Below are 71659 nucleotides of genomic sequence, written 5' to 3'. Positions count from 1 at the left end.
ATTTAAACGTCCATTTACGCATTGATGGTAGGTAGACAATATGAGCTTGTGCTTGTGCAGCCATGGCCTTCCTAATAACACATGGTAAGACACTGAAGAATCAAGCACATGGAACCTGCTGAGCCCCACGAGTGGTCCAACCTTTAGTACTAACTAAATGTGTCCAATGGTATGCTCGCATCCTTCTTCGAATCCGGTAATCTCCATTAGCAATCCTTGTATTTTTTTTCTGGGAAATGCCTACTGCGACAAGAGTATTTAATGGAATAATATTGAAGGATGAGCCGGTGTCCACGAGGGCTCTCTTCACATGAACTTTATTTATCATTACTAGGGCATATAATGGCCTCTTATGATCAGGGTATTAGACTTCCATGTCCTTATCGGTGAAGGTGACTGCGTTAATCGTCTCTAGAAAGGCTCTACTTGCGTGAGTTTCTGCTGTAAAACAATGGGATCCGGATGAGGACACAATACTGACTATAGCTTCTGTAGTTGCCATTCTAGTCTTGGGGGGTTAATCCCAATTGGTTTAACAGCGAACGAAATGCGAGACTTATTTGCAATGTTTTAATGGCCGTTGGAGTAAGTGTGGCGGATATCATGGGATCCTCTTCTTCGTTGCCAGCATGTATGACCACAGCGACCATCCTCTTTCCCCTGTCATGTGAGGCAAAGGATTTCTTTGTACACCTTGAGCGCCATGGCCTACTTCGAGAGTGTCGTCTGCCAATTTCTTATGAAACAACCTTTGTATGTAGCGGCATTCCACAGTTGAGTGATGAACATATCTGTGGTAGTGACAGAAACATGAATGTTTCTTGTCTTCCTTAGTTGGCTCTCTGTCAATCTTGTACAGTTTTACCACTCTGTCAGCGATCCACCGATCAAGGATGACACTCAATTCCTTTGACGTGCAAGATATGGGTGGATATTCTTCAATTGCCTTGCCTTTCTCGCGCTTATTCTTACTAGCGGGCTCATTGGTGGCCACCAAGAGCGCTTGGGGAGCATTCCTCTTATCAGTCTTTGACCGCTCACTTGTTTTCCAAGCTCTCTCGTTTGTCTTCCAATATGCCGCGGTTTTGCGGGCCTTTTGGAGTAGCAGAGCAAATTGCTTGATCTCCAAATTCTCAAGGTGAATTTTGTACTCAAAAAAAATATTATCAATGCAAATTTCAACCAATTCATGCTCCTCGTACTTCACATGGCATTCGAGGGTTGTATCTTGGAATCGCCGTATATAATCGAGTAAATCTTCGCTGGTCCTTTGCTTAGTGTTGTGCAACCCAATCAATGTAACCTCTTCTTTCTCTTGGTAATACTTCCCATAGAAGCACTCCTCCATGTCCTCCCACAACTTGATCAATCCAGCTAGGATCATGATGTACCATGAGTAAGCCTTGTCAGAAAGCGACTTGGAAAACTCGCAAAGGCATAACTCCGAATCACTAGCGTATGGGCCCATAATATCTATGAACTTGCTTACATGCTCAAGAGCATTTCCTCTTCGTCCATCATAGAGTGAAAATGTGGGAACTTCATAATTTTAGGGATATGGTTTGTGCAACAGCTCAGACGGGTAAGGAGGTTGGCGAATGAATTGCCTTGGCATTTTGGAGATTTTTGCTTGTTCCCTCTCAATGAGCTTTGCTACGTTGACAAGCATGACATATTAAGAATCATTATTAGCATCAAGAGCGTCACTAGCTTTGTCCTACCTCGACTTTTCACTATTATCTGCCACCTTTTCATTTTGACCTTTTTCTAGCGTGAGCTCTTCTCGCCGTGGATTTTCCTTATCGCGAGCCTTGTTGGATTCTTCAATGCGCTGGATAGCCTGAACTAGGTTGTGCTAGTTCCGCTGCATGCCTCGCATCATTTCAAATAATTCCTTCATTTACAGAGGGGCTTGTTCAACCTCCTTATCAAGACGTGCTTCCCTCAAAGAGGAAGCGTCAGTGGCTACCCCTTGAGATGGAGCAACGGTGTGGGACGTATGTTGGTTTTTTGACTTGGGAGGCATGATTTCTCCTTCCTTAGCTGCTTGATTCCCCAGTGGAGTCGCCAAAATATCGGGGACGTTTTGCGACAAAGGCCGATTTTGCAGAAATGAGCCAAAAAACTCCCCTTGGGTTCGTTAAATTCGTTAGTTATTTGGAGAGCCAAGCCCAAAATTCGCAATGTGAGGTACACAAAGGCTATTGGTGCTTTATGGAAAGAGAAACCAACACAAAAAATGAAAACACAAGAAAGTACAGAAACTATATATTCATAAGTTAGAAATTTCAGCCCACAGTCACCGAGAGGAAAAAATTGAGGGAGGTCCCGAGCAAGAGAGGGAGAGTTCCCCTATATCAGTATTTTCACCTCCAGGCCTTCAAATCGTCCATACACTAGGTAGCTGACTGGGCTGTCTCTTTTTTGTGGGCTGGTGATGCATATTTATAACAAGTTTTAGGGAATGCTTGTGACCAGTTTTTTAGTTGGGAGGAAGGCCTTGGACCTTTTAGATGCTATTTCTATGACTTGGTGTATTATGTTTTATACTTAGGGAAATGTTTGGTTGCTTTTTACATGATTTTGGAAACAAATATGTCTTTCTTCATAGTTGCTATCTTTGGTCTTTGTAGCCCTTGGAAAACTACATTTGGATGGCTGACTGGGCTAGGCTGTTCAACCTTTTTTCTTAGAGTCAGCTGTGCCTTGGTGTGAAAAAAATGGAGCTAAGCTGAAAATTAAGGGCACAGTCACCCAGAGCATAGAGCCAAATCTGGGGTAGAAACTTCTGCCACTGGACCTCCTTCATGGGCCCTAAATGCCCCTAGCGTCTCTAACCCACTTCGTGACACATACAGGCTGGGCCTACGTAAAGAGTCCAATGGGAACTAGCTCACACCCACTAAAACCATTCCTACTCAATTCCCCAACCATTTGCATGGGCTTGGGCCATGCAATAAAGCATAATACATTGATAAGATTCATGAGTCGGACCTGCTAAGCAATTGGGCTTAGTCATTTCTTTCGAACCATAAAATATGTCGCAAAAATAACTATTAACAACGACGTTTTTAAAACATCGTTGTAGGACTGATTTTAGGTTTTTTTTAAAATATTAAAAATGCTATATAAACTGCTCAAAATTCAACAATAACTATCATGAGCTTGTAATAGATCAAATATACCTACTGATCATCAATATTCCACAATAACAAATGTCCAAACTAACACACTAACACCATTGCACATAGATTCAAATATATAATAATAATAATAATAATACATACATACATACATACATACATACATACATACATACATACATACATAACATATGTCTAAAGTATTATCTTGAATTTAACAAAACACTTGTCTACCTTCACAAAAAAAAACCATCCAGACTATGAAAATATCATAAACAAAGTAAAATACTTCCAAAATAAATATGGTTGTTCAAAACAACTATGTGATAGTCCATACTAAAAAAAAAAAAAAAAAACCACCCAAACTATGGTTAGGTTTAGAGTGATGTTACACAAAACTAAAAAATTAACTAAGAAATTTGTATATAACTATTTTTTATTTTATTTATAGATATGATAAAAATTTTAACCTATGACATTTACTCCATGTTGATTGCTTTTTATAATTAGGACAAGACACTAATTGGCTTATGGTGTAGTCAAAATTTGAATTCAAAATATCTTTTTTGATAGTGTGCGTACCCAAAATATCTTTAACAGGCTAGGCCTAAAATTGGGCTCACAACTTACTTGTATAGTGGACTTAGTGTTTCCTACTATGGGTAGTCCCTTGCCGGGCGACCTAAAGGCTTTCTCTAGTTTTTGTGAACTCCTCTCTTTTTCCCTCCGGGTTGCTCTCCTTCCTGACGATACAGATACTATCACTCTTTTACTCTTTTTTCTCTCTCGAATTGCCAACCCCCACTTCTCATTCTATTCCCCTATTTATAGCTTAAGATGGGTGAAGGTGTTATGATTAATTCTTGATCCCACTCGTGTGGATGGGGTCCAATCCCATCATTTCTAATAAAAAGATACTCTGTTGGGAATGGTGGTAATGACATTGGAACTGGTTCCAGCCTCCAAAAGACCGCTCGACAGCGATACTCTCTAAGGCAATACTGGGCTACCGAGAACATAGGCTATTCTCGGCTAGCATATTCCCGATCAAACTATAACTGATCGTTATGGGCTTGTTTCTAATATGTTCAGGACAGGATGGACCTATTATGGTACTTGAGCTCGACTTGGGCCTTAAAGTGTGTCTGGCCCAAGATCAAGGATCCAACGAGAATCGGATCATGCACTGTACCATAAGGCCTGGGCCTAAGGCTCAATGGGCTTGGACCATTCCTCGTACAATAGCCCTCCTTGATTCGTATTCGGCCTCCGAGAATGAATCAAGGACAATAAGGTTTCCACCTATTCGATGAGTAGGATCGAACTGGGAACAGGCTTCTGTCCTTAGAGAAATTTAATATAAGGTTTCCATCTATTCAGTGATTAGGATTAAACCAGGAACATGCTTCTGTCCTTAGAGGAATTTAATATAAGGTTTCCACATGTTCGGTGATTAGGATCGAACTGGGAATAGGTTTCTATCTATGGAAAAATTTAATATAAGGTTTCCACCTGTTCAGTGATTAGGATCTAACCGGGAACAAGCTTCCGTCCTTAGATAGTCGGCAAATTAATAATGATGCAGTTAAGAGTATGAATGCACTTGCATGCATAAAAATTGATCACATATTGCATAACATTATACTCGCTCGGCATTATGCTCCACACAAGTTTCTACATACCAACTGTCAGTGGTAAAACTTTCTCAAGTTGTGAACATTCCATGGTTAGGGAAGTGGTCTCTCGTCCAAATCTTCTAAGAAGTATGCTCCTACTCCAAAAATAGCGGTAATTCTATATTGCCCTTCCCAGGTTGGGGCCAGCTTTCCCGCATTGACATCACATGTGTTTCCCACTACCTTGCGTAGTACCAAGTCTCCGACACTAAACTCTCTCCTCCTCACATCCCTATTGTATCGCCGAGCAAGTTTTGTTGATATTCTGCTAGCCAAATCGTTGCAGACTCCCGGCTGAAACTCGAGCACTGCACAAATCAACTTCGGTTGGTATAACTGCTTCCGCTCCATATGTTAGAGAAAAAGCAGTTTCTCCCATGGACCTTCTGGGAGTCGTCTTGTATGCCCACAAAACGTTGGGCAATTTCTCGGCCCACTTACCCTTAGCACCTTCCAGTCTTTTCTTTAACCCATTCACAATTGTTTTGTTAGTGGCTTCAGCTTGATCGTTACTTTGTGGATATGCTGGGGTGGAATACCTGTTCATGATACCAAGATCACTACAGAACTTGCAGAAGGCTTTGCTATCAAATTGCAACCTGTTATCAGATACTAGAGACTTTGGTACTCCAAACCTTGTTACTATGTTTCTCCACACAAATTTCTTAACATCTACATCCCGAATATTAGCTAATGCCTCAACCTTGGCCCACTTAGTGAAGTAGTCCATGGCTACTAGGACAAATCTTCGGTACCTTGTAGCTCGAGGGAACAGACCGACAATGTCTAGCCCCTACTGCACGAAGGGCCATGGGCTAACGATAGGATTCAAACTTCCTGCTGGCTGATGGATTAGAGGGGCATGCTTCTGACATCGCTTACATTGAGTCATCACTCGGTGGGCTAACGTACAATCTCCCACATGGCTACTGCATATCCCCTCATGGAGCTCGATCAAGAGCTCTCCAACCTTGCTCGGGGGTAGGCACCGCAAATAAGGTCCCCCAAAAGACCTCCGGTATAACTTGTGATCTACCGACAACCAGTACCGTGCAGCCATGCAACACACTCTATCTGCCTCCTTCCCATCTGCTGGGAGCCGATCTTCAGCCAAAAATATATGATTGGACTCATCCAACATGGTTCAGGCTTCGTTATCATCAAGACATTTGTCTTCACATCAATACTCGGCTCCTCCACCACCTTTACCTTGATCAGTTGGGGTACCTCCTCGGTCAGAGAAGACACCAACGTCGCCAGAGAGTCGGCGTGTCGGTTCTGCCCTCTGGTTATTCGAACCACCTTCACCTTCTAGAACTGGTTTATAGTATGCTTTACCAATCATAAGTACTCCATCATCCGTGTGTCTTTGGCCTCAAAGCTGCCCTACACTTGATTGACCACCAACCGAGAATCCGAGCGAACTTCCACATCCCGAGCGCTTAGATTCAGGGCAACCCTTAATTCAGCAAGTAGGGCTTCATACTCAGCTTTGTTGTTGGAAGCCTTAAAACCCAATCTAAAAGAATACTCCAGCTTTATCCTTTTTGGGGTGATTATGACAATTCCAATCCTAGTCCCCAGTGCGCTAGATGCACCGTCCACAAATACCTTCCACGGTTGGACCTCCACGTGACAAACTATCTCCATCTCCCTTCTCGGGGAAAACTCTGCAACGAAATCTGCAAGGACCTGACCCTTCACTGAACTTCTCAGTCTATACCTAATGTCAAAAAAGCCCAGCCGAGTTCCCCACTTGGCTATTCTGCCTATGAAATCAGATCTTTTTAACAATAACTGCAAGGGATACTCGGTTAATACATAGACGGTATGAGCCTGAAAATAATGGGGCAACTTCCTTGTAGCATGTACTAATGCTAACACCAACTTCTCCAGAGGTAAATACCTTGTCTCGGTATCAACCAACTTTTTACTGATATAGTATATTGGCTGCTGCACACCTCGATCCCTCAGCAACACAGCGTTCACGGCATGCTTAGACACCAAAAGATACATGAATAAATCCTCATCGGGATCTGGTGCTGACAACATAGGTGCCTGTACCAAATATTCCTTTAAGTCCTGAAAAGCCCTTTCACACTCCTCGTTCCACTGGAAACGCTTCCACTTTTTCAGTAGCTGATAAAATGGACGGCATCGGCCTGCAAATTTGGAAATAAATCGGTTTAGGGCAGCTAGCATGCCGGTCAACACCTGGACTTCCTTTGGGTTACTCAACAACTTGAGGCACTCTATAGCTTTAATTTGATTGAGGTTGAGCTCTATTTCTCAGTACGTGATCATATACCCTAGGAACTTGCCAGCCCCCACTCCAAAAGCACATTTGTCAGCATTAAGGCGCAGCTTATGCCGCCGGGGTACTTTGAACACTTCTTTAAGATCATCAATGTGACCTTTCTCTTGTTTGTTTTTAACCACCATATTGTCAATATACACCTCCACTGTACGCCCAATCTTACCCCTAAACATCCTCGTCATAATTCGTTGATAAGTGGCTCTAGCATTCTTTAGCCCAAACGGCATCACGGTATAGTGGTAATTGGCCTCAGGGGAGATGAACGCTGTCTTTTCATGATCCTTGGTAGCCAGGGCAATTTGATGATAACCCTGGAAAGTATCCAGAAAATTCATCCTCGGGTGCCCGTATGTTGCATCTACCAGCTGATTGATTTTCGACATAGGGAAGGGGTCTTTTGGACATGCCTGGTTCAAATCGGTAAAATCCACACAAACCCTCCATTTCCCACTCTTCTTCTTTACAACCATAGTATTCGCTAGCCATTCTGGGAAGAAAGCCTCCATTATTGCCCCTGCCTCTTTTAGCCTCCTGACTTCTTGCTTAATTGCTTCGATGTGTTCCTTAGCCAACCTCCTTGGCTTCTGCTTCTTGGGGGAAATAATGGATCTACATTAAGTTTGTGAACTATAAACTCGAGGTCTACCCCGAGTACTTCATATGGACTCCAAGCAAATACATCAACATTTTGTACAAGAAACAACAGCATCTCCACCCTATCTTCGTCCTTCATACCGGCTCCAATTTGGAAACTTCTATCCTCGTCTGGTAGTATCCTCACTCTTATTAAGCCCTCAGCGCAGCTAGCCCCTATTCCCCCTTGGGATTCCTGTAATTGCTATAAGGGAACCTCCTTAGCAAGTTCCTTTTGTTTAATCTCCCGGTTAATAGTGGCCACCAAGCATTGCCTGGCTACTTGCTGATTTTCCCTCACTATAGCAATACCGTGCTCGGTGCGGAATTTAACATTAACATGCAGGGTAGACGAAACTGCCCCTATCGCTTAAATCCATAGCCTTCCAAGAATCACCGTATACAGATAAAACAAATTGATCACTATAAAAATTACCATTAGCTCCTTGCCTTCCATGTTCACGGGGAGCGAAATCTGCTCCTTCAAGATCACCATCCGGCCATCAAACCCCACCAAGGGTGTGTCGTATTTAGACAGATCCTCTTTCTTAAATCTCAGCCCCCTAAACAAGTCGGGATACATCACTTTGACACCACTTCCCTGGTCCACTAATACCCTCTTCACTATAAAACCATTTATCCGAGCTATAACAACCAGAGTGTCGTTGTGCGGCTAGATCATCCCTTCCAGGTCGTCATCATTGAAGGCAATGGGCTCCCGAGTAAACTTCAACTTCTTCTGGGAGGGTTGATCATCTGGACAACTCTCTATCGGAACAACTGCCAGTACCCCCCTCTTCCAGGTCATAAGGTACCCCTTGAAGCTGCATGGATGACCTCCTCCTAAAGGAGGTGGAAGGGGATTCCCTCGAGGTCGAGTACCCTGCCTGGTCTCCTGATGTCTCGGGTTGATAACAAACTCTTTTAAGTAACCCGCCTTACTAACTGCTCCAAATGATCTTTTAACATCCTGCATTGCTCGAAGGTATGCCTCTTGTCCTTATGATAAATGAAATACAAGTTCTGATTTCTCCTTGATGGGTCACCCCCCATCTTTTTTGGCCACCGGAAGTATAGCTTGTTCTTAATTCGGTCCACATCTGTGTACTAGCTCCTTGAACATCACGTTTACTTCCCCCGCTTGCGCGCCTGGTTCTTGGATCCTCAAATCTTTCCGAGACCTTGACTAAAAGCCCATTTGCCAAGGCTGGCTCGTGACCAGGGCCTTGCCTTTGTTCTACTGCCGATCATCCTCTAACCTTTTATACTCTTTTATATGCCTCATTAACTGCCTCATATCCTCGAGAGGTCTCCTTGTCAACAAATCTCATAATTTGGAGTCCTCAGGCAATCCCAACCGAAAAGTGTTCGCTGCGATTTTTTCATTACCCCCTCCGATCTTATTGTAAAGTTCCCAATACCGACTAGTATAGCTATGAAGAGTTTTCCCAGCTCCCATTTTCATTGACAGCAGCGTGTCTACGGGCTGCAACACCCGACTGTAGGTCATAAACCGGACCCCAAATTTTTGAACCAACTCGGCAAAACTATGAATCAAGCCCTTCCTCAACCCATTGAACCACCTCAAAGCGGTGGGCTCGAGACTTGAAGGAAACACCTTATGCATCAACGAGTCGTTATGACTATGCAAAGATATCATCTGGATATAATGGCTTACATGCTTTATCGGATCCGTTTTCCTATCATAGGAGTTAAATGGAGGTCTAGCAAATCTACTCGGTATCGGTGCCCGTTCGATATCTCCCGAGAACGGTGATCGAGCAGCTCTACGCAATTCTTGGCTCATAGCATCCATGGTGGCATTGCGGGGTCGCCACCCCTCTAGAGAGATTAAGTCCCTGTCTATATACTCCCGAGACTGATCTCGGCGTTGATGGGAATCGGATTGATGGGATGCCTCTGCATAGCCACCTCCCACACTAGTCGACCCCTCTGCATGCTCTTCACGGTCTCTACTCTGACACCTACCTCTTACTTCTAACTCCAAATCCCTTACCAACCTTTGTAAGCGTTCGAGCTCCTCGTCCCTTCTGTCAAAACGCTTATGCCCTGAGGCACCCGGTAATGTTCGGTGTGTTTGAAACAACCTTTCTACAAGACCAGACTGCTTTTCCCCTTGTTCATATTCCCTTTCTTCGCGCCTCTTTTGCCTCCTTTCCTGCCAACCGGATCCCCGAGAAGATCCTTCAGAGCCACTCTCAGCATAACTTCCTGACTGCCTCCCGAACATTCTCCTTATATGTGAGTCTCGGCAGAACTATAGCTATGTAGGAGATCCCCATAGATGATGCCAATTGTGCGTACCCAAAATATCTTTAACAGGCTAGGCCTAAAATTAGGCTCACAACTATGGGTAGTCCCTTGTCGGGCGACCCAATGGCTCTCTATAGTTTTTGTGAACTCCTCTCTTTTTCCCTTCGGATTGCTCTCCTTCTTGACGATACAGATACTATCACTCTTTTACTCTCTCTTTTTTCTCTTGAATTGCCCACCCCCATTCCTCATTCGATCCCACTCATGTGGATGGGGTCCAATTCCATCATTTATAATAAAAAGATGCTCTGTTGGGAACGATGGTAATGGCATTGGAACTGGTTCTAGCCTCCAAAAGACCGCTCGGCAGCAATACTCTCCAAGGAAATACTGGGCTGCCAAGAACATAGGCTGTTCTCGGCGAGCATATTCTCGATCAAACTATAACTAATCGGCATGGGCTTGTTTCTGATATGTTCAGGACAAGATGGACCTATTATGGTACTTGAGCTCAGTTTGGGCTTCAAAGTGTGTCCAGCCCAAGATCAAGGATCCAACGGGAATGGGATCATGCGTTGTACCATTAGGCCTGGGCAAGGCTCAATGGGTTTGTTACATTCCCTGTACATATAGTAAGTGACTTTACTAGTTAAGCTAATTGGAATTCACACACATACATACATACATAAATTTTATAATTCAATTTGTTACAAGAAGTAGGAGAGGATGATTTAAACTCTAGTTCACCTTATAAGAAAGGCTAAGAAATGTCACTGAGTTACAAGGATCTTTGTCATTTGTAGTATAATTAAGTTGGTAATGACATTACATAAAATGGGATCTTTGCCATTTGTAGTATAATTAAGTTGGTAATGACATTACATAAAATGGGGGAGAAAAAAAGTAAGAAATTTTTTATTATATTGTTCACGTGGGACCAGTCAATTTTTCAGAAGCACCATCAACTGAAATTTGTATATTATGTTGTTCATAGCTTGCACCTTCATCTTCTAAGGAAATTGTTGTCCTCCACTTTCATCCCTCCTCTCCAGCAACAAACCCCATCGACTGAAGTTTTAATTTAACTATAGACTGCTATGGCTCTTCAGCTTTTCTCTTGTTGCGATTCCATATCTGATATCTCTACATCAGAAGAGTATGGTTAAATACATATATCCACTAAAGCTAACAGTGGTTCAATAATACGTACGTGTATTTGGAATTATGGATCCGTTGAATTATTTGTAGGAGTGTGGTTTTCTATGAAAGGGATGTGTGTTTGTGTAGTTGGTGCCATTGGTAATTTAATTTATTTACTATTGTTTTATTAAAGATAGAATTTGGTATTTGCTATTGTTGTTATTATCTTTTATTTATTGTAATGTTGGAGTTTGTTTTCAATTGTTAAGAGTTAGTTTGGATAGTTGAGTCATTATAGCTCCCGTTGTAGGCTCTTGTTTTTAGATTGTAAATGTTGTGGAGTACTTATTTTTTGATTGTTAAGTTCTAGTAACTGGTATAAAACCAACAAAGTATTATTGAACAAAGATATCTAAAATTTTTAATAAAATTGAATCTTAATTAGTTTCTAAAGGTCAGGATTTCCTAAATCAAATCCAAAAGGTTCGCAGAAATCAGGATTTCCTCCGTCAAATCCAAACTTTATCCCTTTGTTTCTTTTGTTCTTATTATGTATCAAGTGTTTCATTAGAACAACCAAAATTTTATCTCATTTTCTCTAAATATTCATATTTTCCCTTCCCAGAAATTGTGTACATATCATTCAATACATAAATCACTAGTATAAAACCTTACTATATGGGACTAGTCACACCTTACAGTCCAACGGTTTTGGTGGTTTGCACAAAGTGATTAAACTAATTGCCTGAACTCATTTTAAGGCATAAAAACACCTAGGCTTCAAAAAATGGAGAAACGCATATTAAAATTCTTGAATAATTGATGCTTTTGAAAATCTTGGATTAAAATTGCGGATCTAAAAGATGAATAATGGTACATTATTTGAAATTAGTTACAGTTTTATTTTTTTCTCAAAAGAAGAAGAAGAAGTTAGTCTTATTTCTCTATTTCATTACAATGTTTAATTGCACTTTTCCCTTAACAGGTGCAGTTGCAATGTTTCCTTTACCCATTAATAATAACTAATAAACACTTTATCCTCTACTATTAGAATTTATGTCAAATTTAATAAAAATGTCAATTTTCTTTAAAAAAGAATGTTGGATGCTAAAAATGTTAAGACGGACGAGTAAGAGCTTTGGGAATGACTCATGAGTTTATATTGTCTGATTGCTGGATTTTATAAGACAAAGGCTAGGGTTCGATCGCCAATGCAGTCGATGTTGTTGATGCAATCGCGTATCCAATATGTAAAATGTAGACTAGGCTTCTTCATGCAGTCACGCTTAAATTATATGGTTCTTCAAGCGTTATGGAAAAAAAAAAAAAAAAAATCTGAATCAAAGTTTAGATTGACTCCATCTCCAGGTTCAGATAAACGAGGGTGAAAGTACATATCAAATTGTCATGCAAAATCAAGTTGGAGCCACATACACCCAAATTATTGTGTTACCTGCCATATGCATACAAGTAAAAAAGTAGTAGTATTTTTTTCTAATTGTTCGGCAGTAATGGTAAAAGAAAAAAAAGACAGCTCTAAACACATCTAACCAACAAAGTTTCAAAAGAACACCTTAAAGGATGCGTGACTGAAAAACTATAAACACCATAGATCACCCAATATTTATTTCGACCAGCAAATTCCAAAGAAGAAACTAGAAATGTACATCCAATAATAAACTACCTGTAATGATTCAATTACAGAAAGTTGTGGAAGATACAGGGAAGAGGGTTTGCAAGTCTTCCTCGTGTAAAAATTATCTTTATTTGTAAATGGAGCCACTGCCTCTCTTTGATTTAAGGTAAGTTGTATTAATAGCTCCTATACTGCAGACAGAGGGTAATCATCGGGTAGAAAACTATAGGGGTGGTGTTCTTTGTGCTTATGGTTTAGCTGTTGATCCACTTGCAATTCTCTGGCTCCAGTAAGAGGCTATCAAGGATTCAAGATAGGCCTGCATATTACAAAATATCACAAAGTAATATAACAAGTGTGTTGAGTAACATTGCAGTAATCAAGTCAGTCAGGCTAACCTATTTTTCATTCCAGAAAAATATAAATATCGCTCAATTCTATATGTTTTCCTTATAAGCAGTTGAGCATGGGATTCATGAATTATGTTACATCATGAACACTGATTTAAATTGCTATCAATTCTAAAAAATTTCTCTTCTTAAAATCAACCACCTGTTTCAAATAGCTAGAACTTGAAAGTCCTATAACTGAGATCATCATCTTTAATCAATGATGCACATCAAGCTTAACATCAGAGGCAAAATGCAGGTTATCAATGCAGGTCTTCCTAAAATAACAAATTCTTGCTCAACAGATGCAACTTGTTAAATGCCAGGTAGATATAGTAAATATACACTGATGGTTCAAAAACATGCCAACATAAAAAATTTTCAATCTGATAAAGCTAAGAAACCAAAGACTCCAGGCCAGTCTGAGAGCAGTTTGCAGAAAACAAGAAATGTGAACATAGCTAGCTTATCATGGTCATCTAATCCACTGAAGAAAACATTAGCTACAACAGATATGTTTAATTGCCAGCAACAAAGCAAGGTGTTATGGGTATGCATTATTGAATCCTTTGCATGAAACTTCCATGACTTAGATTGCTCTAGGCAGATAAAGATAGAGAGTGATTTGACAAAGAGGAAGTTAAATTGTAAATGGCATAAAATGCCTATTCTGCAGTTTATCAAATAACATAGAAGCTGAAAATTTTATGCATGCCTCTTATCTGACTTAAACACATCCGGTACTGATGGCGAGATTTAATAAGTTCTACCAATAAGCATGATAATATGAATAAATTATCCTAAATTACAAAATCAAAGATCATACACAAAAGTTGAACTCCAATGAGCTAATAGATTGCAATGATGAGATTATAAGATGCACAATAAAACCTGGAGGAAGGGGGCGGGAATGCACTAGCATGCTTGTTGAATATAAAATAAACACATGTAGAAGATTGCATTCACATGTTTGGAGAAACAGGGCCAAACTTACATTGGAAACTGCAATGGACAAAACCTGGACTTCCCCCTTCTTCAATACTTAAGCAAGTATGCTCCTTTCTTTAGACAGTAATGGCCTGTAATTGAGATCAGACAAGAATCTAACTTAAGCATATTCAGCACTTGGAAGCAGGTTAATATCAAACTAGAAGAGAATGAAGTGAAGATAAAAATTCGACGGCATATTCAACTGGCTCTGAAGAACATAATGAAAAACAGACATGTACACTATTCAGAGTTTATAAACACTAACAGTCTTAATGCCTAGTAACAACAGTAGAAAGGATTCTAGACATAAAATCTAGAAGTAAGAATGTAAGACCCCTTTGAAGAAAGCCTAACCAGCTCAGTTTCCCCTTATTGATTGCCGAGGTAGCACCAGCACACTGCTTACACATGTACTTAATGTTTTACATACATTTGTCAAAGAAATTTTATCACAACATGCTTTGTGAGTAAACTTCCAATAATTTTGTTAGTTCTTAGTTCTTACTCCTAGAAAGGGCCGCCAGTTTTCTCTCTTTGTGAATGCATCTTGGTTAGTAAAATCCTTGGCCTAACCCAAGACGCCAGTATCAAATCCCACCTCCCAGTATGTAGCTCAGAGTCCCTAGTGGGACACAAAAACAGTTTCCTACTTTCTAATCCCCTATCTAAAACCCAAATAAAAGAGAGATAATATCCTAAAACAACTTAGTTAAACAATGGTAAAAGAGCTCATTGTTTCAACTATTCAAGGTAGAAAGTCAACCCACACAAAGAAAAGGGTCATCTTCCAGCTTATTCCAACAACTTGAAAATTCATTGGTAATGACTACTTTCAGTCAGTTCAAACTTCAAACAACATAATCAGATAATTAAACCCAGCCCCTACAAAATCCAACCAGTAACAACGCAAGTCTACACATCACTTCATCATCACTATTAAAACCCAACTTGATCACACCAAATATGTTATGCTAATATTACAGAAAGCAACCCAATGAAAATAACACAGCACAAAAAAACAAATAAAAGCAATCTACAATGTTTTTCCTTGCCTTTTATAAGCAAACTAGTCCCAGACAAAAATCTAAAACCAACCAATACTTGAATGTAAATCATTGAACAACACTGAAACAAACTAGAATATCCAAGAAATGACAAAAAAAAAAAAAAAACCTGCTCGATGTCCCTTTCAATTGGGCTGGTCCAGCTAAGATCCAAAGCCATCCTATTCGTTCACAACATCCACACAAACCGAAAAAACTAAACTCCATTGCAACCACAACCAGTACTACTCTTAGAGTCACCCGTTCTCAAAACAAATGCTTGCATTCACCAATATATCCAACTCACTCTCAGAATTCACACACAGGATTTTCATACGTCTGTCTCATTTGAATACAAGTAGCTGCTACAAGTAAGTACATCATTTGACTCATCTAAAACATGAAAACAGCTCATCTTTCTCCATGTGACTGGTAAGTAATTTGAGGCATTCATACATCATCTCGGCTCGTGGGTGTGACTTATCATCAATAAAGAAAGGTTGGACCCTACTGTTAATCTCAATCCAGCTACACCCAGGGTTCTTCTTCAATCCTAGCTCTTTCATCTTAGATCTCACCTTGCGCACCTCACCCCATTCTTTTGCAGATGCATACATATTTGATAAAATAATATAAGTTGATGGATCATCAGGATCCTTCTTGATAAGCAATTTTGCAATTTCTACCCCCAAATCTACATTTCTGTGCAAACGGCATGCGGAAAATAGTGTGCTTAATAACCCAACATCCTCACTAATTTCTGGGGTTCTCTGGAGAATCCCATAAGCTTCATGCAATCTTCCAGCACGTCCAAGAAGATCAATCAAGCATGAGTAGTGTTCAATTCTGGGACTAATACCATACTCGGTGATCATTTTATTAAAATGATGACAACCTTCATCAACCAATCCAGCATGGCTACAAGCAGATAAAACTGCAAGGAAAGTCACTATGTCTGGTTTTGCATTGGACTGCTGCATTTCACCAAACAGCTTCAAAGCTTCTAAAGCTTGACCATGAGACCCATAAGCTATGATCATTGACGTCCATGACACAACATCTCTCTCTGGCAATTGATGAAAAATATTAAGTGCTTCATCTACTGCACCACATTTCGCATACATGTCAAGTAGAGCCCCCATAACTACTTCATTGGTTTCCAACTTACTCTCTATTACATGGTTGTGAATGTCCTTACCCTGTTCCAAGGCTGCTAGTTGTGAACAAGCTGGTAAAACACTAGTATATGAAATGGCATCTGGTTTAATACCAGCTTCTTTCATTTCATAGAAGATGCCAAGAGCATTGAAATAATTGCCTACTGTCACATATCCAGAAATCATGACATTCCATGAAACTGCATTATTCTTGGGCATCATTTCAAAAACATTTTCAGCAGATCCAACACATCCACATTTGAAGTATAAATCAATTAAGGAGCTTTCAGTAAAGATGTCAGCCTCTATTCTGTTTCTTACTATATATCCATGTATGAATTTTCCGTGTTGCAGTTGGGCTGATCTTGAACAAGCCATTAATATGCTGGTTAAAGTAGTCAAAGTGGGTTTAATTCTTTCCTCGTTCATCCTTTTAAAGAGTTCCATGCATGATCTACTGTCACCTTTTATACTGTATCCGGCAATCATGGAGTTCCATGAAACCACAGTCTTTCTTGAAATGTGCTCAAAAACCTCTATAGCCATGTCTAAACAACCGCACTTTCCATACATGTCCACAAGAGCAGAGCTGATGAAACCATCCAATTCAAACCCACTTCTCACCAACTCCATGTGAATCTCCTTCCCTCTTTCCAAATCTAAAAGCCTTGCACACGATGAAATAACAGTTGTGAGTGTCACCGAGTTAGGCTCAAATCCAGAACCTCTCATTCTTTCAAACAATTCCAATGCTTGTTTAGCTTGTCCATCTTGATAATAACAGGAAATCACTGTATTCCAACATGCCACATCCCTCTCAGGCATTTCATCAAACAGCTGTATAGCATATTCAAAAGCGTTGCATTTTGCATACATGCTCACAAGAGCGCTGGCCACAACAATATCATTTGCACAAGCAGTTTTTATCAAATGGGTATGAATCATTTTACCACAATGAACTCTACCCAATCCACCACAGGCCTTTAGAACACTTGGGTAAGTGTAACTATGAGGTTTCAAATATGGGTAACGCAATAGCCTCTCATACAGCTCCAGAGCTTCAATGAACATGAAGTTTTTGGTGTAAGCAGTCAAGAGGCCATTCCACAAAGAGATGTCTAACGGGTTATCAATGGTTTGGAAAACAAGCTTTCCAGAGTCATACAAATGGCAAGAAAAGTAAAAGTTGATGAGGCTTTTGCAAATGGCAGTATTGGTTTGTAAGCCTAGAGAGACTATCTTTTGGTGGATTAGCTTGCCTTGCTTGACTGATTTAGAACCTATGCATGCTCTCAAGAGAGATAATAGCTTTGTGGTTTCCATTCAATTACTAATAGTAGTACGGAAAGATGGTAAAAATGGAAATGAAACTGCATGAAAAATAGGCAGATAAGCACATAAACTATAAGATACATGAATCCGTAGAGACGAGAGAGAGATTTACGTTAAACAAAAACAAGCGGCCTGCATGGACACGACAAAAGTATTCACTCCTCAACTTTTCAACGGGAATTTGGGAAAAAATAATTTGTATTTCTACCATTCAAGTCACATAATTTATTTAAAAAATTTATTTAAAAAATTCACGAATGGTTTCTTCAATAACCCGCATTGTGGGTCAAAGAAAATAGTTTCAAACCAGCATTTAGGTGTATAGTTTTTATTACCAAATTAAATTTAAAAATATAACTATATTAACAAATAATGTTATTATTTCAAAGAGATTTTTTTATTTGACAATTCCAAGGATAATTAAATTCAATACACTTATATGTTTAGGAAAATGCTAATGAATGAGGGCATTAATTAATAATCCATTTAAAGAAAGTTTGTATGGAAAAAGGAAAAAAAAAACAATTAATGTTTTGACAGCTTTTTTATTTCCTATAAAAGTTGTATTAAAACTTTCTTAAAATGAATTGTTAACCAATACCTTAAGGGCATTTGTTAGTATGACCCATATGTTTAAATTTATTTGGGAAATAAGCTACAACATTTTACGAAATTTTTTGTACCTAAATTTTACCAATTTTTTTATTCTTCTTTATGTAGTTGTAAATACAATGAAATTAGATAAAGAAAACAAAATAGTATTAATTAGTAATTAGATAAGTTGAGGTGAAAAGCAATAAATATTTAATAACGATGATATGGATACTATTTTTTTTAACCGTGAGAAAATTTGAAGCCCAAGCCCCACTCAATACAACTTGAGGAGGCCCAAAGGCCCTAAAGTGATTATTTTGAATAATATATTTTTATATAAAATAAGCAAATATATACGTTCAACTTTCTATATGATATTTATTTTTTTAAATTAACATCCATTTTCTTACTTTCTCATATGTACGGTTATTGGCCTACTACCAGTAGGCCTAAATGTTATGGGGTGGATAACGGTTCCCCAGTGGCCTAATCTATGTTGCTTGGCAACTTGAGCCAGGGACCGTTAGGATCTCGAGGGTTCGATCTTGATCAGGTTCCGTCCCGATGTACCTCGGTAATGGCCTGGGGGATATTGCCACCAAGAAGAGTTTGGCGTCTGGTGCAAGTCCCAAAAATAGAGTCCCTATTTCCAAAGTGGGGCTCCATTACGTTAGGAATAATTCTAGTGGACCTCAACCGCATGAGAAATACTAAAAGTAATCATAGTTAGCCCACTAAAAGGAGGCAATAAATAATAGAAAAGCAAAAGAGGAAAGGGTTGGACACTAGAGGGAAAAAGAATCAAAGAGTGTGAGAAAGGGAGAATAAACTTAAGAGCAAGATTGTTTGGGCAGCCTAGTCAGTGGTATTACAAGCTTTAATTCTAGTCCTAAGAAGCTTCCCATTGTAAACATAAGCCCACCATAATAAATTAATTGTGAGCCTAACGAAGCAGCAAGCCCACTAGTCGACGATTGGGTACGCACATCATAGTACCAAATTAATATTGAAATTTTTGTATTCAAATTTTGTTAATATCCTAAACCATTTTTCCAAAAAAAAAAAAGGTCAATAAATATGAGATATATTATGTTTTAAAGTGGGTATAAAAATATGATATAATTGTCTAAATGACATATAGGCACTTCCTCCACCAAAAAAGAAAAAGAAGAAGACATAGACTATAGCATATAGGTAGGGCTATCCACAGGTCAGGCCGGGTCGGGTTTGTGCCCAACCTAGACTCGACCCGACATTATCGGGTGGGGAAGATTTCAACCCACAATCGACCCGAATGAAGATTCAGATCAATTGGGTCGGGTCATATCGGTTTTCGAGTGTGAATCGATTGGTTTTGAATTTTCCAATATTGTCGGATTTTGGCCGAAATCTGGCTGGATCTAATGAGATTTGGCCGATATTCCTTCGGATCTATGGAAATCTGTCCGAGATCTAATGAGATTTGGCTGAGTTAGAGTCGGGCTTACCAAAGTTTTGGCCGAGTTTGAGTAGATTTGGACTAGATGCGCCAGATTTAAGCATATCTGAGTGAGGAAGAGAGTAGATCTTGGCTGGATTTGAGTGGATCAAAGCTAAGATGAGCTAGATTGTTACCAGATCTAGGTAATTTCGGCCTTATTTGAGTTTTTGTCGGGTGGCTTAGGTTTGTAAGAACAAAACCCGCCACTTGACCCGCCGGAGTCAGGTTCTAAGGGTTGAGACCCGTCATCGACCCGTCGGAGGTGTCAGTCCAGCCGTGACGGTCAACTCTAGTTGGGTTGGTCGGTTCCAGCGAGTCTTCGGTTTGCATGGACACCACTACCTATAGGTAAAGCTGGCCGTGATTGAACTCATCTCTCTCTCTCTCTCTCTCTCTCTCTCTCTCTTTATATATATATATATATATATATCTTGAAATGTAATTAGTTTTTGTTTGCTTAGATGGGTGACAACATCAGTTATCTTCGTAGAACATGTAACTATGTATTATGTTAAGTCCAATTGAAAAAGAAGATGAGAGACAAATAAAAAAAGATGCATTTGTAAATGTACATAACAGCTGCCTTTAATATGGCTTGAATGAATTTATAAACCGTAAAGGGGAAAAAAAATCTGCAGATACATTCGCTTATGGAATTTACATAGCAGCCACAAGAGCCAGCAACCTACTAAGAATTTACATTTCTCACCCTCAACCCCCACACAAAGGCACATATAGGGAAAAAATGGCAAGTAAAATCAAGTAGAAAAAAAAAATATCAAAGAAAAAAAGGGGACATACAAAAACACAATCAAACCCCTCTAATTCTCTCCTTATACCAAACCTTGCTTCCATCCAACTAATTCTATAGCAGATGGAAGCCAAAACTAATCAATTAGTATGGCCTCTCAGTAAGTCAAGCTGTAATCTGGAAAATACCATTTCATTTACAGATGATTGTTTCAATATGTCAATGAGACAAGTCCTCACTCCCAACACCAACATTTGACTTGTCAACCATGCGCACATTGTATTGTTTGTATACTCTATCCCGGTTCTCTGCCCACCATTGTTCTGCTTGTTTCTCACTAAACCGCTTCCGACTGCATGCATCATTAATAAGGTTTACATTTGTTACAGGGGGAAGATCATGATATAATCAACTCTCAGAACTCAATTAATTAAGGCAAATTAAAGTAAACCCCACCCCCCAAAAAAGAAAGGATTGGAAAAAAAAGTTGGGTGGGTTTTTTTGGGTGGGTGGTGGGGGGGATATATCATCAACACAAAGTCTAATTTCACATCAACCATGTACGATCAAGCACAGACTGCAAGTGCAGGTTTGATGGCCTGATTAGGATTTAATGTAGACAAAGGGCATCATATCACTAGATGAATCAGCTTGGACATTTCGATTACCAGGAAAATGTTGCATATTATTTTAAATAGTAAGAAAACTGCATTGAAGATAATGTACCTGAAGCGAACTCGCTTGAGATCCTTGACTCCTCCTGGTAAGGAGGTTAGTGTAATATATACACCAGGCTCATCTTGCTCAACCCATTCATTTTCAAGGCGAGATTCACTTTCTTTCACTCTGCCTCCATTTCTAGTTGTTGCATCAGAATGGGCTTGTTTGTTATGACCTAAATTACGGTTACTGTTGGTGGTTGATACATTAGAAAGCAACTGGTTGTTTGATCCATTTGAGTCTAGTTCTTGGAACACTGCTTGACCATTCATTCGGTCAATAGAAACATTAGAAACTTCGTTGGAAGCAGGGCTGGAGCCAAAGGAAGAAAGAGAAGGTGATTTGGTATTCCGAGCTGCTCCCACAGGCAGCCTTTCAGCCATGTCCTTCAACTATTCAGCATAAGAAAAAGAGAAGTGTTAGCTACCAATAAAAGCTCAAGTAACAACAGCCCAATAGCTTCAGTTAGCAAGAACTTTACTGGATCAAGTCCTAGATGCAACTTAAGAAATTTCTTGGTGCATGGTTACCTTGGGTTATTAGTAACTGGTAACTAAAATCATGCTGCATGAATTTTAAGTTTTCAAATGCACATAATTTACAGTATAAAAACCTGAACCCTATCAAGGATAACAAAGCATTAAAGATTCCATCAATATCCAATGAAAACACAAGTGAAAAACAAACCAACTCATCTCTGAATATAATGGACTCTATACACATTTGATGCCCCCCTAATCAAAGCTACCTTTACAGAACTTTGAGCAAAGTCTAGAGGTTTAAAAATATAAGCCTCAATAAATTTCCCAGCAAAAACAATTTACCAAGCTGAAATACAACATTACTTTAACCTCATTAACAAAAATGATGTTTTACGTTGAGAAGGGTGGCGTGGCCACTTTCAGCTCAATATACTATAAAGATTACATCAAGCACTAGAGAAACGGACAGGAGGCATTGGTAGATTACAACTTAACAAGAAAAACTGGTGGTAGCAAAATCATTTACAAGTTAGTGCTGTGACTGACAAATTCTCTCTTTCTGCATCAGTGACTAGCAAGTAGTGAATGTGTACAGGGACAGTTAAAAACACACGACAATAGAGCCTCATGAGAATTAAGGAAAGGCAAATTGAAACCAGTGTATTTGGTGTCAGTGTTTTTGACAAGTTTATGATCTGAAAAAATTAGAGTAGAAAAGCACATTTCAACCTGTCCTGGCTTTGGTTTTCTACATGCTCCACATAGTCACTAAATTTTTTAGATACAAAGTCACTAAATTTTTTTAGATAAAATAACAAACATATAACTGTAGATAGTAATATGATTGTTATTATACATATTTTTTGTTTGACGGATAATCAAATTCATTACAAAGAATAATAAAGGGTTTTTGGACATCCAGGGGATAAAACAAAAGAAATAATTCACTTTCTTCCAAATGACATTTGAAGGAACAAATATAACACTAAAAATGAAGTATTTGCAAAGCAAAAAGAGTATTGTTCCCAGTTGGGACAAATTCTGGAATAGAAAATAGGAATTACTGCAGATAATTTAATTTCATCTTCTTTTTTAACTGAATGTCATTAAACTGGAACTAGACATATATGAAATTGACTAATCGGGAATGCTTTAGGGGGAAAAAAGGACTCCTCCCTGTTGCCATGCAGAACATAACTGGTAGATTTCATGTACACGGTAATCCAAAATCCCATAATATTAAACATCAATCTTACTTGGGCTGTAAGTGATTTGATTACATCCTTTGCAGCTCTACATTTTTCAGCTTCATCCTCTGCAAATGCTAATGCTTCTTTTAGCTGTTTGGTTGTTCTATCCAGCTCAATTTCTTGAAGTTGAGCTTTGCGAGTGAGATTTTCCACCTACAAATAAATATTGGTCAGAAATAATGGACAAATATAAAACTGAGCCAGTTTTATATGCTTGTCAGGTCAGGGAAAGATGAATTTGAGTTGTAAGCTAGAGATATCAACTACAACTTTTATCGCTAAGTAAAAGCTTAAAATCAGTTCTTTATGCAAACGATCAAAGTAACTGATCATTTCAATATGTATGAATTATTTAATTTTGTCATATATATATATATATATATATATATATATATATATATATATATATTTGACAGGTAATAGAAGTTTCATTGATTTCGTGCAATCATATTCTGTTTCTGTTTGATTTGTTTGTATTTGTTTCTAGTACAATCTATTTATCATTGCGAACATGATGTACTTTTTTTAATGAAAATATCTATTAGCAATCAAAAAAAAAAAGTACACCATGTTCACGATGATGAACACATTGTACTTGAAACAATTAGAAAAAAAAAATCAATAAGAAATGCTAACAGATTGTAGGAAATCAGAAATAAAAATACATTGCGTAAAACCCCAAATACGAGACTCCTGAAGCAAAGTCCCAACTAGCATAGACATCAACAGATCTAAGGGTCTCTCAATATCTTCAAAAGTACATGTGTTACGAGGAAAACTTGTGCTCGTGCTCTGGTGTCTGACCCCTCATACAATCACGTATAAAATAATTAGCTTCAATCGCCCATGGCATTTGCAGATTCATACAATGTTATACATTTCTTTGTGTCTGTGTGTGCACGTGTGTGTGTGCATGTGGGCTAATGTATATATACATATAGTAAATTTTTTCACTTGACGTATTGTTCTATTATAAGGAAACATATCCCCAAACATATATAATATATCATCTTAAATTCACAAAGGCCAAACACAATATTGCCATCGTGACCAAGTGGTACCACTTTGGCATGGGAAAGGTCTTTAGTTCAACCCATGGAAAGGGATAGGTATGGGCCTGGGAATTATACCCACACTCTGTAGCCTACATTTTTACAGTTTGAAAAAGATTCACAAAGAACAGTACAGCCAGGTCCTTGTTTATATATATCTGTGTTGAAACATGACTCTTGAAACCAGTCCTCAAACATAAATGGAAGTCTTTTAGAGACCAAAAATTAAAGGTAAACTTTGCACCTGTGTTACACCTAACTTGCCATCATATAAATAGCCCATAAAATTAGATCATGAAATTTCCAACCAAACCTACCAATCTCCCTACTTCTACATTTTAAAGCAGCCTCCAGTATGGCTCCTACATGTTTTAACTTTTAACATAAATCCACTTCATTATTTATTTTCAATACTGCTTAAACTGAAATGTTCTGGAATATTTCTATTTCTAAAGTTGTTTTATAAATGATTCTATGATTTCTTTAATCATAAACAGACAGGTGACCAGATACCCATTGGGTCTGCCAGAACTGCTAGGAACATACTGAATAATTGGTACATCCATCTGAAAAACTAAATCCATAATAAGCAAGAATGAGGAAAAAGCAACGACAACTTCCATTTTGGAAAATAATGTTCAGCTGTAAGATATGAACTTTTTTTTTTTGGAGATGTCCATTTTACTGATAATATAGTGGTCCACTTTTTTCTTTAACAATTTCATAATTCATTAAGATAACAGAACCAACCCATGGAGAGAGAGAGAGAGAGAGAGAGAGAGAGAGCATTTTTCAACCACATCAAACTTGTATGCAGTCGATCAAGAAATATGTACAGTTTCAGCATACAGCCTACCTACTCAATTGTCCCCCATAAGAAATCAGGAATACAAAGAATCCAAAAAAACTATAAGATTGGAAGGCCTACATCCATCTAATACCATCCATTAAAATAATGATGTTCCTTCTATTTCATGAAGCTTAAATACGCTAAAGATGGCTGAATGTCTTAGCTATTCCAGAAGTCATCCCAAACCCGAACCAGATTGATCAATTAGGTTCCATATCTATATAAACTCAGACCTGAATATGGTTGGTTAGGTTTGATGGTAAACAAATTTGGATTACACATTTGGGACCCAAACCCACCCTAACCAATTGGTGTACCTGAGAGGCTGTATATTTCTCATGTCATACTTACACAAGACAACCATTGCAATACAGAAGTAGACTTTATTGATTCTCTTTCTTTTCAACCTTTTTTGCTCAATCTCTTCTTGTCCAATTGTAATTCTTGTGCAATATTTTAGAAGAATTTTGTGCGCAAAATACATACATGAAATGTCTCCCCTAACTCAAAAGTTTATAACTTATGATAAGTGGGGTTCAACATGTGGGATTTTAACTTTTTTAAATGGGAGATAGAGTTAAGACAAGTTTGAACTTAGGACCACAGGCTTTGATACCCTGATGAACTGCCACTAGTCCCAAAAAAATTAAACTGATAGAAAGGGTGAATTTAATTATTTAATCATTTTCTAACAACTTTTCAAAATATTATTGCAATATAGTATCTTGAATACAATGGGCTTGCAGTTGCTGTTAGTGTTGCAGGAAGGTCACAAGTCATCTCCTTCACTCTCATGGACTAGTTAAAGCAATCTAGTCATTTTTCTACAGTTAATTTGCAATGCCTTTGTGAAGCTCTAGCCACTAAAATAGAAATAAATGGACAAATTGCATCTGTGACATGAATCACAATCATAGTTGCATAACATAATTAAAATTGAAAACACAGGTGTCTAAGGTCACAATTCTCTACTTTCAAGTTTCAATTCCAAGGAGGAGATAGATCTTGTTGGAACCTAGAGGCAGTGCTTTATCTAATTTAATACCTGCAGTACATAACCGTTCTTTACAGCATGAAAATCTCCATTGCTAAAAATAAAAAGATATGATAAGTAAAGCAACAAATTAGCACAAGTGAGCAATTGAAAGGTAGGGAGAACTATGTACCTGTGCTCTTAATTTAATAACCTCCTGGCTAAGGCTATCATTTGTCCTTTTAGTATCATCCACAACAATCTTTGGTGAGGTAAGTCCTCCTAGAGTAGGGGTTGGTGTCGTTGAACGAGGGGGGCTGGGCCGCCTTGATATTGGGGATGTTGCTCGAGAAACAATTCTTGATCCAGGAACAGAGGCTGAGAAAAACTTCTTAGACGACCCAAATACAGGATTAAAAGATTTAGAAATATTAAGTGGTCCCCACTGGGAACTTCCATTTGGAACAGGTGAGACACGACTGCTGTTAAATTCTAGTTTCTTGTTTTTTTTAGAAGATCGGCATTCCACTTGCTTCAAGGATTCCATCGAAGAAAATCTTGCAAGTTGTGCACGAGATCTGGTATCCAACTTCTCATCTTTTTCAGTAAACTCAAGTGAACCTTGATTGATACTTCCTCTTCTGCTCACAGAAGAATGAGATGAGCCATCACCTTCAATCGTTTTCCTCAGTTTGTTAAAACAACTATCACAGACACGATAAGGTTTGTTTGGATTTGGTGCCATAGAAGCCTTAAGAGACTTCTTGCTACTGCAAGAATGACAAAAAACAAGTCCACAATTGTAACAATTGTGACGTTTTCTTTTGAAATTAAATGGCAGGCGGCAGCCAGAACACATAGACTGGTCAACACCTGAGACCCACTTATGAAGGCAGATAGCAGCGGTAAAATTAGTACCACAGGCAATACTTTTGACTTGCTTATCTCTTAGAGCTTCTACTAATGTAGGGGAATTCCTATCATCCGTATCCCCATGACCTAAACGACCATTTGCTCCCTTGCCCCAAGTATAGACTTCTGTTCTTGAAGTTAAAACTGCAACATGATAAGCACCACAAGCTATCTCCTCTACAAAAATCTTGGAAAGCTTTCCTTCAACACGAGTAGGGAATTTTCCATCAGATTGGGGGTTCCCCAACTGGCCATAAACATGACTGCCCATTGTATAGACATGACCCGAGTTTGTAAGGGCAACAGTCAGACTATGTCCACAGGCAACTTGACAAAAGTTGGGATCAACAAGGGCAGCAACACAAGTAGGCACAAGTTTTGCTTCCTTGTCACCATGCCCAAGTCGGCCTTTATCCCCATCCCCCCAAGTAAACAGCTTCCCTGAAGAGCAGTTGCTGGAACTAGGATTCCCAACCATGACTTCTACAACAGCAGCTGTATGCCAAACACCACAAGCTGCTCGGACAGTGCGGAGCCCCTTAAGGGATTCTATTTCCCTTGGTATTGAAACACTTCTCCGATCTCCATGGCCCAGAACACCAAATGTGCCATCACCAAAAGTAAACAATTGTCCAGCAGAGGTCACAACAGCCGTGTGCCAGGGTCCACAAGAGATTGATGAGACATGTATGCCCTCCAAGGGCCCAATTACTCTTTTTGGGATCCAGTGACTCACTTCATTTCCATGCCCAAGAAGGCCAAAATTGTACGTGCCATCACCCCACGTGTACAAATCACCAGAAAGTGTTACAGCACACGTATGGTTCTCACCACAAGCTACAAGCTCAATGTTATTACTACTTAAGGCATCAATTAGCTTTGGCTCTACAACATCAGAATCTACTCCATGCCCAAGCCTACCTCCAGATTCCTCCCCCCAGGAGAAAATCTCTCCTTGCTTGGTTACTAAGGCAGCATGTCGTCCACCACAGGCAATGTTCTGGACATCAAGTACTACTGCAGATTCTAAGGCTTTAGGCAACAGAGAATCCATTTTGACACCAAAACAACTCCCAACTCTTTGAATTCCACCTCCAAGAACACCATCCCCTGTGCCTTCCCCCCAAAGAAAAACATCCCCCAAGGCATCAGCATCATCATGACCAGAACCTTGGCTTGATGAGCTAACCGCACTCGAGAGACTAACTCTAAAAGCATCCATTGCCATTGCCTTCATGTGGCCATGTACACTATCTGAGCCTCCAGATGACAAAGAATGTACTGAAACACTAGCAGATTCTGAAGGGAAGAAACCTTTGGGAGGAACAGTGTACAATATCACATCAGACAATGTCTTATCCAGACCATTCTTGGGGGGGCTTTCATACGGACTATGAAGACGAAGGTTATCTCCACTATCCTGAATTGAGCATAAGAAGATTTTTTTTTTAAATCTGCATTTTCAACTCAAATTGGAAGCACATATTAATCAATATAACTTTACCTTCTGCAGGCTGTCATTACTACCAAATGGAGAATTCAGAGGAGAACTTCTTCGTGTGTATGTTCTAGGACTATTTGCTTCAGAAGGAATCCCATCACTCCTTGATTCTGTTCTCCATTTCCGTTGATGACTACGTGAAATTAAGGCTTTCAAACCACTAAACCATGATTCAGCTTCATCTTTATCCTTGCAAATCTGGTCCAGGGGAATCAGATCACCAGATTAGAAACCACTTCAACAAACACAATCTTAAACCTCATAGACATGGATAAAGGAAAGAAGATGTATTAAAAGGACCACGGAATCAATAAAATGGAACTAAAAATAATAGAAATGGATGGGAATGACTACTATAAAGGAAAGTCTTACCAGATCTAGTGATCTTTCATTATATATGAGAGAAAATGATTGATATTCCTTCTCAGGCCGTGGATACCTTTGAAAGATTGGCTGGAAAATATTAGGACAGGTTCAATCAGTACACAACACAAAAACGTATGATATAGGATGAAGCTATCACAGATGGTTAAGGGCAAGACATGGAGTTGGAAAATAGACAAGAATACAACTGGAACACATATGTAGACACACACAAACATAATCAATGACATAAGCTCATAAGAAATTATCAGTACCACTTCAGTCAATAAAATTTAGGACATGCTCAATCTGTACACAACACAAAAACATATGACATAGCATGAGGCCATCACAGATGGTTAAAGGCAAGAAATGGAGTTGGAAAAAGACAAGAATACAACTTGAACACATATGCAGACACACACAAACATAATCAATGACACGCTCATAAGAAATTATCAGTACCACTTCGGTCAATTAAATTTAAGCGAGAAAAGGAAAAGGGGTTGGGGGGAAAAAGATGACCAATATACTCATGGATATATACAAATTTAAGATCTGAACCCAGCAAAAAATCTTCATTAAAGTATATCCTGATTTGAAAGAGAACCCCATCAGTAACCATAAGCTGACACATTCAAAATAAGTGGCAATGTGTCTGCAGATTCAAGATCCATGACAAAGAAACCTCTCAATGAACAATTGAAAGTTAGTGAATGATAAACAGTTTGAGGTCAAAATAGAATGGATGCTAATTCAGGATGAACTTATTTTATAAGTAGATTAATATGGAAATTAATCAAATTATGAATATGAATTGGGTGTAATGTATTCCACATTCTAGTCACACATGGCTGGACTATAATGACGATAATTTTTCAATATAAAATATAAGATATTTGGTAAAAAAATTGTCAATATAAGTTTGTCAAAATCCCATAAGAAACAATCAAGAAAAAGGAATTGAATCATCTGATAAAAACGTCTCTCATTTGTCAAAAGATCACAGTAAAGACGTTACATTCTCCTAATATTATGGCAGCATAGGCATGTAAAGAAAGTTTTCTTAACAGCAAAGACACTTACAGTGCGTTGTCCAGAAATAATTTTAGAGACATGGCTTAGTTTAAGATGCTTCTCCTCTTTCCCTGAGAACCATATCAAAAGAGACTCATCCTGAAAGCAAGAAGAAAAATCAATCATATTATACTTTTATTAGCAAAAATCTCATTCTGCAATTAATTGCACTGAAACAGAAAGAAATACTATTTTAAAAATAAAACAAATCAATAACCAGCTTACAAGCTGTCTGCATTATACATGTGTGAGTGTGTGCGCGTTTATATATATTTAACTTGTTTAAAGATGAAAGAATCCAATGGATTGGTTGGAAGGGAAATGATATACAGTATAATTCAGTGGCCTTTTACTGGACCTGAAAGGGAATCTATTTGGTGAAATTGTCAAAATATCCTGACTAAGGTACATGTTAATGTTATTCAATCTTCATTTTCTTGAAGTTGATATTAAAGCCAAACTAGCTAAGTACATTCAATCTGTCTGGCACACATGGCTAGTAACCTACTGATTGTACTTCCATAAATAGGATTTGGTTAAACAGCAAAGCAAATCAGTTATCCTTCTTTTTTAACAGAAGCAACTATAATTGCAGAAACCATCTCTAAATGTATGTGTTAGTGATTGGAGTATCATGAACAATATGAGTACTTTGCTGTAAAAAAAAATTACTGATATGCAGGAAGTTAGCATGAATATAATGTTTCCATTGACAGTGTCATACATAGAGAAGTACACCATATGTGGAGCTCTCCATTTCTGTAAGATAAGTACATGGTAACTTAATCAATACCTTAAAAAGTAAACTACCCGTGCAACCCCTTCCCCCCAGTAGAATCAGACACGCACATAATTTATCGAAAACTATTTGAATAATCTTCAGTCAACTAAAGAAAAACATAGAAGCTGAAAATTTTGTGCATATCACTCATATGACTAAAACACATGCGAGGTACTTATGACAAGATTTAATGACTTCTGCCCACAGGATAATATGAATAAATGATCCTAAATTAATAAATAAAGAATCATACACTAAAGTTGAATTCCAATGAACTAATACTTTGCAATGCTCAGATTATAATAAGCATAACAAAACCTGGGGGAAGGGAATTGTAAAGAAATAGCATACTTCCCTAATTTTTTTTTTTAATTTTTGGATAGGTAGCATACTTCCCAAATAATACAAACACATATCTGGGAAAACAGGGCCAAGCTTACATTGGAAAGCCGGAATGGACAAAACTTGGGCTTCCCCCTTCTTCCATACTTAAGCAAGTATGCCCCTTTCTTTAGAGCAGTAATGGCCTGTAATTGAGATCAGCCAAGAATGTAAATTAAGCATATTCAGCACTTGCAAGCAGTTTGATATCAAATTTAAAGAGAATTAAGTGAAGAAAAAAGGTTGGCAACATATTCAACTGGCTGAGAAGAAGGTAAAGAATTTCTATGGAATTTAACGAAAAACTGAAATGCGTTCTCTTCAGAGTTTTTATTTTTATTTTATGATCTTCTCTTCAGAGTTTATATAACACTAAGTAACAGCCTCAATGCCTAGTGACAACAGCAGACAGGATCCTGACATGAAACCTGGCAGTAAGACCCCTTCAAAGAGAGCCTATCAAGCTCAGTTCCTTTCTTGATCAATGAGGTAACACCAGCACGCTGCTTACACATGTACCTTATGTTTTACATACATTTGTCAAAGGAAGGTTACCCCAACATGCTTTGCGAGAAAACACCCAATAATTTTGTCAGTACCAACTACTAGACTAAGGGCAGCCAGTTTTCTATCTCTTTGTGGATGCTAGCTTAATTATTAAAGTCACCCTTTGCCTAACCCCTACAGAACACAGATTTAACTGACGGGAGACGACTACCTCCCAATATGTATCCCAGAGTCCCTAGTGAGCTTCAAACAGCCCCCCCCCCCCTTTTTTTCTTTAAGTTTCCTCCTTTCTAATCCCCTATCTCAAATCGAAATCACAAATCACAAATAACATCCTAACACCACTTAGTTAGCCAACGGTGAAAGAGCACATTGTCTAAAACTATTCAAGATAGAAAGTCAGACAACCCAAAAAATATAAATAAAAGTAGTCATCTTCCAGCTCAGTCCAACAACTTGAAAATTCATTGGTAACAACCATTTTCAGTCAGTTAAAACAACACAATCAGCTAATCTAAAAACCCAAATCCCTACAAAAATCCAACAGGTACCGACCCAATTCTACACATCATTTCACCATCACTATACACTATTAAAACCCCACCAAAAATATATATATATATATATATTAATATATTATGCTCAAATGTCACAGAAAGCAACCCAAATAGCATCATTACAAACAACAAACCAATAAATGAACACACTCATCATTTTCTCCATGCCAATTATAAGCACACTAATCTCATTCTTGAATATGTAAATCATTGCACAACAATGAATAAAACCAAAATTAATAAATAAATTAATAAAACCTGCTCGACGTCTCTTTCGACTGGTCCAGTTCTGCTAAGATCCGAAGCCATCCTATCAGTCCGTGACATTCACGCAAGAACTGCAAAACCTAAACTCCACCACCACCACTATCACAACCACAACCACAACAACAACCAGTACAACTCTTTGACTCAGCCATTCTCAAAATCACAAGCTTCCATTCACCAATTCATTGAACTCGCCATCCAAATTCACACACACACACAGTCAGTGAGCCCTAAATCCTCGGGCGAGCCTTCGAATCGAGCATTCTACTTAGCTGCTCCAATTCGGCGCGGTTACGGCGGCTTCACAGTAACCGTACCATCAACCAGTGCTCCTCCTGAATTCAAGTACAGCTCATGAAGTAGAAGCGGAAAATAGTAGAAGAAGCAGAGTCAGTTTTTTTTATCGGTTTTGTTTTTGGATATGGAAAGAGATTCGATCGAAGAAAGAAGAGCAAAGAACAAAAAAAGCAAGCTCCACTGATTGAGCGAGAGGTGTATCAGAGTCTACGAGAGGTGGAGGTGGGAGCTGCGTGTGTGAGTGCGTGCGTGCGTGTTTGTCTGAGAGAGAAAATCGGGGCGAGAAAGTGCGGGAAAGAGTGGGAAAATCTAGGAAACTATGATCTGATTGATTCTCTCTCTAAGTTGCAGAATAGAGAGAGAGAGAGAGAGAGAAAGAAAGAAAGAAAAGCAACAATAAAAATTTATGTGATAAGAGAGAGAGAGAGAGAGAGTTATAAAAGTAGAAAAAATAAATAAATTGCTGTTAATATTAGTCTGAGAAGACCAGTAGCAGTAAAATGAATTAAGTGGAGGTGTGTGTGTGTGTGTGGGAGATAATGCCCATTATCTTTATCTTAATTTTCCATATTGACACTCCTTTTTTCTCGGGAAAGTTCTTTTTAGATTCTTTATTTATGGTGAAAATATATCAAGTAAAGAATCTTTGAAAATAGTCAAAATACTAATACAATTTTTTCTTTTTTTTTTGTAATAGTCTATTTTCAACTAATTATCTCTTATGAATTGATATCTCTCCATGTAAGCAGTATTTAGAGATTTAAGGAAAATGGTTTGATCTACAAAGTTCTTTTTTTTTTTATGGGATTTGATCTACAAAGTTTATAGCATAATATTGTAATTTTCTTAATATATATATATATATATGTGTGTGTGCGCGCTTCTTTTTTAATTTATAAATTTATAGTTAAAAAGAGAATGATTTGTATTCTAAAACTTTGATTGAAAATATTAAATGATGTTAATTGAGACTTTAATCTATCTAATAATTGGGTCTTTTTTTTCTAAAAGGGAGAGAAGGATATGACTATAGGGCCATTTCCTATCTATCTCGATCCTTAATATAATTATTCTTAATTATAAAAAATAAAACACCCATAACTTATTTAAAACCTTATAGAACTAAATTATTATTTATAATTTTATAGTCAAAGAGAGAAGGATTTGAATCCTAAAACTGCAATTAAAAATATTAAGAAATGTCAATTCAGAATCTAAATTTTCTAATTGAGTCTTCAATCTATAAAAGTAAAAAGTAGAGAATGATATAGTCGTATAAGTCATTCTCTTTGTTTCCCCTTAATATAATTATTCTTAATTATAATATATATATATATATATATATAAAAGCACCTATAACCTATTTAAAACCTTATAGAACTATATACAACCTTTGGTAAGTTGTCAATTAAGGTACTTGAAAAAATATATATAATATAATTACAAACTAATATAAAAATAATAAATGGGTATAAACGAATAACTACAGAATCACAACTAAGACAGAGTCAAAAGTAAAATAGTTACAGTCCAAGCTTTTAAAGGGACCAAAAAAAGGGAGAGTAGTAGAATGGTTTCTTTTCGTTATTTTTCTTTATCTCATTTTATGCCTTTTTAATATGGTTTGCTTTTTTTTTTTTTTAGAAAAGCATATTAAAAAGGCATAAAATGAGATAAAGAAAAATAACGAAAAGAAACCATTCTACTACTCTCCCTTTTTTTGGGTTTTTTTTTTTTTATTGAATGTTATTTATTTATTTTGAAGGTGATAAACATAATTATATCTTTTTGTTTTTAAATTAAGGAAAAATGAATTTTAATTCCAATGAAAAGGTCTCCTTACGAGGTTAGACATTTAAGAATTTTTTAAAGGAAATTCCAGCAAAATGCTTTTAAAATCCTAGTATCATTATCAAATTTTATTTAAATAGATATTAATTAGAAGTTTAAAACTTTTTTTTTTGGAATTTTGGAACTATTTTAGTATTTATTGTTTAAAAAAATGATGAAGTTATCACTCACAAGAGGCCTAGATATTTTAGCCTTCTTTATAGTTATTTAAGATTTATCTAACATTAGATATGTTACTTAAGAGTTAAGAGTTTACCACCGCTTCTCCTTGGTGTGGTGGTCACTCTGCAAGTATAAATACTTGTGGAGTGTGGAGGGTAAGGGCTGGGGTTCAAGTCTCTAAGAGGGAGTTTCACATACATATACACTTAGATTAGGCTAGAGTATAAATTCTATCTTGTAAAAAAAAAAAAAAAAGTTAAGACTAGAGAAAGCTTTATTGGGCGTGAATTTCTAGATTTTTTAACATAAGAATCTATTTTTTTTTTTCTATTTTACTTACTTTTCAAAATATCCAACATTATATAATTTATTTTACACTACATTTCATTAAAATATAAAATTTTCTTAATATTTTTAATTTTTTATCTTTCTTAATTTATTTTATACACGATAACTATCATCCACACTCTTCATTCATCCTTAGGATACGTAAGGAAGGAATAAAAACTTAAATGCAAAATGAATATTACTAGTCTAAATTTACACTGTTACTATAGCAATTATATATTTTTACAAAATTTTGCATAAAGTGATGTGGATGAATTTTGGATTTAATTGGCTAAAATGTGCTACTTTTTCAATTATACAAGTAGTGATACAAGTCCTTTAAGCACAATTACAAGTTTAAAATTAAAAATTTTAATCTTTTTCCCCTGTTTTCTGCAAAGTGTGTGAAACATGCAAGGAGTTAACTGTCGTGTAGTCCACAAAGTTTATATTAAAGGTTTATTTTATTTAGAAACGTTGATATTAAAGATTATCTTAAAATAAAATGTTTTTATATGCGCCTTAAGTCTACTGTTGCCTAAGCATAGGTTAATCATTTGTCAACGTTGAGGGAAAATGTGAAGTTTATTTTATAAATTGGTCCAATAAAGTCTGGAAATAGACTCAACAGTCACATTTCAAAATAATAATAGTATTTTTTTTTTTTTGAATGAACAATAATAGTTTATACTTCATAGCTTTCATAAAATTCTAAGGTTTTGGGTACATTATTGACATTCACATCCGCTCAAGCACAAATTTTTGTTTATTTTAGTATAAGAACTTAATTTTTTTATTTTATATATTCATTAACACCACAATCAGATAATCTATTTTACACTATATTCATTAAAATATTAATTTTTCTTAATTTTTTTTAAAATTTTTCTCATTCTTCACTGATAATAACCATTATTCACTTTCCTAATTTACCCTCAAAATACGTAAAAAAAGATCAAATAATTAAATGCAAAATGAATAGTGTCTGTAAATTTATATTATTGTAGCAAACTTATAAATTTACACAATTATACACAGATAGACTAACTAATATGAATAATCTTACAAACAATGATACATTGTAACTAGCTGCTGCTACTCAATCACTGATACTTGTTTCTAATGTATACTGGGTTTGCAAAGGCAAATTGGTCACATTCCCATTTCAGAAGTACTCAAGTACAAGAAATCTAGTATAAATAGTAAAAATGAATGAAGCAACTAAAAATTTGGTATTTGGCCTGGCACAAAAGAAAATTGGTGGTGAGAAAGGTAAAACCATGTGCAAAATGGTTGGAGTTCACATAGGTCCATGATGCCCTTAACAAGGGCACTTGTCTTTCCACTCTTGTTGATTGAAACCAACACCATGCCGGTGCGCTTTATAGAAAAGTAGCATAGCCACAAGTCAGAAATCAGAGGTCCTTTTTTTTTTTTCTTCTCTAAGTGGTCCTAATAAACTTTTATCATCTCATATAGTGTGATGCTGTACTTATCAACTCAAGCATGAGTGCATGACAACCCCTACCACGTAAGAATGGCCAGCCCAAGCCGCCCCAGCCCCAGCCTAAACCATAGCTCCACATACAAATTGTCTGTCATAGGCTCTCATATTGAAAATACCCTTCAACCACTTATGCAAACTCAACCAAACTCTCCTGTCAGATCATGTGTCAATGTTTTAGCAATGCCATAGGTGAAGACATCCCTCGTTCTTTTCATGTTATCAAACTAGCATTTCAACTTTATTGATTGTTCAGTTAGTGGCTAAGTTTGGCCCTTAATGAAAGGAACCTTTATTTGGGAGCAATTAGGTATGGTTTTTTTTGGCCAGAGGAGAACTAAAATGAGGCCAAGGAAAGCATTTGATTAGCAATGAAAAAACATTTGTCTCTGTTTGCGTCTCTACATATATAAAATAAGTGGGAAAGGGACAAACCCAAAAGTGAGGATTACAATTTCGGAGTTAGGATTATCTAGGAAAGCGGTCTAACGGTAAGAAGCTCTTGTGACCTATTTTACCTGCTAGTTTGAGTTGTGGCAAGTCTCATTTGTAGTTAGATGGTCCCACGCCATAACACAATGCAAAAATTTAAGTAGTGCAAGTGCAATCACTACACTTACAAGTTACAAGACCCTTTTTTTTTCTCTAAAAACAAAAAGTAGGAGATTAGGTGATATCGCAAGTTAGATATATTAATAGGTGCGGTTAACAAATATCCTTAGAACATTTATTAATGGACTTTTTAAGGAAATTTTTTGTACCACTTTTATGATAAATATAAAAATAAAAGCTATCAAAAAAAATCAGTGACTTTTTTATTTTTCCATAAAAAAATTCTAAAAACATTTTCAAAACTAATGACTTAAGGCATTCGTTAACTTTTCTTGTATTAATATTATGTTATGCTAATATAAGTGGTCACATATGTAGGAATAGATAGAAGAGGTAAATCCGTCATAAGAAAAATAGAAAATATAAATTCCTTGTGATACAACAGATCCAACTTGGTTATTGATAAATGATTGTATCCCCATTTCTATTTGTGTGCACTGATCTATGAGGAAGTGCAATAGGAATTGTGTTAAGGCCTCACAGTCAGGTATAAGGACAAGGCAAGTTGACTTGGAGGTCAAATTAGTGTACTTCCTACTTCCTGGGGTCCATATTTGAAGTGTATGGTGTGTAAACTTCCTAGTAAATATGAGGTAGGAAAGCAAGTGAAGAAATCCCTTGACTCATAAACGAGTGAAGCACGCAAAAGATATTTAATAATTTTTAATATATTGATCTGACAGACAGAACTAACCAAATTAAGCAAGTAGATAGCTTTAATTTTGAGCAAAGAATGCAGATCTGCGTTTGAAAATACTAACGGTGTTTATTTGACGCTCGTTATTGCACACAAAGTATTGAGAATCGTTGGGTCATGAGTTTGGTACAAAATTGTTGTGCACACTTTGTGTGCAATAGTGTACGTTAATTACTACCCTTTAAAAAATTGCATATATTTATAGGAATAGTTGGTCTTTTAATTTTTATTTTTTAAGAGAAGCCTTATATTTACAATATTTTTACAATACTTTTATAATAAATCATAAGTGGTAAATTATTATTGATTTTAATTTGAATCCATAATTAAAATTACTTTTTTTATCTACAAGTAACAGTCAATAAGAATATGCCACTTAAAATTTGGTAAGAAAATATTATGAACATATATTATAAACCCTGACAAACTCTCATTGGTCTTGTGAAGATTACTAGTTTAGCTTTATAATCACATGCTAGTACTTTAGCACTTAAATAACTCTTTTCTTTTATTAATAATACTTCTATATGTTATCTCAAAAAATAATTCCAATTTGGTAAGCTTATAGTTTGATCTATTTAAAAACTCAGGTTTAAGTGGACTCCCCCACATTAGGAGTTTTTAAGAACTCTTAAGTAGATTTTATAATTTCAATAGAATTCATTAGCAAATTATATCTAGATAAATGGGGTTATTATAAATTGCGCCTTAATGAATCAAATCTTTTTGTTAATTCCACCTGGATTATGAATAGATAAGGCTCGACCAACCCCTTCTCCTTCTCCGCCAAAATATTGTTTGGTATGTGAAGAATTACTAGCTTCATTGTTCTCTTAAATCATAGTTTTTGGATTATTGGTGTGATATATTATATATATACCACTTAATTCAAAAGTTTAAATTATTATACCCAAAGTCTATTCTTGTTATAAATTTCCTACTTTTTTTTTCTCACTTTTTCTCAATTTGGGACTTGACCACTCAATCCTTCACGTGAGTACCCCAACAATGTTGTTAGCATGCGATACGTGTTGAATCGAACAAAAGAAAAGACCGTAATGCAGGTACGTATTAGTTTTACTCATGAATTGTATAATACACAAATGTGTATTGTATAAATCATATTGTATTATATAAATCATATTATATGTATCAGACGATATATATTGTGAGTTTAAACTAGGTTTTTACTACAATTTGTACTTTGATTCGAGCTTAACAAGTTGTTGGATTTGTTTTCTCACAAAATTATTGGGCTATTCAAATAAGCCTAGTTAAAGAAAAAAAAAATGTTCATTAGTCCCTCTTTCTCTCTCTCTACAAAAGAAAAAAACATGTTCAATATATAGGAAGTTGACATGTGCCCATATCATGTGTAATTCACATGACTCACTTAGTTAGTTGGGACGCATGTCATCTTTCTATTAGAAGTTGAAGCCTAAGACTACGAACATGTCTGGAACCGAATTTTTTTTAAAGAGTGAAAATTTCTTTTAGATGCTATGAAAAAGTATTCAACAACAATATAACCATTTTTATTTTTGTTATTAAAATGGAATGCCAAAAAGAAATGCAAAGAAAAAGTAATTGAAATAAAAGAGTAAGAAGCAGAGATAGTAAATGTAGGAGACAATGAAACAAAAAGGGACAAGAAGAAGGTGTCAATGATTAGATGATTTTGTAGGATAATGGTAGCATTATCTGGATTGTGGAGATAAGGTTGATTAAACAAGATAACGAATAGATGAAAAAATAAATTTTAATTTGGCTAATGTATAATAATGTATTATCACTTAGTTTTCCCTTTTTTTTTTTTTGAGAGAGTAGTTTTCCCAATTTGGAAGTGGATATAAATATATTTTCATTTTTATATAACTAGTTTTAATTAATAGATATTAATTTTACTCAAGTGAAAATAAAATTAGTCATGAGTCGAATATGTTTAATTTTTAATAAATATATATATTTTATATAATGTATATTTATAGATATATTTATAGATTTTATAAAATATATGTGTATCTTACTATACATGATCCAAAAAATTTTAAAAATTCTTTATAATATGGTTTTTTTTTTATATAAATATGTTATTATCTATAGTTTAGTAATTTCAACAAAAACATTCAAGATTCAAATCTTTCCACTGTCAACTATTGATGTAAAAAATAATAAGAAAATTAAATAATAATAATAAAAACCAATTTATTTGGATAATTAGCTCTCATTGGGTAGTATTCACTTATAAATTATTCAAATTATTGAGTCTTGTAAAAGTTTCCTTTCTCGCACTGGTCGTTTTCGTTAGCTGTTATAAAAGTTTAACATATTTGCTTCTTCTTCTTTTTCTGAATTTGCTGAATATGCTATGCTACTCAAAGTCAAAACTCTCGCGAATAATAGAGGGCATTACTTTATCTTGGGCGATGAATATAACATTTTCTGAATCTTCAACCATACATTGATCTTTCTGTTTTTTTTATCAACTTTGACGTGTGGGTCTTACCCTTTTGGGCTATGAAACTTCCCATCATGCAAGGCGTTTCGGTGTTTAATTATTTTAAAATTTTTGAATAATTGGACTCATCATTGGTAAGCTTTACAAATTTAAGTCAAGTTTAAGTTTACGTTACCATTACACACCCTTAGTACGATAGTCACTCTACAAGCACTCCACAAATATAAGTGTTTGTGGAGCGTGGGGATAAGAGCCGAGATTCAAATATTATAAATTTTATTACATATGTCTTACAAATTGCTATATCAAATTTTTAAGACAAATAAAAAATTTATTTATTTATTGCTGAATATATTTATAAATTTTATGGACAAAAAATTTATTTTGTACCAATTACATTAATTATAGTAAAATTGGTATTACCTTTAGTATTTTTCCAAAACTAATTCTATTAGAGTTTAAATTTGTATAATTGCAAGTTAATGTCGGGTAATGTAAATCCATTGATAAAAGTAAACTAAACTTTGACCAACTTACTTGGAGCCAATGGATGTCTTTGTTTGTAATTTTGTTATCTATATTAGTCATTAATGTCTTTTATGTATGAATTAATTATATTGAGATTGATTGTCACTTCATTCATTATTATCTTCGTGATTTTCTTCAATTGTGAAAGCATCCATGGCATGTGGTGATCACCACATGCTATGGATGCTTAATTTCACAATCTTCTCCGCAGATCCAAATTAACTTCATATATGCTAGCTTGAGTTTAAAAGGTGTGTTAGAACTTAGAACTAGCTAGCTATTGGCCCAAAACCTGATAAGGCCAACAACAATTATGTTGCCTTTAACCCCAGTTGTATTAAGGGTTCCTAACCCACCTTCACTATACTAATCTGAGTTAGTCTAAAGTTATTTCTTCTCCTTCTCCTGCACCTCCAATAAATACTAGCCTTGTACAGTTATTTCACATAACATTAATTAATTTTTTTTTTCTTTTAAAAATTGAAAAAAAAAATTCATACCTTTTGAAAAAAGAACTAAATTAACACCACGTGAAAGATTGTTAATTTAATTTCTCTTTAGGAATTTTTAAAATAATTTTTTAATTAAGCTTGTGTGAAGTTTAATGAATTTTTTTATACAATATTAATTGAATACATTATTATACAACTTTTAATTATTTATATAACTAAAATGAATGGACAATTTTATTTTTCGTGTAACCTAATTTAATTTACCTTAATTATCATTTTATACAATAATCTATAATAGATCATAAATGATATAAATTGTGAGGTGTAAAATGGCCCAAGTGGGCATATGGGCCTTTGGACTGTAGCAGGGAGGGCCAACCTGCTCCAGAATTGAACTTTACGAGTTGGCCCATACGCCGAGGGTCCGAGGGTGTAGCCGAGGACGAGCTTCTCCTCGGACAAGCCCAAGAGAATTCAAAGCTTCATTATGAAGGTCAAAGCACAATTCTAGAAAGACTAATGGTTAAAGGGGGAAACCCTGAACCTTCTCGATACACCAGCGTTAAGGAAAATATCTAGAGTAAAGGCTGCCACTTCCGCATTAAAGACTCTGCACCTACCTTCCTGGCCGCATTAATGAGGAAGTGACCCCTGAACAGTAGGGCAGAAACTTCTAGTCAGGGTCCCAAAAGGCATGAGAAAAAGGGGTATTTAAGGGGGAGGAAGGCAAGAGAGGAGGGGGATTGATCTCTCTCTCTCTCTCTCTGGCTCACTCTCTCTCTAGAGAAAAAGAAAGGAAATTAAGGATTGTAACCTGTAAGAAAGAAAGAGAAATAATACAGAGTTGGTCCTCGGCTTACATCCGAGGAGGCCTATTTGTAATTAACAATTGTTATTCATAAGTGTTTGTAACTCTCAGGCTGTCCGAGGAACAGAAGCACTTGTCCGAGGAACAGAAGCACTTCTGGAGGAACTGCACGAAGGGATTTGTGGAAGCCACACTGGGGGAAGGTCCTTAGCCCATAGAGCTCTTACTCAGGGTTATTGGTGGCCCAATATGCAGAGAAAGGCTCAGGACTATGCTAGAAAATGTGATCAATGCCAGAGGTTCGCCCCTAATATTCATCAACCTGGTGGGGTTCTTAACCCTCTCTCCAGTCCTTGGCCCTTTGCCCAATGGGGATTGGATATAGTGGGGCCATTTCTAAGAGCTACAGGAAACAAAAGATGGCTTCTTGTGGGAACAGACTATTTCACTAAATGGGTTGAGGCTGAGCCCTTAGCAAATATCAGAGATGTTGATTCCAAGAAGTTTGTCTGGAAAAATATTGTCACTAGATTCGGTATACCACACACACTTATCTCAGACAATGGCGTTCAATTTGACAGCAAGGCCTTTAGGCAATATTGTGGTGACATGGGTATCATAAATAAATACTCCACCCCAGCTTATCCTTAGGGAAATGGGCAAGCCGAGGCCGTTAACAAGGTCATAGTCAGTGGGCTCAAGAAAAGGTTGGACGATGCGAAAGGCAGATGGGTAGAAGAGCTCCCTCATGTTCTGTGGACGTATCGGACCACACCGCGCAGGTCCACGGGAGAAACGCCATTTTCTATGACTTATGGAGCCGAGACGGTGATACCTCTGGAATCTGGTTTTCCCACCCTAAAGACGAGCTCTTTTAGCCCGGAGAATAACAATGGACTCCTGGAGAAAGGTCTTGATTTACTTGAGGAACGACGCGAGGCAGCTATGGTCCAAATGGCTTATTATCAACAGAGGCTAAAACGGGGATATGATGCCCACGTGAAGCTAAGGCCACTTGCACCTGGTGATCTTGTACTAAGAAAAGTTGTAGGGACTTCTAAGAACCCAGCTTGGGGTAAGCTAGGACCCAACTGGGAAGGCCCCTATCGCATTGTTTCAGTAGCAGGCATAGGGTTATATCGGCTAGCTGACCTAGATGAAAGAATTGTACCACGCCTATGGAATGTAAATAATCTTAGAAGGTATTATTATTAATAAAATGTGCTTTTGTCAGTTAACATTTCAAAGTTATGAGTACCTCTGACGCTTGAAGTTACTGTTCTTAAGAATCAAACAGAAACTTGGTTAAGTGTAGTCCTCGGACCACAAACCTTGTGAAAATTGATATCTTATCATTTGTTAAACAGAACCTTAGTTATGCCGGGTCCTCTGACCTCCTACTTTGGGAAAATTAACATTTGAAATTACTGTTCTTAAGAATCAAACAGAAACTTGGTTAAGTGTAGTCCTCGGACCACAAACCTTGTGGAAATTGATATCTTATCATTTGTTAAACAGAACCTTAGTTATGCCGGGTCCTCTGACCTCCTACTTCGGGAAAATTAACATTTGAAGTTACTGTTCTTAAGAATCAAACAGAAACTTGGTTAAGTGTAGTCCTCGGACCACAAACCTTGTGGAAATTGATATCTTATCATTTGTTAAACAAAACCTTAGTTATGCCGGGTCCTCTGACCTCCTACTTCGGGAAAATTAACATTTGAAGTTACTGTTCTTAAGAATCAAACAGAAACTTGGTTAAGTGTAGTCCTCGGACCACAAACCTTGTGGAAATTGATATCTTATCATTTGTTAAACAGAACCTTAGTTATGCCGGGTCCTCTGACCTCCTACTTCGGGAAAATTAACATTTGAAGTTACTGTTCTTAAGAATCAAACAGAAACTTGGTTAAGTGTAGTCCTCGGACCACAAACCTTGTGGAAATTGATATCTTATCATTTGTTAAACAGAACCTTAGTTATGCCGGGTCCTCTGACCTCCTACTTTGGAAAAATTAACATTTGAAGTTACTGTTCTTAAGAATCAAACAGAAACTTGGTTAAGTGTAGTCCTCGGACCACAAACCTTGTGGAAATTGATATCTTATCATTTGTTAAACAGAACCTTAGTTATGCCGGGTCCTCTGACCTCCTACTTTGGGAAAATTAACATTTGAAGTTACTGTTCTTAAGAATCAAACAGAAACTTGGTTAAGTGTAGTCCTCGGACCACAAACCTTGTGGAAATTGATATCTTAGCATCTGTCAGCCAGAACTTTAGTTATACCGGGTCCTCGGACTTTCTACTTTGATAAATTTAATAGTTAAAGTTGCTATTCTTAATATCTTGTCACGGTTCTTGTTTCTATTACATGTTTTATGGAAATCAGCATCTTACCTTTCATTAATTCGGATTTTAAGTTCTGTGTCTTTAAATGTTAAGTAAATTTATGTAAGGAATGATCCTCGGACCTTACATCCCATTAAAAACGATGCCACATATTATAAGGCATTGTTTAACTAAGGCATTGCTTGGTATCCAAACTAAGTTACTCTCTATCAGGTTCTTAAGTATTTTTCTATGCCAGGCAAACATGCGCATGGATGTATGGGGGTTATAATTGTGCAATCCCTGCCTTTAACTGTGTCTTCATAAGAATTCTTATGACAAAAAAAATAAATATAAAAAAGGGGGTAGAACAAATATAAAATAGAAGAAAGTTGTACAAAGATTGTCTTTCATTAATAATTTTTGGCATACATTACATGCTAAATTCTGGTTATAAAGAAAGAGAAGTCCAAGGCTAATCCCTAAACTTTTGGAGGGGGATTTTGCTGAGAAGTGTTGGTCGCCTCGGTATTTCTTAGCTCCAACTCAAAGGAAGACAAAACTTGTTTCCCTTTGTCTATTGCATTTGTTGGAGGGGCATTGGGCTCCACAATTTGGCTTAAGCCTTTCTCAGCATCCCCACTCCCTTCCATCTCTTTGTTGGAACCTGAAGGCTCTGTAGGATCTGGAACGAGCTTTGGGGCAGTAGGAGGAAGAGCAGGAAGAGTTGCCTCAGGGGCAGGAGCAACAGTAGGAGTCTCTTCTATCTCCTGTATTTCCAGGGGAAGCCAAATGTTCTCGGACTTCCTCAGCTCCGAGGCTGAAGGAACACCTGCTACATTTAGGGCTTCCCCCCAGACTTGCTGACAGTACTCCCGGCACAAGGCCGCGAAAGCCTCTGTCAGCTGTTCCTCTGTTGCAGCTACCCTTTCTTCATAACTCGCCTGCTTGGCGGCCTCTATAGAGCGTTTGAATGCGCCGGCTTCCTCCTTCAGGCGCGCAAGCTCCTTCTCCAATTCCGAGCGCTCCCTCTCGGCTTGGGCTAATTTGTCGTCTTTATCCCGGAGAAGCTTGCGCTGCCCTTCTATTTGAGTCTTCATCGTCTTCAGGCTGGCCTCGGCACCATCTCTTTCTCTTTTAAGATCAGCCACCTGAGAGACGAGTTTCTCATTTTCTGCAAGGGCTTGGCCTAGGGACTTCTCAGTCTCCATTCGAATGTCAAGCTCCAGTCTGGCCTTCTTCCGAGAGTCTTCTACAAACTTCTCGGCTACAAAGACTTCTTGAACGGCCTACATAAAGTGTTAAGAAATTAGATGTAGCAAGACACTTCTCATTGATCCAGTATTATGAAGAAGGAAATGTTCATGAAAAATTAAAACTTACCAGGGCTAACTCCCTTTTTAAGGACAGGAATAGTTGGGGTTAACTCATTCTCTCCAAGGTTTCCATATCCTTGGGCAGCAGAAGTGGGCGCTCCAACGCATCGGCCAGGTGGTGGGCATGGCCTTGTTGGATTGCCCTGATACTAGACTGGCAGGAAATTGGTGCACCGTCCAGTTTAAGGTCAGGAGACCATGTGGCCGGTGCTCGGCGCACTTCGGCCACATCACGGATCTCCCCATTCTTAACTGAACGAGCCCTGCCTTTGCCTTTATCTAGCTTCTGCTGCTGAGTTGGTTGCGGCTGTTGTTTCGGTCTTTTTTGTTTTTCGCCGGCAGTCTCCTCGGCCTCCCCCTTCCTTTTCTTTCTTGGCTCTTCAGCTGGAAGCTTGGGTTCGGCTGGAGGAGGGGGAGGTGGCAAGGATGGAAGAGCTTGGGACCCTCCTGTCTTCTTCTGGGCGACTTTTTCGCCTTTCTTGGTCAGAAGGCCGTGAAGTCTGTCCATGTCCTCCTCGAATTTGACTGGGGGGTGGGCAACAACGAACCCTTCAACTCCAGAGGCCTCGGTGGGCTCTTCGTCCTCGTCAGAAAGTACGACGAATAGGTTTCCTCGAGGTCTTTCGATGTCCTCAAGGTGGAAGGTGTCTATTTCGTCGTCGAGTGTATGTGAAGAGGACACCTGCTCCTCCGGGATGGCAGTTGCTTGGGAGTGTGATGAGAGGGGGGTTGCCACGATAGGACGGTTGTACAGAATGGTGTTGGGGTCGTCGGGAAGTTCTTGGTCAGCTAAGAAGTGCGGCCTGGCCACATGGATCCTTCTTCGCCTCCGGTCACCCGCGATTATTGTGTTTTCGATCTCCTGAAAGTCTGAGGAGACAGGCTTGTACCCAAGAATCAAATGAGCCGCCCTAAGTTGTAAGTCTTCGCTGACGAACACTTCGGAGCGTAGTACTCGATTCAAATCGGCAACGTTGCAGTGGCTTAAGCGGGGGCGCACGTTTTGCTTATCTGCAAAGAGAAACATCAAAATAAGTGAACACGGTCAGATACGTAGAACGTATAATAAATTAAAGTCAGACGCTCAAGTAAATGTCAATACATATTCCTAGATTATTTAGGAAGTTAGGGGAAGTTAAATCCTAAGGTGTCGCACCTGGATCTCCCCACTCAACAGGACAGTGGGGGCCGTCGTGCCAGTTGCCAGAGACGATTAGATAGTCATCCTTCATGCCTTTATTGGACTTTGGCAAACAGGAGATCAACCTAACTACGCTGGAGCGGGATTTGATGTAATAACCTACTCCAGTGAGTTTGTGGCATTCGTACATAAAAACGACATCATACCAGGTGAGGTTCAGACCCATTTGCTCGTTTAAAGCATCGACGCTTCCTAAAACTCTAAAAACGTTTGGAGCGCACTGATCAGGACACAACCGATGGTTGCGGAGGTACTCCCTGGTTACGGGTTTCATTGGGAGGGTCATCCCACCTTCTACGAAGGCGACCATGGGAATGATGACCTCTCCGGTTTTCCTAGCACCGGCCACGGCTTCCACCGGGCAGTATTCTAGACCTACGTCACTGGGAATATGATACTTGTCTCTAAAACCTTCCATCCCAGCGGCGGTATCGACTAGACACTTAAACTTACCCATCGGGAAGAAACAAGAGGCTAAGTACTAAGAAAGAGAATGGATATAAGGTTAGCCGAGGACAGGGTCCGAGGAGAAAGGGTTAAGAGAAAAGAAACGAGAACTTACAAGTCTCAAGTTGTGCAAATTTCCACGGATTTCTGCAGACAAAAGGTGATTGCTGATGTTTTGATGGGATTAGCCTCTGGAGAAATAAATGAAGGCTCAGGTTCCCGAAGCGTCACAACGTGCGGGAAGCCGCCTCGAAATTGTATTTGTCCCGCCCAAATTTTTATGGAGTAACAAGGATCGTTGGATGCTCATCTCACCGTTGAACGTGGGGGGCAAGGTGTAACTTACGGTAATAAATGCGCGCGTTTTTGAAAATCAAACCGCCAAGTGGCATCCTCTAGAACGCGAAACGGTTTCCGCATGTGCAGCTGTTTACAAAACGTGTGGGGTAGGTTCTCGTTGAATCAAAACCCTATTTTTTCTCCTCGGATGATGAAAAATAGAGTTTTGAGGGGCTATTGTGAGGTGTAAAATGGCCCAAGTGGGCATATGGGCCTTTGGACTGTAGCAGGGAGGGCCAACCTGCTCCAGAATTGAACTTTACGAGTTGGCCCATACGCCGAGGGTCCGAGGGTGTAGCCGAGGACGAGCTTCTCCTCGGACAAGCCCAAGAGAATTCAAAGTTTCATTATGAAGGTTAAAGCACAATTCTAGAAAGACTAATGGTTAAAGGGGGAAACCCTGAACCTTCTCGATACACCAGCGTTAAGGAAAATATCTAGAGTAAAAGCTGCCACCTCCGCATTAAAGACTCTACACCTACCTCCCTGGCCGCATTAATGGGGAAGTGACCCCTGAACAGTAGGGCAGAAACTTCTAGTCAGGGTCCCAAAAGGCATGAGAAAAAGGGGTATTTAAGGGGGAGGAAGGCAAGAGAGGAGGGGGATCGATCTCTCTCTCTAGCTCACTCTCTCTCTAGAGAAAAGGAAAGGAAATTAAGGATTGTAACCTGTAAGAAAGAAAGAGAAATAATACAGAGTTGGTCCTCGGCTTACATCCGAGGAGGCCTATTTGTAATTAACAATTGTTATTCATAAGTGTTTGTAACTCTCAGGCTGTTGTCAAGTTCTCAGTACCTCTAATCTAGATTTCAAGCCCACACTCTACAAATTTTATTGTTTAAGGCTCGTTGGGCCTGAGCCCATAATCTTCTTTGGGTCCAGGTGCAATTGTGCACTTACATAAATGATACTTCAACATAAAATCACTCTAATTTGACTAGAAAATCCTTAATAACACCCAAAATGATCAAATATCCTAAAATAACATAAAAATTGAAAAATTAACAAACATTAAAAATTAAATCCCATATCTTGTCCTACATCAACATATATAAAAAATCAGTGGATTTAACTTGTTGCCATGAGAATATAGAACATTCAAAATAAAAGAAAATTGACATAATAACTAATTAGAGATACAATTACACTCTACTATAGTACTAAATCTTAAATCAACAGATAAAAATAGATGTTGGTTATTTGCTAGACATAAATAATCAAAAGGCGAAAGAAAGAAAGTAAAGTTTGAACCTAAAATGTACGGACACGAACACAGGTACGGATATGAGTACTGGTACAACACTGTGACACAAGTAATTTTTAAAGGACAAAACTTAGATACAATACTTTAGGTGCTATTCCTTAAATTCTCTACTTAAGATTGAGCCATGTGGCTACTTAAATAAAAAATACATTTCAATCTCATGAGGAAAAATCAACAATGCAGAATCTTAAAATGGGAACCTAAAGAACAACACCTAAGTATTGTACCTAAGTCTTACCCATTTTTAAAATATTAATTATAACATGAAACGACAAGTATTATACTGATATAACATAAGTACTACATGAATATGTCACAGGTATGACACCTAAATGAAATATCGGTGCATCCTAGGTTTGAATCCACCCTCCACATGATTATGTGCTACTGATCAGCAATGAAGCACAGCTAGCCAAGAGTGATGTTTCTTCTTGGAGTTCACGTTCCCGCTTTAATATGCCATGAAATCATCATACGCCATAGCCATATTTGGGCACTTAGAGTTTCCAACACATGATATGTATCCCTTCAAAGCCAATTCCACATTCAAGACTCCCACATTCTTTGAACCCTTGAACACCTTAAGAGAAGTTGATGCCTTCAGTTCTGATTCCTTTTTCTTCATCAACCCATCGTAATTATAACTGTGATTATTAATTTCACTATTACTACCGTCATCCATGTTATAATACCAAGGATCTTCATCAGCAGTATCATACTTGCACTCTTAATGCTTTCAAATAGTGAGTGTAGGTCACAATTAGCCTTCCTATGAACGAGTCTTTACGCCATCTATGTGCCTGGTAAATCTCGCATTAGCATAGATGAGTTATCAGAGATTGAAAAAACAAACTTCTCGTCCCATATGGGGTTTGAGCCTCTAGTGGAATTAACCTTGGTTTGGATCTTCCCTTCTGGGCAGATGTATGCATCCACATCTATGAAGCACAGGTGCGTTTCCAGATTCGGGTGCGGGTGCGGGTGTGGGTGCGGGTGCGGGACTCGGCAATTTTTGAAAAAGTTGGGTGCGGGTGCGGCGGGGTGTGGCAATTAAAAAATTATTAAAAATATTTTTATTTATATTTTCTATATATTTTTACTATTAAAATATTCTTAAAAAACACATTACTATGCCTTGATTCACAAAACAAGAAAGAAGAAGGCAAGAAACACAAAACACAAAAGAAAACACAAAAGAAGCAACAAGTATTCAGGAAAAAATTAAGGAATGACAGATTTAGGATGTTTGGGCATCATTCAAAGCTGATTTCGGCTGTTCCAGTGTGATTCAAGGCATATTTCGGCCTGTTTCGGCCATTTCGGTACGTATTGGCCGTTTCGGTCGCCGACCGATTCGGCCGATACAGCTTGATTCCGGCCGAATATGCCCGGTTCGGCGTGAATCGAGCCGAGTCGGCGGGAATCCATGAAAAAAAAAAAAAAAAAACTCAGACGCGGCACCGACTCGCAAGCAACCGCGTCGGGCCGCGTTGGACTCCGGTGCGGCACCCTCCCAACCGCGTCCGTGCTTCATAGATCCACATAAGGTCTTTGTGATCTTTTTAGCCTTCAGATAAGCAGACTGAAGATTAACCTCCATAACTCTAAATTTTCCACTCTCAGAAGGAGATGGTTGCACCATCCTGTCACAACCTTGAAAAACAAATTTCACAAATTCAAGTTCTATGTAGGTCTAAGTTTAGTTTAGTTTAGTTTTTTTATAGAGTTGTGTTGTTGGTTTTATGCTTCTCCGAGAAGAAGGATTAGGATTTTTAGTATTCTTTTTGTGTAACCCATTTTTACCTTAATTATCATTTTATGCAATAAATTATCGTTTTTGTAAGAAAATTTGCAACAGTTTTAAATGATTGAAAGTGGTTTTTAATGGTATATAAATCGAATGGGTTAGAAATAGTTCTAGATTGATTAAAAATAATTTAAATTGGTTAGAAGTATAATAAACATTCACAGTGTTATATAGAAATAAAATAAATTCTAATGGAGTCTTTTTATGTTTAAGTTTAAACTCATGAATTTACATGTAAAGATACTTGACACAATATTGGAGGTACACTGGACACAAAATTGAAGCTCATTTAAAATTTAAAAATGCTTGGTATCGAATTAGAGTGCAAGTAGGATATTTGGAGCAAAATTGGAATGCAATTAGAATCTATTTTGAAATCTTGATTTATTTTTTTAATAATTCTATAGTTACAACAACAAGAGAGAAAGGATTTGAATTATGATTCTCCTAATGAAGGAAACTAGACTATGTCACTACACTATAAATTCTTGATTGAGTTTCTAATTTAGAATATAATATAAAACAGAGTGATTATCATTATGAATATTTGAATTTAAGATTTTTTTTATGAAGCACATAATTATTGGGAGGAAAAGCAGAAAAAAAAAATCTTAAATTCTAATAATATTTATATAAAACATCAATAAAATTTTCAAAATCTTAGGTGGCCATGGCCAAGTATCTCTATCTTTTCTATTGATTTCTTTTAGGCTGAATAAATTAATCTATTGCTCAATCCAAAATCGGAGAAACACAAAAAGAATTGGGCTTGGAACCATCTCTATCTAGAGTCTTCATAACAAAAAGAGGTAGATTGGAGATGCATGAGAATTGGGCCAGATCAAGATACAAAAGCAACCAATTAGGTAGGAAGATGAGGACATGCAAAATAATTGGCTTTGACAGCCATGCGCCCATGCCTTACCAGTCTACCAGAGCTTGGGTAGTCATGCCTAGAGGCTCTGGATTCGGCTTAGGCAATTACAATGGCCCATGCAGGCATTAGATTTTAATTTTATTTTTGGAGAAGAATGTAGGCATTAAATTATTATTATTATTATTATTATTATTATTATTTTCAGAATAAAAATGGGGATCTCTGGTGTAGGCTCATCGACCCACGCCATGCAATCATGGATTGTTGCGTATGAGATATGCCCCAATGCCTAGTCCATATTTTTCTCCTGGCAGATTGTTGCGCATGAGGTATGCCCAATGCCTTGTCTATATTTAATGCTTTTTCAATCCCTGTGATAGCTCTTAGCATAAGGCTATCCTGTTCATTTTTTTAATTTTTTTGTTGTAATCAGCCTTGCCTTAACTCTGTTTTATATGGCCTAGGTATAAACATTTAATAATTGAAGATACTGATGACAATCTCTTTTTCTTTGTAATTTGTTGGTGGGAGGTGGTCAAATTTATTTTTGTTAGTTCTGTAGATCTGGGGAGGAGTTCGTGTCAGATTGATGTGTTTATATATTTGGAGTTTTTATTTAATTTTTTGGCGTACACTACTACAAGGATACAACTTAAATTCTTTAATGTAGATTCTAGAGTTCAACTTTCATAGTTTATTGTGGTCAAATAAACTACCTAGGTTTGAATATTGCATAAAAAAAAGGAAAAAAAAAAACATTAGTGTTTTGTCCTAATCGTAAAGAATAATCATAATATACACCCAGTAATTAAGCTTTAGATCCTACTATCTACATTTATATTTGAAGTAAAAATTAACCAAGAAAAATTTCAATTAGATTCTAAATTAGATTCCAAATGTTATCTAATTTTGCGTTACGTATGTTATCTAAGTTTTTTTTATTTAATTTTTGTTCTAGGAAAATTAATACTATGAAAAAGACGAATAATCTAATAAAATAAACCATTAAAAATCCAATTAAAAAAAAGGTAAATTCATGTGTATATCCAAAATAATCTAAAATAAAGAGAAAGAGAAAGAAAGTAAAACTCATGTATATATCTATGACCTAAACGAAGTATAATTTGACTACATATATATGTATGAATTGTACTGTGCATATATATGAGTTATATACTAGTATTTATAAATATAAAAATTTTAAATTCATCGGCTTAGGAATCACTAGAAATGGGCAGTTTAAGAAGGCATGATTGGTCAGAACTATAAAGATTAAAGACAACATATGGTTGGCTCTCTTTCAAAATAAATTAGTTGGTAATCTCATACTATAGGGTCAATAATTGAGAGATTTCTTTCAATTGATGTCACTGTATTGTCCAAATCACAAAAATCAATCCCTTGAATAAAGGAAAATAAAAAATGAATGGAGAGTAATACATGGAACCAATTAGGCTATAGTAGAATATGCTCACAGCCTCACACATATACACTTTTTTTTGGGGTATAAGTTTTAATTTATGGCATCCGCTCATGATAATAACTCTTTATTATCAACTCAAGACACCAATCAATTTTTGATGTAAGCGAAGATTGACACACATATACACTTAGATTATACTAGAATAAAATTTTTACCTTATATTTTTTAAAAAAAAATTGTGAATCCAATTAGGCTAAACGGCCCAAACCCAATCCAATTTGTTGGGACTTGGAACTCATATTCTTTGTTTTTTTGTTTGTTTGTTTGTTTTTTTTTTTTTTTACTTATGGATAATTCAATAATAATGCAATCCAAAATTTATAAATAAACATAATTCGTGAAAAATAATAATCAAATAGCCAAATGAAACACATAAAAAACAAATAAGAATCCAAAAATATAAAACCCAACAAACACGTTTTACAAACCAAAAAAAAAACACGTTTTCTCAGTTTATGAAAGAATCACTTTTTCTTACGAATAGCCCCAAAGCCACCAATCTTGATCATTACAAGCAGTGTTATTAGGCATAATCCTTGTATAAGCGAGTTTCTATACAATTTCCCTCGTTGCCTTTACACCGATCAAACTTATATGAAAAAGTACACAAATTCTGATAGTACTTTCTAGTTTCTACATTCACTGCCCCATATATTAGTAGGCCCCACTAGAATAACACCCCCACGTGTCCAACTCCTTTTTGGCATGTTATCTAAACGCGTAAAGATGAAAAAAAAAAAAGAACATAAAAGTATCTTCTCCTATATATATCGCCAGCTTTATAAGAGTTCACAAATCATACATAGAAAGCCTTTCTTGTACAAACGTTGTTTTGTTTCAAAGGTCGGTGAAAATCTTGTTTCTTCTCGTACTTCTTATAAATCCCACAAACCGCAACCCAAAATCACTCTATATCTCTTCTTTCTTTTGCTAGTATTTCCTAGACTTTGCATCGATCGTTCTTTTGCTAGTATTGCCAAGAAAATTGTGATTTGTGACACTTTACGAGTTTCATCATGGAGGTTGATGAGTTTCAAATCACAATGGTTGATGAATTTCAAATAGCTATGTTGAGGGCTGAGCTGCTGGACACGACGAGGAACTGGGCACAACACTCAACGTTTGATGGTTCATATGATCCCAGGACGTTTTCAGGGAAATTGGATCCTTTGGAACTGCAAAGCATAAGGTTGGAAACCTTGACAGCCAAGTTAGCCTCGTTTCGTGCACGCGAAACCAGGCGCGATTTCAACACGGTGATGGAGGAGGTTGAGCTTGAAGTGTTGAGATGGCTAGGGAGGATCTTGGCCAAGAGTATGGACCCGGTGTTTAAGGGGTCGAAGGATGTGGTGATTGAGGAAGATGGAGCGGTTTGTGGAGTTTGCCAAGAAGACATGAACGTAGGAGTTGATGGAAGAATGCTCAAGTGCATGCACAAGTTTCATTCCGATTGTATTGTGAATTGGCTTAGGAGTAAAGCTACATGTCCCTTGTGCAGGTACCAAGTTCAATTCAAAGAGTTTGAGCCAAAAATATGAGCAAGAAAAAGATGTGAGAATGGATGGTTTCTACATTTTTTGTTTTCCTTTTTTCTTTTTGTAATCTACAGTATATAAGTTCATGTATTATGTTTGATCAATCAGTTAGGTGGAATAGAAAATAGTTTGTGTTTTTTGTTATTGACTACTAGTATTATTAAATTTGCTTTTCATAATAGATTTTTGCTTTAATTTTGATTTTTGAATAGATATTGTAGAGAGGGAAAATTCCCTAGAAACTTAGTCGTCCACAGATATATGTATATGTATCCCTCACAGCGTGGAGCCACGCGCCCCCATCTCCTAATAATGACTAAGAAAGTGCATGAATAATGACTATATATGCACCGGAGTTGATTTGTTTCCTATAACAGAAGAAAAGAAAAATAATTTGACAACAACCATTGAAATATATAAATTCAGTAGTACTTGTAATGATGGTATTGCGCATCTTCTGGTGGAATTCGCGAATTACTCTATTCTAGCGAACACATTCTCTTCTATACTTTCATGTCCCCTACCTTCATTCTAAATAGAGTCTGATTAATGTATGTTTTTAGAGTATATATTAATTATCTATTTTAAAAAATTATTTATGAAAAATTAAAAAAGTTATCACAAAAGTTAGTCACTTTTTCATTTTTTCATAAAAAATAACCTAAAATAGTTTATTAATGTATACTCTTATGACACAAGCTGACCAAAACCTTTTCAAATATAACCTTTAAGCTCAAAATTTAATCTCATCCACTATCTTATTAGACAAAAACCTACTATCTTACAAGACAAATACTTAGTTGGAAACCTTGACTTAGAACAAAAATAATAATGATTTTTTTTTAACGTACACCGCAACAAACATGCACGTACTATAGTGATCAGGGGCAGAACCAGGCCCCCAGGCCACCAAAAAATAATTAGGCACTTAGGAGATATCCTAATTTTTCCTTGTGATGGTTTCATTTTCTTGTTTTCTTCACTTCAAAATATATAGAGTACATGAAGAGAACTTGATTTAAACTCCAGGAATGAAACCAACACTCTTGTAACTACTGGTATTAAATTCTTTAAAAAAAAAATGAGCTATATTCTCCTAGTGTTGCACGTGTCTTCTTTTTTTTTTTTTTTTTTTCCTTTAGTGTAACATGTCTTAGTCTCTTAGGGTATTATTATTGGTTAGCAGGTAGGCTCTGATATACTGTTCTATAGTATACTCTATTTTTTAAGAAGTAATAGTATTATTTTATTTTTTTTATAAAAATTATGCAGGTCTTATTACATTAAAATATCACTAGAATATATGTGTATTGCTTTTTTATATCAAGTAATATACATATACATATCCTAATGAATGTTTATAGTGTATATAAATTTTGCCTCCCCTAAAGTCAAATCCTGGCTCTATCATTGATGGTGATAAAACTTTCTGTCACGAAATGTCTTATTTTATCGCCTAAGACATATGGTGACGAAACATCATTCACCACGAAATCTTGGTCACCGAATCTCATGGTGATGAAATTTTTTCTCACTAATATATCTAATTTTTTTAATCAAAAATCATAGAAGATGAAATTTTTTCATCACCTAATATTTTCCTCATTAAACATTATATTCAAAGACAAAATAAATTTGTCACCAATTATTTTTTAATTTGTAATTTTTTTTATTTGACCATATTAGACGACATCATATTTCGTTGCTAGTTGTTGTTGTTTTTTTTTTTTTAATTTTCCAATTTCAATAGATTTAGGTGACGAATTATTCTGTCGCCCATTTTTGTTTATATTTAGAGTTCAATCTATGATGTAATATTTCGTCACAAATAGCTCTTTTTTTTTTTGTTGTGGTAATTCAACATTTTGGTGACCAAAAAGGTTGCCACCATTTTTTTTTAGTTTTTAGTTCAACCTCTTGGTGACAGAAGTTTTCGTCACTAATTTTTTTTATATTAATGTTCTTTTCATTAACTTGTCATTACATTACATTAACCTATTCATTTCCAACCACAATCATAAACAAATCATCCATATATACAATTTAAAAAGTAAATAAAAAACCAGTATACTATTAAAACCATTGAAGTAAGTTGTTCACAAAGCAATTATAACAATATATAGATGAAAGATGCCTTCATACATTACAAAAATAAAATTGAGTTCAAGTAGCACCACAAAAAAAAAAAAAAAAAAAACTCTTTGCCACCAATCTCATATCTGCACATTTTTAAAGGAAAATACATCAATACTATTGAGCAAAATCATTAATTATGTTAGTAATATATAAAATAAAATAAAAAAACATTTTTAGCAATGTGTTGAAAGTATTCTATCACCATTGCATTTAGGTCACCACAACTCATAAAAGTTAAGTTGTATAAAGCAAAGATATGTTTTCGAGTATTATATAATGCACACTTACGTCCAACTCTCTAATCGTGAGTCCCATTGCTATGCCTAAATTTTAACATGCTATATTGGACGTGAGGGTGGTGTTTGTGTTGCTCACTTTGCATGGTCTATTATTATGAATTGCCTCAATAATTTCACAAGCTTCATATATATTTGATAGGTGTCACAGAAAGTTTCATTAATAAATGTTACATATCATAATAACGAAACTTTCTCATCAATAAAAAAAACCATTGATACCTTAAAAGATTTTAATAATGATCCAACAATTTGATGCACTAAAGGAATCCAAAAAAAAAAAAAAAACTAAAGTCTAGGAAACATTAGGGTATGTTTGGTAACTGTTTTTTTCCCTTATTTTATGTTTTTAAAAACAATATTCTATTTTTGAGACTAAAAAACTTGTTTGGCAACCCAAAACGAACAGAAAACAAAAATTATTCTCAAAAACTCAATTTGTGAAGGAAATTGAAAACATGCAAAAGATTGTTTTCAATTTCTAATTTTCAAAAGTAAATGAAAACACGCATTTAATTTAATGAATCTATCTCAATTTATAAGGTAGCATTAAAATTCAAATCTTAGTAACAACATATTTTAGTATATTTCATTTTTTTTTTCAAAAAAACTTTTTTTTTTTAATATCAATAACCAAACATGTTTTTGATTTCAAAAATACAAGAAAATTGTTTTTTCTTTATATTCCCAAAAATAAGTTTTTGAAAATAGAAAACAAAAACTGTTACCAAACATAACCTTAAACTCTAGCACTATTATGCTAATCAGATTGAGAAAATTGCAACATAAACAAGAAATGTGAAACTTATGTTCTTCCCATGTCCCTTTATCTGCATCACAACCCCTTTTACAAAATATTCGCCTTAGAAGAACACATGTTGGACCAAATTCAGTGATTACAGATCTCGAAAGAGCAATAAAACTAATTAAAATAATTTTGTTTATTTGTACAAACTCAAAAGTGAACCACACTTAGGTCTATTTGGATACTGTTTATTGTTGAAAACTGAAAATATTGTAGCAAAATAATTTTTAAATGTGTGAATAGTAACGTGGGACCCAATTTAAAGAAAAAGTTGCTGAAAAAGAGGTTTGTGGGTCCCGTGAACAGTGCACGGGACCCACTAAAAGCGCCGAATGCTGAAAACTTTTAGTTTTCAGCATTATCCAAATGTGCACTTATTATAACCAAAGCAAGGTAATAAAAAGTTTTCAGCATTATCCAAACATGCACTTATTATAACCAAAGCAAGGTAATAAATGTCTTTTCAAGTTGCTTGGACTTTTGAGGGACTTTATGGTGGAGAAACAAATTTGGAAAATCTAAGCCATTGGAGTTGAAGCCAGAGAGAGAGCTTACCGATCTAAAAGTGAGAGGTGTGAGCGTGAGGGTGAGGTTGAGGTGAGAGAGAGTGATATGGTATTTGCTTCTTCCTTTTTTAAGTAATAAAGAAAAAATTTTAATACCCTAGCACCCAAAAATTAGCAGTGCGCACATTTATTTTTTACAAGTAGGTGACGAAACATTATTTTGTCTAAAAAGTTGCCAAAATCTTATGTATTTAGCGACAAAATTAGAATTTCATCATCTCTAATTTTTTGAGATGAAATATTTCGTCACCATAAACACTCGTAATAGCGCCTTATTTTTCATGACCTATAGTGACAAAAAAAAATATATTGCATCACAAATTTGAATATCTTTAGAGATGAAATATTAATTTCGTCACCATTTTTTAAATTTTTATAGTATTTAGTGATGAATTTTGTTTTTCCTCACTGAATATTATTATTTAGAGATGAAATTATTCTCTCACTAGATTTGTCACTATAGTACATGTTTGTTGTAGTAAATTTGAACAAAAATAATTGTGAATACTTTAGAGTTCGTAATTTTAAATCATCAACTGTTTTCCTACATCTTCATTATTAATTTTAAATTTATTTCTCATGTTGTAGAAGGCTTTGTCCACAACCATGACCTATACTTTGACACAGCCATGCGCCCATGCCTTACCTGGGCTTGGGTAGTTTGCCTGGAGGTCCTGGATTCGGTTTACAATGGGCAAGAATTATTTTTTTCCCCCTAAAGATTTCTTTGTTATTTGTTGCAGGGGAGGAGGTCAAATTTATTTTTGTTAGTTCAGTAGTTCTAGGGAGGAGTTGGTGTTTAGTTTTTTTTTTTTTTTTTTTAAGATAGTTTTAATCTAGGACATCCACTTTTGATGATTACTTTTTATCACCAAATCAAAATACCAATTAATTTTTTTGATATAAGCAAGATCTCTTATTTGACTACAAAAAACTTAATTTATTAGTTGAAATAACTGAAACCTACTGATGTTTAGTCCTGCTGGGGAAGACTAACAATAAACTATAAACACAGCAAACTTTAGGTCCTACCATATTTATAAAAATATAAACTTTAATTCTTTGGCTTATTAGGAATCATTACAAATGGACAGCTTAAGAAGGGAAGATTGGCCCGGGCTAGAAAGACAAACATATGATTGGTTCTCTTTCAAAAGAAATTAGTCAGTAATCTCATACTAAAGTATAGGGTTAATAATTGAGAGATTTCTTTTGATTAATGTGACTGTATAGTAAGAAGTCCTGAGTTATAGTCCACTTTGTCCAAACCACACAAATCAGTCCCTTCAGAAAAGAAAAGAAAAGAAAAAATGTGTGTACATTGAAGTATGGAACTAAATCCAATTTGAAGGACTAAACCCAATCCGATTCGTTGGGATCCTTATTCTTGGTTTTTTTTTTTTTTTTTTTTGAATTTATGGATAATTAAGCAATAAATGCAATCCAAATTTCTATACAATTTCGCTCGTGGGCCGTGGCCCTAATTACATCGATCAAACTATATGAAAAAGTACATAAAATCTCCTTCTTAGTACTTTCTCTTTCTGGTTTCTACATTCACTGCTCCACATACATATAGCACTAGGCCCTACTAGAAGAACACCCCCCCACGTGTCCAGGTCCTTTTTGTCATATTTTCCAAACGCGTAAATAATCAAAAGTGGTCTTTCTTGACTCTTGTACAAACGTCGTTCCCGGTTGGGCTGCTTTTTGTTTCAAAGGTCGGTGAAAATTTTGTTCCTTCTCCTTCTCCTTCTCCTATTCGGAAATCACAAATCCTTATTCCTTATCCTAGTCTAACTCTGAAATATTGTACTTCTTATAAATCCCACAAACCGCAAACCAAAATCACTCTGTATCTCTTCTTTCTTTTGCTAGTAATTCCTAGACTTGTATCATCATTCTTTTACTAGTATTGCCAAGAATTGTGATTTGTGACAGAGGCTCACGACTTTCACCATGGAGGTTGATGAATTTCAAATAGCTATGTTGAGGGCCGAACTGCTGGACACGACGAGAAACTGGGCACAACACTCAACTTTTGATGGTTCATACGATCCCAGAACGTTTTCAGGGAAGTTGGATCCTTTGGAACTGCAAAGCATAAGGTTGGAAACCTTGACGGCCAAGTTAGCCTCGTTTCGTGCGCGCGAAACCAAGCGCGATTTCAACACGGTGATGGAGGAGGTTGAGCTTGAAGTGTTGAGATGGCTAGGGAGGATCTTGGCCAAGAGTATGGACCCGGTGTTTAAGGGGTCGAAGGATGTGGTGATTGAGGAAGATGGGGCGGTTTGTGGAGTTTGCCAAGAAGATATGAACGTAGGAGTTGAAGGAAGAATGCTCAAGTGCATGCACAAGTTTCATTCTGATTGTATTGTGAATTGGCTTAGGAGTAAAGCTACATGTCCCTTGTGCAGGTACCAAGTTCAATTCAAAGAGTTTGAGCCAAAAATATGAGGGAGAAAAAGATGTGAGAATGAATATTGGGTTCTGCATTTTTTTTTTTTTCCTTTTTGTAATCTACACTTCATGTACTATGTTTGATCAATCAGCTAGTGGAATAGAAAATAGTTAATTTGTGTTCTTTTGTTTTTGAGTTTGACTACTAGTATTATTGAATTTGCTTTTCATAATAGATTTTTGGTTTAATTTTGTTCTCCTAGTCCATATATCTCTCACAGCACGTGGAATTACGTACGCACCCCATCTCCTTATAATGACAAAGAAATTGCACATGAATATGCACCGGAGTTTGATTTGTTTCCTATAACAGAAGAAAGGAAAAATAACAAAAAATAATAATTGAACAACAACGATTGAGATACATAAATTCAAAGTACTTGTAATGATGGCTTCACGCATCTTCTAGTGGAATTGACGAATTACCCTATATTCTAGCCACCATGCACCTTCGTCTATATCTTACAAGACAAAAACCTAGTCGGAAACTTTGACTTGCATTAAATCGAACAATTAAAATGTATCCTTTGATAGGAACCCGGAAAGAAAGTACATAATTTCAACTTTATTTCTCATGTTGTAGAAAGTTTTGTCCTTAACCACTTTATTCATTTGTTCTTCTTTCTTTTCTTTTTTTTTGCTGACTTTATTCATTTGTTCAAAACCAATAGTTGTGAATTTGGATATGTTTCACAAAGATTACTAAGTACGCTAGTGATATTCTACGAGGAAATTTCCCATTAGGAATGAAAGACAAAAAAAAAAAAAGCTGCCAAAATAGTTTAACCATCATGTTGGTCAACACATTACAACGTTGAATCTCTCTCCTCTCATCCTTTTTGTTCTCTAGTAGACCATATCAAACAAAATAAAGCAAAGATAACTTGAAGATCAAAAGAAAGTAAAGCAAAAGGGACATTATTGACATTTGAAGTAAAATAAGCATTCCTTTAGCGGGGTTTAACATACATAGTTACAAATCAAGATTCAAAGCTAAAAACCACCACTCTCTACTTAAGGAAATCTATGAAAATCTATGTTCTGATTTTAACAATGTAAAAATGGCAATTATAGATATCCATAATAATTCAAGAACGACTGACACAAAATAATTAGTAAGGGTAAAGAGAAAAATGAAAGTATAATGGACATAATGAGGAAGGCTAATTCACATGATAACTAAAATTATATATTTATAATATATTTATTGGGCCGTTATCTTCTTATTATTATACTTAATTTGTATAATCAAGCTATTATTTGCATTAGTTGATCCATGTTGTTTATCTTTATATAATTTCTTGAATAAAATGTTATTTAAATGAGTTTACAAGAGTGCGTGGGACAAGTAAAGAAGAATGGAGGTCAAATTAGAATTAAAGAAGTGTCAAATGATCATTAATATCGAACTTAAATGTCTAAGGAGGTGCAGTGCTTGGGGTATGTACTATGTTTGGAAGGTTCAAATTAATTAGGGGGGAAAAAACAAAAAAAATGCATAATTTGAAAACGAAAAAATCAATAATTATATCATCAATCAAATGTTTAAATTTCAAATTTTTGTAGTATAAAATTATGTATAAAAAAATAAATTTATGGTTCGAATAGTAAATAACATATGATTGACACAAAATTTGACATGCGTGTTAAGAACATAAAGAACATGGATTAAATTTTTAAAATATATAATCATATTAATTTTTTAGAGAAAGTTGTAACAACTTGAAAATTGTCACTTCAACGTGAGTTCTTTATTATTAGGATAAAAATGGCATAGGATGTATGTTTATCCAAAAACAAAACAAAAAATGTAGGCTAAAAAAACACATGATTACATGTTTTACTAAAACACTCATGTTTGGTAACTATTTTTATTTTTAGTTTTCAAAACTTATTTTCAATAGCAAATATAATTAAAAAAGCAATTTTATTTTGTTTTTAAAGTTATAAACACATTTGGTAAACTTAAGGAAAAAAAACTTTCCAAGAACAGAATAAAAAAAAAAAAAAAAACTTGTTTGGATTGTTAGCTAAAAAACAGTTTTTGAGACCAAAAAAAAAAAAAATTCAAGGCATTTTTTTTTTTATACAAAATAAAATTTCTACTCTAACATAATCTAAGTGTAAATGTGTGTGAAACTCTTTTCTGGAGACTTGAATCCCGGCCATTGTCCCTACACTACACAAGCACCATTGCATCAAGGGTGTGCGGTGGTAAGGCACTTATAACTTATTATAAGAAGATTATTATGGTAGGTGCCCACTTTGCAAAACTATCAACGAATAAATTAAACTAGTGAGTGATGAGGCAATCAATCAAGACAACCACTCAATAATACATTATTGAATGAAGGCTTTGATTACAATTAATATTATTATGGTAGAATTTTAAGCCAAAATTCTTTAATGATATTACCAGTAGATTGGCAGGAACACTTCAATGATACACACTGGGCAAAACATAATTCAGTTAAAGCAATCACTTTAATGACTAAAATTTGAAAAATTGGAGAAAGTATGGATACCAAACATATTGTTTCAGCCTAGCAAACCACATACATACCGCCATGACCAACTGAGCTTAGACGCAAAAAGATGTTTGATTTATACTCATCCACACACAAAGACAATGAGAGAGCTCAATGGGTGCTTGTGAAGAAGAAGATGAAAAAGACGAAGAAGAACAAGAACTCACCTCTCTTTGCTACAAGAGGACGAAACTAGCTCTCTTTAGGCATTGTTGTAGTAATTTCATTTCATTGTTATTTTTGTTCCTACCAGGATTCAGGCTTGGACTTCATTTGTGCACAGTAAAATACACAAGTTTTCTCACTGTTTTTGAACGCTTCCTTCAAAACTAAAAATTTGAAAATACCCTTTTGCTTGTTTCTAGTTTCTTTTGTAAATTGAGATTTGGAGACTGTTTTTTCTTTCTATTTGTTTTCAGTTACCAAACAAGTTTTGAGGCCTAGAAAATATAAACAAAAAAAAAAAGTTTTTGAAACTAGAAAACTGGATTTCAGTTACCAAACAAGTTTTGACTTTGCCCTAGAAAATGGTAAATAGTTTTTGAAACTAAAAAACTGAGGAAAATAACAATTACCAAACATATTATTTTCTTTATCAAAAGAAGTTGATAATAACAAAAAACGTGTTGCTTTTATCTATAAATTTTCTGCAATTTGATGCAGACACTTAGATGTTGGCGCAATTATAGCTTTTAGCCCAACTTTTATTATATAAAATATGATATGACATTAATTAATATATCAAAGCAAGCCAAATACAGGGGCAGAAAGCACCACCATCATATAACAACAAAAATGGCAGTGATGTCTTTGTGAGCTGAAAGCACCGCCATCATATAACAACAAAAAGGCAGTGATGTCTTTGTGAGCTTTGATTTCGATAGTCCCTGAACAGTTGGTGGATCCAAGCAGAAGAATCTTACAAACAAACTTTTATCTGCAACATTTACTCTGTGAAGTAGTCAAATTAATAAAAAAATAAAAAAGGAGTTCTTTCTACACTTATAAACAGGTGACCCTCCAACTGCTAGAACAATTGGTAGCCACTATTGACTGAAAAGTTTGCTGCTGATGATTATAATGCTAAACGATGCTTCCCTTGTTACTACCAAAAAAGTGATTCTCCATTGAACTGTACATGGCCATAGCTTTGAGGACCCTAAAGCTTTCTACCATCAATCAACTACTGGCACCTAATTCCTGGGAAGAGCTGTTTTCTGCAGTTTCATCCTCACTGAAGCTAGAAGGCATCTCCATGACAGATCTAGACGATATATAATGCAGTCAAAATAATAATTAGCTGTGCAGAGCCCCAAAGAAAGAAAAGAAAAAAAGAAGCAAATGCAACAAAAAATGGTGATGATAAGTTAACATATATACAGGAACAAGATTTTTTTTTTTTTTTGGGTTTTGGGGAGGGGAGGGGAGGGGGGGCGAGATAGGTATACAGCATAGAAAGGTGAAACAGTGGGCTCTTCATCCTCCAAAAGGACAACGGAAAAATTCAACCACCAAAATAAATAGAAAGAAAAGCAAGTGAAGAAAAAATACGAATAATTTATTATTGGGAGGTCAGTTTCCTAGAATTTCCATAGCTGTTCATTTCTAAATTCTCAGTCATTTTTTCATGGAAAAACTCCCATTAAATGGCAAGTAATAATCCTAGTCATAGTTACACCTTCCCCTTAAGATGCCAAGCCACCAACAAAATACATTTTCATCATTCCACTCTCACTGAAACAAATAAGCATGATATGCAATAATACCAGGAGACACCTCTAAAAATGTAAGAAAATGTCAGAGCCAGTGAGGAATGAGTAGAGTGTTTATGTCAAATGTTACAATAGTTGTCATATTGGATTTTTATACTCCTATTGCCTAGTGTCGGAATTTAATAATTAAAGGACTAGAGTTTGGACATTTAGAGCTTCATTAAAATCAGGTTAATTATTATACTTTTTTGAGATACTTCAACAGTAGATTTAGATTCCACAATCAACCTCCCCATTGAGGGATAGAAACAACATGGCCCCCACACTTCCTAAAATTTCAAGTTCTACTATTATATTTCAGTTAAATTTTCCAGAATGCAGTCCCCCCCCCCCCCCTCTTTTTTGTTAAATGTGTGTACTTATTCCCTTTATGCCCCCCTTAAGTTTGGGTACTTTTCATTCTAATTATCACTTTGTCCATCCAATCTTGAATTCTAGTCCACTCCTGCACATGCCACTTGGGCTTTGGCTCAGAAAGAAAGGGATTGGTTTGGAATAGGTCTTGTTCAAGAGCTTATGAAATCCCCCAATGGAGTCCTTTTTTGGGATGTGAGCTTCTTTAGGAGTGTGCATGTTCGGGAATTAGAGGCTTTGTCAAGCTTCATGGAAACCATATACAGTTCTTCAATAAGGGGGTTTGGTGAGGATAAGATGTGTTGGATTCTTAGCAAAGATAAGGGGTTCTTGGTGAAAGATTATTATAGAATTTTAGTTGGTCCTACTATCTTCGGTTTTTCTTGGAGAAGTTTTTGAAAGCAGAAGATTCCCTCTAGAGTAGCTTTCTTTGTATAGACTACTGCCTTAGGAAAATGCTTGACGATTGATAACTTATGAAAAAGGAAGGTGTGAGTTTTGGATTGGTGCAACATGTGCAAGAGTAATGGTGAATCGGTTGATCATCTCTTCCTTCACTGTCCCGTTGCTATGGATCTATGGTCTGTGGTTTTGGGTTCATTTGATGTTTCTTGGGTTATGCCGCATACTGTTTTGGGCCTGTTAGGGTGTTGGCAAGGCTGCTTTGGTCGTCTTCGAAATGGTTATACATGGTCCATCATTCCCAATGGCTTAATGTGGTGTCTTTGGAGGGAAATAAATAGTCATTGTTTTGAAGATATTGAGAGATCTATTCCGGATCTCAAGCTTTTCTTTTTTAGAACTTTGTTGGATTGGTTGTTTGTTTTGCAAAACCAATCATTCCCTTCTTTTATCGATTTCCTAGATTCTTGCAATTTTTGTATTCGATTTGCTGTACCCTTGTTCACTCCCTGTGTACTAGGGTGCTTCCTTCCTTTTTGGTATCAATATATCTTTTTACTTATCAAAAAAAAAATATCAAGGAAAATGAAAGGGGCACTGATGCACAAGCAAACACATAAACAGGTGAAGACACATGCATGCTCATGAAATGGAAGAGATAACAACCACAAGAAGATCTAATACCGACCCTTTGCTCAGAAATTTCCGTGTTTGCATTTCAGTGAATGGTGCTTTTGTCACATAGTCTTGCTGCAGAAGATCATGTCTGACTCGTTTTGGAACCTTCAATATAAAACAGAGCATCAACAGATATGCAAATATTGTACGTACACATGCATGCATATACTTACGTGCACACACACACACACACACACACACACATATATATATATATATATATTCCTATAATGTGTGTCTAAAAATTGGCCAAAGCTCAAACTCACTTTAATTTCATTTGTTGAATGCATCTTTAATTTAACTTGGTTGCCACGTTCTTTTATACCCTTCCATTTTCGATTAACTTTCTCCTCCTGCACATTTGCACATAAATACCAGAATCTCAAGTAAAGCACTTTCAATTAACATGAGAGTTGTTTAATAATATAGCAAATCATAGAAAGGTCTAAACCAAAAACTCAACCTTTTTCATCCTTGTAGATAGCCCTCTCTCTTCTGTGTCAAGCGACTCAAAGCGGTTATGTATCAAATTTGGAGGCTTAAATTTGAAGTATTCACTCCTTTGGATGACATTGGGGCTGACATTAGCGTAATCATGCATCTCGCTTTCAATTTTCCCATCATAGTGACCACGATGGTTAGTGACAGAATCAATCCTCATCCCTTCAACACCGTGCTTTGTGCTCATTCTTTGATTCCACTTGCTATTATAAACAGAGGTCTCTCCAGCAGAATCTTCATAGAGATCCAAGGAAGAGTTCTGCTTAGGGAAAGGTTTGACATGGTTGAGAACAGTTGACTTCTGTTTTAACTGAGATATCTTATCCTGGTAATGAGACCCATGCATCCCGCTACTGTTTGCCTCTTCCATATATAAATCCTGTGAACTCAACTTGGAATTATACGGCTCATATCCCTGAAAAGGCATGGTAAAGGGAAAATTACACAAGTCACCAAAAGTATTATTCCCTCCGTCCCAATTTATTTGTCCTATTTCAAAAATGCAACTTTTTAGAGAAACATCATTTATTGTATTGTTTGCTGTATAAAAATGTATAAGTTTTCAAAACTACTCTTAAATAAATTTATCAAAAATGGTTTTGGAAATAAAGTAGGGACATAATAGGAACATTAATAAATTAATGGTTTTTAATTTTAGAAACCAGACAATATCTTGGGACATCCAAAAAAGGAATAGAGGACAAAAAAACTAGGATGGAGGGAGTATAAAGGGAGACATTTACACAAACGGCACCAAGAATGCAATTCCTACTAGAATTGATGCAAAAGCTTTACGGATAAGTTTATCAGGCTTCTAGGAATACTATAGAAATCTTATTTGCTGTAGTAAAGCAAAAGTGCAGGAGTGAGCTCTGTTGTTCAGAGCTTTCAGAAATCCACAATTTAAATAAATATAGATTGCACTGTCACTAGTAATTGCAGGTCAGTTCAAAACCAAAGAATTGAAAAAGACTTGCTCAGCCCAGATTTTTTTTATTTTTTATTTTTTACCACCAGGTGGAATCTCTTATAAGGTGGGGTTCAACCTGGGGAAATATATGTGTTAAGAATATGAAGGCGATGCTGTAGGAAGTACACATGCTGCTGGTGCAGGAGTGGTCTGCAGAGGCAGTAGTGGAGGTCCAATGGGTGGTAGTAATATGGTTGCAATTGCATTTTTCCCTTTCAGTATTTCTTTCAAGGCAAGGAGAGAGAGGGGTTTAAGAGTTACTTGACAGTAAAAAATGGTGGTTGGCAAAAAATGATGGTGATACTGCAACAAAAGTAATGGCAGAGGAGGAAGTAAGGGCAGTGACCACAGTAGTAGTGACAGTGTCAGAAAAGATGGAGGTTGTGATGGTGCTAAAGCAGCAAAAGAGCCTTAAATTAGTAAATGAATTTCTCCCATTAGATAATTAATTTGGATCTCTAGAAAGCAAGAGTTCAATAGTTCAGAATCCAATCCAAATAACCACAGTTTTTACTCAGTTGTGGCATCCATATCCAGTACTGAAAGTATCACTTGAATTCTAGAGGAAACATTACAGCTTAAGAACTTAGTTTGTGCCAGCCAAGTACATTGAATCATGACATATGACGAACTTTTTCCTTCTCAAAAAGATGGGTTTTGCAGTATTTCATAAACCAAATCAAATTAGCAATTTTAGGTTGGCTCCTCATATACGTGGATCTGACTGGAAACCCCAAATACATAAAAACTGTCAAGAGCAGCAGCAGAGTTGAGTTTGATATAAGTCAAAATATAAGTTTGTGTATATATATAAAATAAAAAAAAAAATCTCAGATATTCATAATACAGTAAAATGCAGAATGGTTCGTAAATATATATTTTGTACAAAGAAGAGTTGCAATAAAGGCATCCTACCCAGAATAGCTATGGTCTATCTTCTCCCCCTAATCCTTAACATAAAATCACAAAATCCTCCAGCACTTACCAAAGATAACAAAATTGCACAATTTTATACATCAAGCTATATCACATGGACTTTCAGTCTTGACATCAATTGATCTGGTTCAGCCCTCATCATGACAATTATATATAGTTAGATTAACATATTTATAAGTTTTTCCCGTCTTTTTTTAACCTCCATCACAGTCATCCTACATATGGAGTAAAATATAGCTTCTCTTACTAAATTGTCAGTGCTTGATAAAAAAGGATCAGAAACTCCACTTACATTGCTGAGACTGGGTTGCCTTTCCGCTCCAGAGATGTCTGGAGAATTGGGAATAGAAAGATCCTCATCATAGTATTGTTCTGCAAAAGCACATATATATGAAACATAAGACTCCAACCTGCTCCAGAAAGAAGTTTTGCCAGGAAATTAAGAAAAAGAGCTGTCTGCTCTATAAAACAAAGGAACCACATACTAAGTAATGCTTAGAGATATATACATGTACTGATGTACATATCAGTCACTGATAAAAAGAATTCTCAAATAATTTTGAGTAAAAAGTATATCCACTTATGATAGCATAAATTGCTACAGTTTTAGATTGCAATAATAATTTGATAATTTAATTAATAATACTCTTAATTATCAAAAACATCTCCCAACTACCTCTTAATCTCTCTCTCTCTCCCCCCCCCCCCCCCTTTAAACAACTGCCCATTTCAAACTCCTTTCCAGCGTCCATCTCTAAAATCAAAATACTATCATATATTGTTGTGATGATACCAGTTTAAGAAAATAACTCAGATACTTAGAAAGCACATTTAGAGCTTCTACACATGTAGCTTTTTCTTCAGTCTCCCTCCCCCAGCCAACTTTTCAAACTTACCATCCATGTGCAAGACATTCATTCTATTATTCAACTGGTTACAAATGCTTGAAATTATTTTATTTAAAAAATAATAATAAATTCTTTCAGAGTTTATATTATAAAAATAAAAGTTTAAAGTGCAAACATAGTAGATCAAGCTCTAGATATCCAAATATATGCTATTTCATCAAATGACTGCCGACTTTAGGTAAACAGCAAATCATAAGAAAGGACCTGCTATGTAGGAAAACTCGCAAAACTAGCATAACAAAGAAACACTGATTTAATCAAATTTTTCCAAAACCCATGTTCTAATTCATTTTCTGATTGATCTTATTCAAACCCTGCAGTACCAACATCAGCTAAGACCAAAGCCAATGCACCCTCTATATATTGATTTCAAATGTACACAATTGCACTATCAATCTTTTTCAGAAATCATCTATGTCCTGTTCCTAAAAGCAAAACTTCATTTACTGGACTTGGCTTGAGCTAGTTATACTTCCCCAATTATCATTTGCCTCCAGAAAAAAAAAAAAAAAAAAAAAAAAGTGCAATGCAATTCTTTCTTGTAAATAAGAAATACTGATAATCTTTCTCAAACACAAACGCACAAAAGGAAAACAATGAAAAAAAAGAAAAGAAATAACCATAAAATTAAGCAAAAAGATCTAACCAACCACAACCGGAGATTCCTCTCTTGCAGGACAAATTGCATAAAACTTCATTAAGAGTTGTTAATCTGACACAGAAATATATGTTATAACTTACCACGGACTGGTTTCTGAATTGGAGACTCAAATGCACCAGGAGGAAGTGGCTGGAATTCCACACCAAGTGGTGGACCATCCTCTCGATAATGCCCCCCCAATTGCCTCTTAACAGCAGTAATAGCAGCATTTTCAATTTCACCTTTCACTTTCAAGTATCCTGATGGCTTATATCCCATAATTTTTGCACTTTTGGCATTTATGGGTGCAATGACCCCATTATGGGTTAGATGTCTAGAATTTTCTACATCATATGGATCTTCAGTTTGTGAAAACAACTTGTCTTGTGAAGATGAGCTACTCTCTGAAGATGTATCATCTGTGCCACTAACAGTTTCTGTATAATGACTCATATGCTTATAGGTGAGGTCTGAAACTTGAAAATCATTCCCATAGAGCCTCCGGCTTTCAACTTCCCTTGGATCAATATTCCTATAATCCCCGTGTTTAGTGCTGCCACATGAATCCTGTCCAAGTCCACTGCCACGATCCTGAATAACAACACTTGAACGATCTTGTCGTCCACTAGCGCAAGCTTCATCTCTCAACAATTTTTTGTCTTTTAACCTTCTGTGGCAAAACCATCCAGATATTTGCTTTTCTGTTAATCCTAACTGCTCTGCAAGTTGGGACTTCATTTCTTCGGTAGGGTATTTGTGCTCTAAGAGAAGTCAAACAAATTTCTCCTTCAGAAAAAATAATGCCTTGGCACTTAGCAGGAAGCTTAAGAGAAGATATGACAAGATAAGTAATCATACCATTATAAAATCTCTCCAATGCCATAACTTGGGCAGGTGTCTTGAGCCTTCTTTTCTTATCCTTCTCTGAAGAAACTTTGTTCTCTTCTGAGTGCACTTCACTTGATTCTAGCAAAAATAGAAAATAATTAAAAAAATAAGACATGAGTAAAGATAATAATGACCTTGATATCTATCGGTATATATTTGTTGGCCCTATCAGCCACTAGTTTAATTTATTTACCAATATATATAACACTATTGATGAGTTGAGATCATCCCAACAAC

The 71659-nt window shown here is 36.2% G+C and overlaps 3 protein-coding genes across 3 annotated transcripts in view; all 3 read right to left on the bottom strand.

Moving 5' to 3' along the window:
• Window positions 1–12769: 12769 nt before the first annotated feature.
• On the bottom strand, window positions 12770–17878 carry LOC142607216 (pentatricopeptide repeat-containing protein At5g27110). Its single transcript, XM_075778643.1, has 3 exons — window positions 15372–17878; window positions 14203–14287; window positions 12770–13138 (listed from the first exon to the last, which is right to left on the bottom strand). The coding sequence occupies exon 1, from the start codon at window positions 17719–17721 to the stop codon at window positions 15631–15633; it is 2091 nt and encodes a 696-aa protein (XP_075634758.1). The 5' UTR covers window positions 17722–17878; the 3' UTR covers window positions 12770–13138; window positions 14203–14287; window positions 15372–15630.
• Window positions 17879–20384: 2506 nt separating this feature from the next.
• LOC142607325 (PH, RCC1 and FYVE domains-containing protein 1) lies at window positions 20385–32935 on the bottom strand. Its single transcript, XM_075778771.1, has 9 exons — window positions 32220–32935; window positions 30957–31043; window positions 29745–29834; window positions 28668–28748; window positions 28299–28493; window positions 26076–28214; window positions 23014–23160; window positions 21282–21667; window positions 20385–20907 (listed from the first exon to the last, which is right to left on the bottom strand). The coding sequence occupies exons 1-9, from the start codon at window positions 32286–32288 to the stop codon at window positions 20775–20777; spliced, it is 3327 nt and encodes a 1108-aa protein (XP_075634886.1). The 5' UTR covers window positions 32289–32935; the 3' UTR covers window positions 20385–20774.
• A 31275-nt stretch (window positions 32936–64210) lies between these two features.
• LOC142607984 (uncharacterized) overlaps window positions 64211–71659 on the bottom strand; it is a 9269-nt gene continuing 1820 nt past the window's right edge. The window contains exons 2-8 of the mRNA XM_075779677.1: window positions 71393–71500; window positions 70636–71295; window positions 69279–69358; window positions 67043–67495; window positions 66846–66932; window positions 66590–66684; window positions 64211–64637 (exon numbers count right to left, since the gene is read on the bottom strand). Of these exons, the coding sequence (XP_075635792.1) occupies window positions 64553–64637; window positions 66590–66684; window positions 66846–66932; window positions 67043–67495; window positions 69279–69358; window positions 70636–71295; window positions 71393–71500 (1568 nt within the window). The 3' untranslated portion in view covers window positions 64211–64552. The remainder of the gene's footprint in view (window positions 64638–66589; window positions 66685–66845; window positions 66933–67042; window positions 67496–69278; window positions 69359–70635; window positions 71296–71392; window positions 71501–71659) is intronic.

Source organism: Castanea sativa, chromosome 8, assembly GCF_040712315.1.
Source record: "Castanea sativa cultivar Marrone di Chiusa Pesio chromosome 8, ASM4071231v1".
NCBI classification, from domain to species: Eukaryota; Viridiplantae; Streptophyta; class Magnoliopsida; order Fagales; family Fagaceae; genus Castanea; species Castanea sativa.
This window is presented reverse-complemented; position numbering and strand designations above follow the sequence as displayed.

Bases quoted from the DNA above. Each gene is read 5' to 3' on its own strand.
- LOC142607216 (XM_075778643.1), bottom strand. From the start codon at position 17,721: ATGGAAACCACAAAGCTATTATCTCTCTTGAGAGCATGCATAGGTTCT.
- LOC142607325 (XM_075778771.1), bottom strand. From the start codon at position 32,288: ATGTCACGGACTGATAGGATGGCTTCGGATCTTAGCAGAACTGGACCA. The intron at 31,044-32,219 runs GTTTTATTAATT...TCTCAATTACAG, and splicing joins TCGAAAGAGACGTCGAGCAG to GCCATTACTGCTCTAAAGAA. The intron at 28,494-28,667 runs GTAAGACTTTCC...CCCCTGGACCAG, and splicing joins ATGAAAGATCACTAGATCTG to ATTTGCAAGGATAAAGATGA.